This window comes from Desmodus rotundus, chromosome 6 (genome assembly GCF_022682495.2).
Source record: "Desmodus rotundus isolate HL8 chromosome 6, HLdesRot8A.1, whole genome shotgun sequence".
NCBI classification, from domain to species: Eukaryota; Metazoa; Chordata; class Mammalia; order Chiroptera; family Phyllostomidae; genus Desmodus; species Desmodus rotundus.
Window position 1 is genome coordinate 9,859,956 of NC_071392.1, and position 61,886 is coordinate 9,921,841.

General features: G+C 56.0%; 1 protein-coding gene across 9 annotated transcripts; it reads left to right on the forward strand.

The window, feature by feature from the left end:
* Nucleotides 1-14,453: 14,453 nt before the first annotated feature.
* Nucleotides 14,454-49,253, forward strand: CRHR2 (corticotropin releasing hormone receptor 2). Of its 9 annotated transcripts, none has more exons than XM_045197456.2 (14): nucleotides 14,454-14,631; nucleotides 19,047-19,140; nucleotides 25,651-25,776; nucleotides 37,062-37,147; nucleotides 38,508-38,617; nucleotides 38,933-39,050; nucleotides 40,442-40,595; nucleotides 41,074-41,134; nucleotides 42,574-42,646; nucleotides 44,324-44,408; nucleotides 46,899-46,984; nucleotides 47,107-47,242; nucleotides 47,529-47,570; nucleotides 48,783-49,253. In XM_045197456.2, the coding sequence occupies exons 1-14, from the start codon at nucleotides 14,545-14,547 to the stop codon at nucleotides 49,187-49,189; spliced, it is 1,665 nt and encodes a 554-aa protein (XP_045053391.2). In that variant the 5' UTR covers nucleotides 14,454-14,544; the 3' UTR covers nucleotides 49,190-49,253. The 9 variants fall into 9 exon arrangements, with proteins under 9 accessions (XP_045053391.2, XP_045053392.2, XP_045053394.2 ...); XM_045197457.2 differs by having other exon boundaries at nucleotides 38,511-38,617; XM_045197459.2 differs by having other exon boundaries at nucleotides 47,111-47,242; nucleotides 48,783-49,045.
* Nucleotides 49,254-61,886: the final 12,633 nt, after the last annotated feature.

A 61,886-nucleotide genomic window follows, 5' to 3' on the forward strand; every position in this document is an offset into this window, starting at 1 on the left:
GAGACCAAGAGAGTCAGCAAGGGCTCCTGCAACGGCAGGCGTGGGCTCAGAGGGGTTTCTGCAGGCAGAGGCGCCCAGCGAGGGGTGACGGGCTGGGGGCAGGGCAATGGGGACTGGGCTGCTAGCCCTGGCAGAGGGACTCGTGTGATCAAAGGTAGTGGGAACAGGGGCAGGAGGGATGTGCCCAGATCAGGAAGGCTGGGCAGCTGGTAGGTGCAGGCTCCACGGACAAGAGGCTGGAGAAGCAGGATGGGTTCCAAAACAAGGTGTCACACACTAGGTCCCCACGCCTCCTCTTTGGGAAGGGGAGGGCCAGGAGCGACAGAGGCAGGGCTGCTTCTCTGTGCAGGAGGGAGGGGCAGGTTCCAAACGTGGCCTGGGACATTCACGCAGCCAAGACCCACCAGGCCGTGCAGCTGCAGACAGAGCAGGCACACCTGTGTAATTCTGTGAGAAGTCCACTTCCTGCCATTGTTAGACCATTCGATCTGCTGAAAAGAGAGCAATGTGTCTTTCTCTGTCCTGAGAAAGATGTTGGCTATCGATTGCGCTGGACAGCAAAATTCCTTCTCCGCCTCTCCCCTGGGGTTATAGTGCTCATTTTGGACCTCAAAAGGTATATCTGCTTGTTTGTCCTTCAGCACCACAGAGGAGCAAAGTCTTTCCTACAGCGACAGCAAAAGCAGAAAGCTTCTGGAAATCCATTAAGAGAGCCCAGCATTTGGCTTTCAGCCAGCCAAATAGCATACACTCCATCCACGGACGCAAGACTGTCTCTCTCCCCAGTGCCTAGCACAGTGCCTGGCACATTCTAGGTGCTCAATATATACCTTTGCTGAGGGAGTCAAAGTATCCCCATTTTACAGATGTGGGAGCCAAGGCTCAGAGAGGCTAAGGAACCTGCCTAAGGACACACAGTAAGTAAATGACAGCCTGGGACTCCATCCTAGCTGTGCCATCACACCTACAAAGCAGACAGAGTGGTGGTGAGTGCAGGTGACTCACGTGCTTGTGCCCAGGTGATGCTCTGCACGCCTGGGGGAGGGGGCAGAAAGGTGGCCTATGGAATCTGCGTAACTCCATAGACAGACCTGGGTTTGAATCCTCTCTCTGCCGTGCAAGCATTGTGACTGAGCTTTTAGATTCTGGTCTATAAAATGTGGGTGATGACAAGATGGCTGTTTACTGAGCACCTGCTGTGTGTAGGCGGTAAACCAAATGAAACAGATAAAATTCTGCCTCTAAGTAGGACTTTGCCTTCGAAATTGGGAGGGAAAAAACAGAAAACAAGAGAAATAAGAAAATCCGATATTATAAGATAAGTGGGGAACAATAAAGCAAGGAGTCCAGCAGACAGTGGAGGGGACGGAGGTAAACATGGGGTCCACAGGTCCAAAGAGTGTGAGCTTCCACCCCGGTGGGGAGCCTGGCTGGGGGAGGGATGGTGCATGCAGTGAATTGAAGGGAGGCAGGCAGCACAGGTGGAGTGGATGCGGTGTCAGTGGGGTCCTGGCTTCAGGTCAGTCCCCAGGGAGCTCTGCGGCGGTGTGCACTGCACACTGCTGGCCCCATTGACGCTTTTGCCCCCCCACCCCCGCTCTCGCCCCCGCCTATCAGCGGGTGGCTGCCAGCTGCCCAGCAGTGCAAAGCGAGAGGCAGAGGAATGCTCGAAGCCAGGCGGCTCTACTTCCCCAAAGACAATGTGTGCAGGAGGGGGCGGCTGGAGCCTGGTCTGGGCACACCGGAGTCCACTGCAGTGTGGCTAGGGAGGGCCTCTAGGGGGCGACATTTGAGGCAAGAGTTAAGAGAGTGAGCCAAGTAGAAGCCTGGGCAGAGAGAACAGCTGGAATAAAGGCCCTGAGATGGAGAGTGCCTGGCGAGTTCCAGGGACTTGGTGTGCGTGTGTGCGTGTTGTGCATGCAGCATCCGTGTGTGCATGCGGGCATTTGCACGCATCTGTGGGTCTGCATTGTTCATGCAAGGGTCTGTGTGTGTGCGCACAGAGGACATGTGTGCCTACAGGTGTGTGAGTGAGTGACATGTGTGTTGTTCGTGTGGGCCTGTGTGTGCACATGGGCACATGTGTGCATGGAGAGCCTTGTGTGCTGCAGCTCTTCCTGAGTGAGGTGGGAGTCATTGGGGCCACTAGAGAGGATGAGTGACACCACCAGACTTGCCTTCAAGGCCAAGTGACAGGGCTGAGTGTGGAAGCTTCTGGGGGACCTCAGACCTCTGCTGGGGCCCGTGGCTGCCACCCTGGTGCCACCCCCAGCTGGGCTCAGTGGTGCTTACCAGAGCTCTGCTCACAAGGCAGAGAGATGCGAAGACAGGGGGAGGGGTGTGCAGCAGAGGGTGGGGGAGGCAGGTGGGCTCAGCCTGGGCCCCGGGCCACCCCTTGTGTGTGTGACTGCCGAAGGGCAGTGGAGAAGGAGCAGGGACTTGCTGGAGATCAGAACGCCCCTCAGGCCTGGGCACTGGCTCAGAGGGCTCTATAAATCACGCCCCAAATAATTAAAAAGAGATTGTGTGCACCCTTCCTTCTGCCTCTGAGGAGGGATATTCCTCTGCAAATAAATTAAAACCAAACCCGGCAACAGGCTCGACTCCAGAGAGGCTGGTGGAAGCTGCCCTCCCTTCGAGATGCCTGCAGCCCCCAGTGGTCAAGCTGATAAGCCGCTCCCCTTGCTGGGGCGTCTCCTCTCTGCACTGTCCATACAGCGGAGGTGACTCAGGGGGCTGTGGGGGTTAAGAGGCCCCCATTCATCTCAGAGTCACATTTGTGTTGGGGGAGGGGGCTGTCTATGTGGACTGCTCACTGGTGGGCCTTGGAGTGGCCTGGGGAAGCCCCCATTTACATTTGGGGAATGAGAAGAAGGTGTTGTCTGGTCCCCAACTAGAAGGGAAGAGGTGCTGACGTGGAATGGGTTGATGATGGGACAGGACTTCAAAAAGAGAAAAAAAAAAGCTATGCAAATTCAGGGTGGAATTTCTTTATTCAACCTAAAAATACCAACAGATACCAGCCTGAGCCCTGCTTCTGCAGAGCTGAGACACCCTCTGAAGTCCCAAGTGTACGGCCCCTTGGCCGCCATGTCTCTCCAGGAGAAGGGGCCGCCCTGGCAAGTACTAACAGGGGTCATGGCCCCAGGAGAGCCTGGGAGCAGCCGTGGGGTTCAGGCCCCCATTGCTGTGGGTTGACATCAGCCAAGGCCCTGCAGCGAAGAGGAAGGTGCTGGGGACTGGAAACACCAAGGTTCCCTGACACAGGCCAGCCCTGGGCAGGGCCAGGAGAGTGCTGCAGGTGGCTGTGGGCCCCAAGCCAGATTTATGCATAGAGTGTAGGGGAAGGTGGGAGGTCAGAGACAGCCCTGGGGTGTCCTGTCCCAGCTGCCCAGCTCCAGGGAGTCATAACGAGCTGTCTCATCAGAGCTGCTGGAGACTTGGATGGCCTCCTCTGGGCAGGCTCAGGAGCTCTGCAGCAGGTGTGGGAAGGCAAAAAGCCTGCTGGGGTGGCTGAAGCCCTTCACTCTAGATGAATTGCGCCACTAAGCTGCTCCCCCCCTGAGCAGGGACCACAGGAGGCTGCTGATTGAGAGAGTCCCTGGCTGTGAGGCCAGCCCCACTCAACTCCCACAGGTCTGACCTTGACAGGAGCTTGGGGGTGGGGCACTTCGGGGAAGCCTGGAGTAAGCCTTGACTTGGAGTCAGGGAGGTGCCAGGACTGGAAACCTGGCCTGCCACGTGCCGGCACGGGGCAACACCTTGCCAGGCTCTGAGCCTCATTTTCCACATTTGGGAGGAAACCTGCCCCAGCCTGGGCCAGTCAGACTCTCTGGGTTTAGAACTAGGGTTCACAAAAACTCAGGGAAGTCAAGGATGCAGGGGCTGAGGGCGCGCTCCTGGGCTGGGGATTGGGCAGCACATAAAGCACATGAGCAGGGAGAGGCCGAGACAGTGTGTGTGCAGGGGAGGCCATGGTACCCCCAGCGAGGCCAGGGAGATGCAGCCTGAATCACTGATCAGTTTTCCAGTCCACACGTTTCCACCCCTGCATTTCCTGGCCTGGCTTCTCTGAGGTACCCCGTGTCCATAGAATAAATCCTCCTCTTTATTTTCAGTCTGTTTTGAGAGGATTTCAATTGTGTGGTAGACTGTCTCCCAGCCCACATGCTCTCTTGCAATGGCTCTTGCCACTCCCTTACCAAGAAGTAAAGTCCACTTCGCCTCCCCTGGCCCTGTGACTAACCAGTGACTGACTAAGCAGTGGAATGAGGCATCGGTGATATTCTGAGGCTTCCAAGTATAAGCATTAAGAAGACCTGGCAGCTTCCACTTTTGCATTCAGGGGGCAACCAGTTGCCATGTAAAAAAAAAAAAAAAAAGTGTCACTTTCCTGAACCTGCCATGCTGTTTGGAAGCCTGAACTAAGCCGCTTGGAAGGGCCCTAGAGAGATGCCCCCCCCACCCGGGGCCCAGCTGGTTCAGCCATCCCAGCCCAGACTGCAGGCATGTGAATGAAGGAGCCTTCTTGAATGTTCCAGCCCCAGTAGACAACTCCTAGATCTGGGCATTGAGATGTCCCAAATCACAGACACATGAGCAAATAAATTATTGTTGTTGCCTTAATCATCACACTTGGGGTGGTGTGCCATGCAACAAGAGAGAACTAAAATGCAAGTTCCTGTGTTCAGATAGTGACAGTTCCGATGGCAAGGGACACGCAGTTAGGGTGAGACCCCACCCTAGGTGGCCTTGAGTCCAGGTCCCAGCCTTGTCGCTGGTTGGCTGTGTGACTCGATCGTTCTCAGTGTCAGAGGTGTCTTCCCCAGCCTGCACCCCAGCCAGGTCCCAGTCCCCTGAGCATCTCTCCTGGACCAGCTCAGAAGCCATCTTCCCTGAGCCACGTGACTCTCCTCCTTCATTAGTGTCTTTACTAAGCGCTCAATCATTTCATGAGCTTTTCCTCTGCAAATGGCCAATCACCATGCAGAAATACGGTTGGCCTTGTGAGTCATCAGGGAAATGCAAATGAAAGCCGGGGTGCGCTTCCCCTTCAGACTGGCAAAATGAAGACTGACGGTAACTGCTGCAGGCGGAGGAAAGACTTATGGGGAGGTGCAGGTGCCCGGCAGTAAGAACCTGGAGAGCCTTGTAGCAGCATCTATTAAAATACAAAATGTCTTTCCTCCCAGCCAGTGACCCCACGTTTGTGTGTGTCCCCGGGGAAACACGTGTGCATGGTGCACAAAGAGGCACCATCAGTGACCATGAACTCGGGGAATGCACCACATCTCCTTCACCACGAGCAGAGGATCCTGGGCAGCTGTCACCGTGCGGGGTATTTTATGTCACATTTATGCCACAGCACAGATGACACCCACAGGTGGCACACATACATGGCACCCCGCACAAAAATCACAGAAATGCTGGCACTGAAGCCTCTCTAAGAGATAGTTAAGTGAAACAGCATCTGTTTCATATGTGTGTAAACAACCTCACAAAAACCCCCAGAAATACCAAAATTTGATGAAATGCAAAAGTTGAAGTGTGGGAAGAATCTCAAAAAACTTAAAAGTGCCCTCAGGGAGGCTGATGACATTGGGAGGACCAAAGGGGATGGCTGTCTCTCTTATTTGTATTTGTAAATACTGAGGATGTATTTGTGCATTTCTTGTTACTGAAAATAAATTTTAAAAGTATTTGTAAGTGCCCATGGTGCTCATGAGTTGTGGGGGGCAGCGGAGAAGAGTTCAGTCTGGGAAGAGAGGAGGGGCTGGAGTAGGAGGCTCTGATGAGGGGGACTGTGGGAACACAGGAGTGGGGAGATTGGTGGTGTCTGGAATGGTCAAGGCAGGCAGCCTCAAGTCCCAGGCCAGTGAGAAAAGGAGGAACTGTCCAAGCAGAAGGTGGGTGCTCGGCTGGTGGGGGGCTGCCGAGGGCATTTCAGGCCCAGACAGGGAGTGGGACGGTGTGGCTCGGAGATGTGTTCCTGCCCAGAGCTCTCCTGGGCGCTGATTTCTTGGGCTGCCACAAAGTACTGGTTGCTCTGCCTGTGAGTTTAGGGGACTAAGGCAAAGACAGCAGAGATGTGGGACTTGATATGTCCCCGCTGCTCAAGCCTCAGGACTACACACACCCACCCTCTCCTGTCCCTCAGGACAACTTCACATTCATCCTCACACCCCTTCATGGGTTCATCTGTTCATTTGCATATTATTTATCAGATCATCCATCCATTCCCCCTTCATCTAACGATGATTAGGAGCTCACTAACTCACCGTGTGCCTATGTGTGCCTATGGCCCCCACACTCTGCCTCCGTCACCTGCCCTCCTTCAGGAGCCAAAATCTCTAGAACTGGAAGAGGCTTCAGAGTTCATCTAGTCCAGACTTCACCCGTTTTAGGGATGAGAGCAGGAGTGTGACTGGCCCAGGGTCACACAGAGAGGCAGGATGAAGAAAGTGCCATATCCCACCCACCCAAGCCCATTGCCTGTCCACCTGCCCCTTCCCTTCAACCCTGTATCCCAGGATCCACACTGCATCTACCCACAGAGAGAGATCAAAATGTGTTGGTTCAACAGATGATGGAATAAATGAATAAATAAGTGACAACAGTCAAAAATAAATGGTGTTGGATTTCTCAGAGAGAATGAAGAGGAAGGCCATCTTCCGTACAAGAGTAAAGAAGAGAGCCCTGGCTGGTGTGGCTCAGTGGATTGAGTGCTGGCCTGTGAACCAAAAGGTCACCGGTTTGATTCCCAGTCAGGGCACATGCCTGGGTTGTGGGCTGAGTCCCCCATTGGGGGTGTTCGAGAGGCAACGGATATCTCATGCACATAGATGTTTCTCTCCCTGTCTTTCTCCCTTCCTTCCCCTCTCTCTAAACATAAATAAAATCTTTTTTTAAAGAAAAGAATAAAGAGGAGATTTCTGCCCTCCACTTGAGCCTGCGGCCTGGGCGATATGCCTCTATGGGCAGGGCTGCCAGTCAGTATGTCCACCAGCTCAGTATGCACACATCTGGGCCTATCCAGCCAAGCCCTGAGCATGCTGGGAGGTGAACAGACCCCGACCCTAAGGAATGTAGTCGAAGGTGACAGTTCCCAAACTTGAACGTGCATCAGAATAATCTTTTAACAACATAGATTGCTATGCCCAACCCCCCGACTTTCTGATTTCGTGGGTCTGGGAAGTCACCAATTCAGGGCTCTGGTTTTAAATCTATCACCAACTAGCTAAGTGGCAAATAACATTTTTTTGAGGGTCCCTTTCCCTCCCTCCCTCTGACCAGGGCAGAAAGGCATCTCCGGACCCTGCAGTGTCATCATCCCTGTGGGTCCAGGGAGCTGGAACACGCGTATTGCCCACCACCTCAGCCGTCCGTGGCCGGGACAGAAAGGAAGGTGAGATGCTCCCCGGGACAATCCCCAGGCAGGCTGGTCACACAGCTAAGAGGTCTGATCTTTAAACTGCTGGCTGCCGTGGCTGCCCTGGCGAATCCTGGCACCCCTCAGTGCCACAGTTGCCAGCTTGAGTGGTGTTGGCCTTTTGCCAAAGGTGATCTGCCGGTTCTTCAACATTCAAGTCTATGATCAGGTCACAGTCCCGGGTAGAGAAACGAATCTGGAGAAGCAAGGCAGCCTCCAGTCTAGGACTTATGTCCCAATTCTGGCAGGCCTCACCTGGGGGTCTGGGCAAACCTTCCTCTTCGGGCCTCAGTTTCCACATCTACAAAGAGGGACATTACACTAGATGACCTCTAAGGTCACTTGCAAAGCTCTATTTTGTGTATTAACTTGCCAGTTCCTGCTAGGCTTTCATCACGATGCAAACATCTGTAAAAGATCAAGGTCACTCCAGACCATCGGGAGCAGGGGGGCTGGGGCGATCTCCTCCATCCTGGCCGCATTTTCCGCTCACATTCCCACGTGAGCCTGGCCCAGCAGCCGGAGGGTTTCAGAGTACATGATGGGCCAGGCCCTGGACTGTCCACTCTGCTTGGATTGAGCCATGTCACCCCCAGAGCAAGGCAAGGAGGGCGAGGCGACAACAGGTGCTGTTCTGAGTTCCACTCTCCAAAGTGAGTTGGGAGCCGGGGAGCTGAAGTCACTCACCCAGGCTCGCGCAGCTAGACTGCGGGGGACGCAAGTCTAACCCAGCAGGCCAGCTTCAGTCAAGTTCAACTGTGCCCCTACTCTGTGCCTATGGTATAGGACCCTGCACAGAATCAATATTTGAGGACGCCTGTGATGGTATTTATGCTCCATGCAAAAACCAATTTCTCCTTTTCCCAAGCAGCCAGGGGAAATAAATGCAGGACCATGTGAATCTCCTTTGTCAATGTTCTATCCACCTGCCAAAGAGAGCATTAGCCGATTGTGCAAAGCGATGCATTTCTCCTCACAAATGCCTCCTATTATCAGTGAATGAATGGCTCCAGGGCTCAGTTTGAGAGCACTATCTTCCTTAAGGAAAGAAAAAGCTTTTGAGTGAAATTTCAATTCTCCCTTCACAAACAGCCTCCCGGTAAGAGCAGCCACAGGGGTGGATGGCAAACCCCGGAGCAGAGGTGGAGGCCCAGGTGCACCTACCACTGGACCTGACCTTGCCTGGCAAAGGGCTGAATCAGGCCCTGCCAACCTCATAGACCACTTGCCCTTCACAGTGTCAATATGTGTGTCTCAGGCTTCTGTCACCTAGAAGCCCCACAAGTCACCTCACAGCACTGGCAGCCTGGTCTGGAAGAGGAGGAAGGGACAGATACCCTGGGCTCCTTCCACTCGGCAGGCAGAGTGGGGAAGGGAACAGGCTGGCCAGCACCAAGGCATGGCCCTCCTGCACTTGAACCAGGCCTTCCTGGGCCTTGATTTCTTAACTGTGAAGTAGGAATCTGAATTGAGTGACTATTAAGGTCCCTTCCAGCTCTGATGTCCGCTGGGGAGCAGCATGAGGACCAGAACTCAGGCCGTGACCGCTGTTTATTGGCAGAGTCTCCTGATTGGTCTCCTGCCTCTGGGTAAGTCCCAGCCATGCCATTCTCCACCCTGCTCTTTCTACATGGCCAAAGTGGCCTGTCATTCCCATCGCTAGCTCCTCCCAAGGCTGCCTTACCCAGGCCACATGCCTCCTGGCTGGGGCTCATCCAAGATCAACCTCACCCTCACAAGCCCCCTGCAGGTCCCCAAGCCTGTCTCATTCTCTCTCACCCCTCAGAGGCCCTCCCTCCACACCTTCAACTTCACCTAGCCAAGCCCTGTTCACCCTCCCCACCCCCGCCGGGAGGTGGCCTGGGTGGCCTCATACTCGCTGTCCCTCGTAGCCTTGCCTGATCCCTACTGTCTCCCCCACCACTCAGGGACAGCCACTGTGTCTTCTCTCCCTGCACCCTGCACTTAGTTGGTGCTCAATCAATGCATGTTTAATTCATGCTAAGGACTGTTTTCCCCCTTCCAGCTTGGTGCCCTTGTAGGAGTTCGAGAGCGGCAGATGTGGGTGGAGGCATCTAGACCCTGCCCTGTATTCCAGGGGCTTCTCAAATCCCTCCGTCCCTCACTACACCAACCCTCTTGCCCCGAGACTCCTAAAGTCATCCCCGTTCACTCAGTCACTCCACAGACTTTTCTTAAGAACCTAATCCGTTCCAGGCACCCATGGTCATGCCTTGCATGGGGTCTAGCACCTGGCGGGTCCTCAGTGTTTGTTGACTTTGAACTACAAGAAACAAAACAACCTTTCTGGGAAGTGGCTGTCCACACCTGTTCTTCCTTGATCCTCACCACGGCCTCCACGGGAGGGGTTTTGATTCCATTTTACAGTTAAGTGAATTGGGGGAAAGGTGAAGGGAGATAGGCATCCAGGGGCCCTGGCGAACACCGGAGCAGAAGTGGAGGCCCAGGGGCACTTGCCCAGGGGAGGAGCAGAGGCCTGATTTCTGCCAGCCTAACCCCCGGTGGCTGCACAGGGACAGGGGACTGCTGTGAAACCACAGACAGGACAACCTGGAGCCAGGGCTAAGGGCCACTGAGCCTTGGAGCCTGAACCATTCCAGAAAATACAGGCCCCACAGCTGTTCTCCAGACACAAGGTTTGTGAGCGGGTAAAACCTTGGCCAGAGCTGACTCAAATCCCTGTTAATCAAACAGAATGACTTGGTTTTCTTTACAGTCGAGTGACAACAGATGATCATAACTCATACTTAGACCTGGCCTCCCTGAACAGGGATTTGGGAGGGGAGAAAGACAGAAAGAGATATCAGAGTAACATCCCACAGAACCCACAGGAAGAATAAAGATAAACAATGAGCAAAACCAATGGCTGTTCTTCCACTGATGCTACAAAATTGTGTCCTGAAGTGGCATCACAAAAGCTTACTCTGTCATCTGAGACTAAATTGGTGTGACCACAGCCAAAATCAGGAGAGAGCCTTATACATCTGGGGGACGAGGTGTCACCTGGCCATAAGCTTGGGGTGGGGGTGAGGAGTGGGGGAGGGAACCCCAGGCAGCCGCATCCGCTACAGGGCCTGGTACCAGCAGAGTCAGCCCCGGTGAGAGGGGAGCTTAGGGTGGTGGCCCTGCAAGGCAGACCCGACCCCACCCTGGACCCAGGCACCATCTAATCCCTCACATGGGCCACACTGCACTGGCCTACTCTGCTTTTTCCTTAACTCCAGAGTCGCACCTACAAACCAAGACCACCCTGCTGCTCGATCAAGCCTTCTAGAACAAAAAACTAGCCCTGTCTCACACGCAACCCAAATGTCCCAAAGAACCCCAGTCCCCCAAAGTCACCCTTCCCTTTTATAGCTACTTACAATGGCCTGTCTGTCCCAGCCCATTAGATGGACAGGAAGTCTGAGCTCTCTTCAACAGCTCTGGTTCCCAGACACGGGGATGGGTGTCTTCCATGTCCCTGGTCACTTTTTACTCTGAACTCTACTCCTCTTCAGTCCCTGACCCCTTCTAAGTTGGTCAGAATTCCTAGGGTAGCGAGTAACAGAAGCGCCCTGAACACTAGCTCGAAGATCAGGGAAGATTTATTGGAGAACTCCCTTCCAGGGGGCCAGGGCACAGTGGGTTTCACTGGAGCCTGGAAGACCCCCAGGGCTTTCTCTCTGCCCCGCTTCCTGTCCCCTCTGGAGTGTGGCAGCTCTGCCCCTCAGCTCCGCTTTCTCAACAGCCAGGCAGCTGCTACACGGGCTGCCTCTCAGTTCCTCCGATGGAGGAATGGCCACTCTAGAGGATGCAGACTTTGTAAATCCCAGGGAAGGATTCGAACTGAGTCCGCCCAGACCAGCTGACGGTTTCTGTATCATCCAGCTATGGTCCCGCTCATTCACCTAGCCTGGCCGCTTGCATCGGTCAAGTGCACAGTGGCTCGCTGCCCATCAGGTCACATGCTGGGAGGAGAGCATGTTCTCTCTCAAGGGGGCAAAAAGTGGGGAGCAGAGCAGTCTTGGATGATACCATGCTCTGTGGTTCTCTGAAGAACCACAGAACACGGACAGACGACATATCTGTGGTGTTACAGTTTCATGAGGGGGGACAATCAGGGAAAAAATCTAGAAAGACTCCTTGGGGCGGGAGGAAGGGGTGATGGAAAAATTGTCGGGAAACTGAAAGAGAGGATGGAGCATTTTTTAGAAGGACAGGGCCATTCTGGATAAAACCAAGAAATGTCCCGTACCTGCTCCCACCTCCAGCAGCTTCCGCCCTCCCCCTTCCCTCCCCACCCAGCACCTCCTCACTCCTGGGCGCCAGGACACCGCTGCTATGCATAGGGGACTTTTTCTGAAGATGGGGACCACCCAGCAAGGCCTGGGCGGCCCTTAGGAACAGAAAGCTTCTAAATGACAATCAGTATTTCAGTTAGCCTGCCGGTCACAGTTGTGGGTGGGGGTTTCTCCTAGCACCCACAGCCCTCCAAAGAACCCCCCCACCAGGCAAGGGTTTTGTCTGACTTCATTGCTGTTGTTTGTTTTTAACCTGTTACATGTAGCAGGTTCAAGTCCAGATTTCCCTGACCTTCTAGGCTGCCTTCCTGTCAGACTCCCCAGGGCTGAGATGAGCAGTCCCCTGCTGTGATTTGTAAAAGTCTTCCCAGGGGAAACTGGTAGGAGAGGGGACAAAGCAGGATAGAGGAGAAAAAGAAGTCCCAGCATGCAGGCGAGCCCCAGCCTCCTGGACCCCACAGGGCCCCCCGGGCATTCACTGCCATAGCTGGAGTTCTTCACTTCTGGTCAGGGGTGAAGCATGACTTTGGGAATTGGGGTTCAGGTAGCAGGACCCCCATCTCTGAGCAGACTGAGGGTCTAGCTGCCCAAGGACAGTCCTCCTAAGAGAGATACCGGTTGGGGGAGCAAGGGGACTGATTTGGAAGCACAAGGGAAGCCCTGCCAGGGAGGAACAGGGCTGACCACCTCTGTTACTGCTTCCTAGACCCTTCTAGAAGTGGGGCTTCCCCCAGCCTGTCTTCCACTCCCTGGCTTTGCACTGGCATCACCCCAGCCGGGACCCCAGTTGAGCCGGCCTGCAGTTGCCCACTCCTGCTTCTGTCCACCCTGACTCTCCACGGGAAGTAAAGCTCTCCCTTCTCCCTGTTTAAACCCATCAAGGTGCTCCTATAGCACACCCCTCCCTCCCCGCCCTGAGCTTCCCCAGCCCCTTGTGCGCTCTCTCACCTCCCACTGTGTCCACTTAGGCCCATGGCTGGCACACTCCCCATAAGCTGAGGCTGGCCCTAAGGTCAGAGCCTCTGCTCTCTGCCTCATATCACGGCTGGCCATGGACAGGCTCCAGGGACACGTGGGGAAGACAACGGGGAGCCTCCTGCTGACCATCAACTCTTTCTGAATCCACCCACCCGTCACCTCCTGCCAGGAGCCCTCTCTGCCCAAGTCCACCTGATTGGGGCCAGTAAAGCCGTATCCTGTCCCAGCACTTGGGAAGAGGTGTCACCCCATCACCTTCACGTGAATGGAGAGATCTGGTCAGCTAACTTTCTTAGCTTTCCCCATAAAGACTCCCCTGCACCCTTGGGACTAGGCTCCCTGAAACAGCCAAGGGCCAGGGGAGAGGTAAAAAGAGGAGGGGAGACGCAGGCTCTGCCCAAGCTGATTGGAGACCATCCCCCTGTAAAAGGCAGCTAGAGACTAGTCCACACCAGGGAAAAGCCAGGGGCTCAGACTGAGGCCTGTGAGATTTCAGGGGAGGGTGATGTGGGGGCAATCAGGAAAGGCCGCCTGAAGGAAGGGGTGGGGAGGAGGAGGACTTGAGTGAACACAGTATCTCAGTTTCTTGAACTCGGTTGGAGTTCTCCAGGGCCTGTGCCCATCCGTGTGCGCCCTCCAGGAAGAGCTCAGTGCCCCACTAATCACATTCCTCAGATGCTTTCCGCTCAGATCCTATGGACTGCTGCTTAAGCTTATAAGCTCCCACACCAGGCCCACCTGCTGGAACAGGTCCAGACGCTGCTGTGCTGCACAGGCTCCAAGAACAGGCCCCAGGTTGGCCTGGTCCTCACTGAAGCCCCACACTGCTCGGCTCTGCCTGCCATTAGGCTCCCTGGGCCACCTCCTGAAACACGCCTGGGCCTGGGCCTGGGCCTGGGCCGGCCCCGCCTGGGGCACCAGGCTCTCCAGGTGCATCCTGGCATCACTGCATTTGCTGTCTTTGTTGTTTAGGAGTTCTAAACTTTCTTAGCATTTTATTTCAAATTTACAGGGAAGTTGGAAGAATGATTTCAAAGTACACTCATATACTCGTTGCTAAGATTTACCCATGATTAGCATGTTAACCCATCTGCTTTATTGTTCTCTCTCTCTCTGTGTATGTCTGCATTTCTGAGCCATGTAAAAATAAGTCAGAAGTGTGGTGACCCTAAATACACATTTAGCCCTGAGAGTGTACTTCCTAAGAACATTCTCTACCTACCCACAGTGCGGATGTCCAAATCTGGTATTTGGACATTGATACATTACTACTGTTTAACCTACATGCACAGTCAACTTCCAACTGCCCCATCAGGCACTGGCGCTCAGACACAGCTTTCCGGACAATTGGAATATGCCCTGGCCAGAGTGAGACCCCCACCTCCTCCCCTCCACCACAGCCCACCCTGCGCTCAGGCCACGAACACAGCCTGGACCCTTCGCCCCTTTCTCAATTCCTCTCTCGAAGAGGAGGGTGGCTACAGCCCAGGCAAAGGCTGTGGCAGCGGTGGAGAAAAGGCATTATTAACCCCTTCTCTGCAGGCTCCAGGCAGAGTTCGGTCCCTGGCTGCCCGGCAAGAAACGGCTGCCCGGCACCCGCTATAAATAACCTGGAGAGGGCCGGCTGTGGGGCGGTGTCACCTCCGCTCTGGGCTGGCGGTGGGGGTGGGGGTGGCAGCACGTGGAGGAGGAGGATACCCCGAGCCCAGGGCTTCACCTTGGCCACCTCACTGGGTGGGGAAGGCGGTCCGAGTCGTTCTGGCCCAGGGGAGGGGCAGGCGGGGCGGGACCTCCACACTGGGAGGTGCGCTCCGGTCCCCAGCTACAGTGGGCATGGGGTGTCCCACAGCACCCTTGCGCCTCCTCCACGTCCCACAACCCCTCCTCTGCCTGCTCTGCCTCCTCCCGCCGCTGCTCAGAGTAAGTGTGGGGAGCATGGGTCGCGTCTCTGGGTGGGGGCACCGGGAGCTGGGGGGTGGGCGGATGTCTCAGTGCCCAGTTCCTGGGCCAGGTGAAGGAGGCGCTGGGCTTGGTGGCTGGGTCCGGGTTGGGGATCCCTGTGTCCGATGATGGGATGCCGATCTGCCTGGAGGAGGGGTAGGTGGAGACTCGGATAGGACAGGGAGGCCTTGGGGGTGGTGGGGTGCACTGGCTGACCTAGCACAGGCCCCTCCTCAGGGCCAGAAATTCCTTATTCCCTGTCCATCCTTTCACTTCCGCTATGGATCCCCCTCCAGGAGCCTGGACCCTCCCTACCTCCGCAGTCCTCTCCAAGGCCAAGGCCCAGGCCAGCGCTGTGCACACACCCTCCCAGGGTCTTCAGGCAGGGCCCCAAGGGCCAGTGGCCAAAGCCAATTCACCTAATGATTTCCCCCAAATTTAACTACTTTCTGAGTGTTTTCTAACCTGACCAGCTCATTTTTCCTACTTTTTTTTTTTTTTTTTTTTTTGCTGTTCTGTTGATGTGGAAGTATTTTTTAGAAGTGCTATCTGAAGGCGTGGCTTACTTAATTTTGTTTTCCTAGTAAAGCTCGAATCCTGCATCCTCTTAGCTGTCATTTTCTGCTTGATCTAACTTTAACCAGGCTTAGGAATCCTCTGCCAGCTTGTCGAAAGTCACTGTATTCAAAACTCGCATTTTTTTAGATGTCGTTTTGAATCCACCAGAGAGAAGGATCAATCACTCAATAAGCTCATTTCATTCATTCTATTTAGCAGCTACACAGGACTTACCCTGTGCTCAGCGTAGTTACCAGCACTGACATACGTCATCTGTTTTAAACTAGACAACAACCCCCAGGAGATACGGCCTTCGTCATCCCCATTTTACAGATGAGGAAGCCGAGGCCAAGTCATGTGCCCCAGGTCACTGGGCTGGGGAGTGGCAGGGCCAGGATGCAGCCCCACTCCGAGTTCCCTTCACGTAATGAAAATTTCATTTTAATGTGATTTGATATTAATAATGTGAAGTTACTTTTAGGACACTCAGATGCCAAAACATTTCAGAGATGGGTGACTCTGGCAAATGACATTAGATGAGTTGATAATTGAGGAGATGGTTTTAGGCCTGCTGTCCTGTTATAGGGCCCTTTGCTGGCTCCCTCTCCCTTTTGGGGGACTAGGTATTTCCTCCCTCCCTCCCTCCCGTCCTTCCCCCCCCACCCCAGACACCTGTGTGAGGGACACAGGGCTTGACACAGGTGAGGGGAGATGGACCCAAGAAAGAGAGGGAGCCCCAGATTCCAGAGACAACAGAACACACAATGAGGTGAGGCCTGGAAATTTCTCAGGGCGAGTAGGAGGCTGAATCAGGACTGGAAAGGAGAGTGGGGCATCTTGAGAAAAGGGAGCTTCAGGAATAGACTCAGGCATGGGAGAGTCCGCTGGAAGCCGCTGCACAGCTCTTGGGGTCCTCATTTGAGGTCTAGCACCTGATAAATGAGAACTGAGTAAGTTCTCCCCTTCCAGGAAGCTGGCCCAGTGGCTCAAGAAATAATGACCTGCTTCCTTCCTGTGACATCCCCTCCCCCTCCCGCTCTGTCTCAGGCAAACTTGGCTCCTGTTCTGCATATTGTCTGCTCTGGGCCCAGACTGCCTCTTCCTTGCCACTGCCTCTCCTTTGCTCCCCCTTCCCCTGCCCTCCTGCCCTCTTCCCCATCTTTCCCTCTCCACCTCACCCTCTCCTCCTGCCCTCCTCCTCCTTGGAGAGGGGCGCAGAGCCTGAGTTTCTCCCACCCGGATCTCGGCTCTCTCGCCTGGGCTCAGCGAAACCAGTGAATGGAAGGGAAGGTGGGGAGGAATGCTCTTGCTCCCAGAACAGTCCGCTCTGACCTTGGACTGAGAAGGGGGAGGTAGGCCACGGCTCACCCCCTTCCCCTCTGGTTACTGTCAGGCTGGCTGCAGGACCTGTGGTCCCGTAAATCTCCCCGGCTTAGACCAGGGACTAAATTTAGATGAAGCTTTGTCTCTAAGCCAGGAAGGAGCATTAGGCTCGGCTAGACCCCCTGGCTCCGGGGAGGTGGCACCTTTGAGGCCCGCCTGGCCCCTGGGGCACAGGTTCTGCCTGGACAGGGCCCAAGGTGGAGGAAGAGCAGCTGGTGTCTTGGCTCTGACTCTCTGTTCCCTCCCCCTGCCAGGGCCTCTCCTCCACCCTACTCTAAGGTGAGGGCTCGCATGTCCAGGCACAGAGTGAAAGTGAAAATTCAGAGAGGGGGACATCTGCTGAGCAGGAAAAGCCCAGCACCTGAGCTCCCAGAACTGGGGCTAGGATGCAGCTCTCCCTGCCTGAGAGAGCCATCCATCCAGCCGTCCAGAAGACATGTACTGAGACCCACCCTATGCCAGGCTCAGCACTAGGAATGGGGTGAGGGGTGGGACCCTGCCCCGGGACAGCCAAGAGCTAATCAGTACAGAAGCCCTAGATGTCCCCCACCAAAGGGACAATAATAGGTCTACAGGGGACTTGGGATTATAGCTTCCTGTCTCCCTTGCACAGTGCGCTGCTGGGTTGGCTGGGTCTACCTCCACTCCCCGCTGTGACCCAGCTCTCCCTCCCCACCCGGCCCGGCCCTACACCATGGGTGAGAGCAGCTTCCTACTCCAGTTTCCTCCTGAGCCCCACCCCTCGCCACCCCATCTGGGGCTCAGGTTCTTTCAGCATCCATGGACCACAGGCTTTCACCTCCTCCCCCAGGGCTGGCCCTCCTGGGTATATCTGGCCAAGCCCCAACCTGCCAGGCCGTCCCATCCTGCATCTGCCCCTGACCTGCTGTGTGGCCAGGCAGGGGCTGGGGGGGGACTTCGTTTCTCTGAGACTCAGTGGTCACGTCTGTAAAATGGGTGATTTGCAGCTGTCTCAGAGGCTGTTGAGAGAATTAAACAAGCTGCTTAGTGTTGTCTCTTGTACACAGTAAGTGCCGACGTCACGCCAAACAAGCCCGTCCTTCCCACCTGTGCTGGGCGCGTTCAGGGGACTACACAAACCCCTTGGTCTGCCCCGTGGAGGGAATGTGATGTATGAGGGCTGCTGGATCCTGCCCTGGGGACGCCCTGGGACACACACTAACCCAGCTCTCAGGAAGGAAACATCTGACAGGCAGGGGGAGGGGGAAGGGCTACCCACTAGTGGGGCAGTGGCTTCTGGAATCCTAGACTTGGGGATGTCAAGGCCATCCTGTGTACACACACACACGTGTACACACGACTCATGCACATGCACTGACCCCAGAGTAGGAGAAGTGGTGGCCTTGGGAGGAACAAGGGGCAAGGTCAGTATCCGAGAGTGTGTCACTCTCGGTCAGTCCCACACCATGAATTTTCCAGCCTCTTAGCCTTTGCACATGCTCTGCCATCTACCCAGGAAGCTCTTCCTGGCCCTGCCTTTATCAGCTGGGTAAACTACTCAACCTTCAAAGCCCACATCAGCATGACCACCTCCATGACCAACCCCATTCCTCCTTAGCAACTTGTAGATGCTGTGACAAGTTGGCCACCCACCTGTCCTTCCCACCAGAAGATGGACCCCTGAAGCACAGAGATAGCCACACCTACTTTATCCCACGCGCAGCACCCACTCTCATGATTTTCTCAGGAGATGGGGTCCTGGGTGGTTTTTATCTTTTGGATGAGGTGGCCATTGTTGCAACAACCATGTCAGTTCTCTGTGATGCTCACACTGGCACAGCGGGCCTTCCTTTTCCCTACTTACCCTCTGGTTGTCCCCAAAGGGCCACCTCTTCCTTCCAGGAAGCCTCCCTTGTCTTCCCATGTCCAGGCTAGGCGTCTCTCCCATGTGTTGACCCAACACCTTTTGCACGGCCTGCTTGCCTGGGGGATGGTGTGCAATCACCCACCCTCCCTGCTCCCTTCTGCACCTTCTAAGTCTAGGGGACCCCTATGTTGTCTGAGGCTGCCCAGGTGCACTTACTGGGTCCCCCAGCCAGGGCCTGACACAGAGTAGGCGCCCAGCACATACTTACTGGGTGAATGAGCTGCTGGGGGCCTCCTCCCAGCTTGCTGACAGAAGGGCACAGGCCCCCCACAGGGGTTCACCCCATCCTGGGGGTGAGAACTTTGGGGGCTGAAGGACAGATGGAGGAGGTTCCTATTTCAGAGGTCAAGCCGCACCGGACCACTTCTGAAGGCAGGGTTCCAGATCTGGCCAGGCCGTTGCTCCACTGTTTGGCCTTGAGCCTCTTCTGCCTCAGTTTCCCCCCTCTGTACAACAGAGGTAAGAGAAGTAAGGGGTGAATGACAGAACAGGGTAGGGGACAGATGTGTGCTGTCAATGGCCGGCCAGGGCCGGACCTCTGACCCTCGTCCCTCCCATTTCCTAGGCAGCTGGGCCACGCCAGGCGCCCAGAGACCAGCGCCCGTGGGCACCGCTGGAGCAGCACTGCCTCACCGCCACCGCCCTCGCCAACCTCTCAGGTATGCTCGCCCCTGCCAGCACCCTGGGCAGCCCCCAGAGACGAGGGTGGGTCCCCTGGGCCTGCAGGAGGAAGAGGCTCTCCCGGGCCAACCCAGGCTGCGTGGGGTGGTGAACAGTGATGGGCTTCCGGCTTCCAACTTGGCTCTTGTCTCTGCCCTTGGGCAGGCCCTTCCGCATGAGGGGCTCAGGCTCTTCCCTGACGAGGAAGGGCTTGGCTGGTGTTCATCCTCCAGCTCCCAGCTCCCTGAGTCTGCACCCAAAGGAAGTTACAGGAGCTGCATACAGGAGCCTGAGGAGGGACTGCCCCCTGTGCTATTAAACTTGGGCAAGACCAGCAGAAGGTATAAAATGCATTTTCTGGTTGTCATGACTACAAGCATCACCTCCTCATAAGGACCCACGAAGCAGCAACCGGGCCTTTGGGGTCTGGGCCCTCGGAGATTTCCAGCTGCTGGTTCAGAGTCAGGGTCAGCCACTACAGAAGCCAGGGCAGCCCTGGGCTCCCGTGGGTCCCACCAGTGTCCTGGCCTTCTCAGGTCAGCATGCACAGAGGCAGCTGGGAACGGGGAGGGCTGGGAGTGCCTCTGGAACCCGGAGACAAGGGTGCCAGTCCACACTGAGACCCAGCACCAAATGCAGCCTAAGTTGGGCAGGGAAGGGGACAGCCTTGTCCCCTCCTTATGGCCTGCCCTCCTTACCATGTAGGGGTCAAGAGCTCGGGTATTGGGGTTAGACAGACCCGAGTCTGGCGCCCAGCCTCTCCACCAGCAGCTGTGTGACTCTGGGCCAGTTCCCTAACCCACTGTGTCATTAGCTAGGACTGCAGCAACATGCCGAGGGTGGAGGGGCTTAAAGAACATTTATTTTCTCACAATTCTGGAGGCCAGAAGTCCAAGATCAAATGCCAGCAGTTAGTTCCGTCAGAGGCCTCTCTCCTTGGCCTGAGATGGCCGTCCTCCCCCTGCCTCTTGATTTCCCCTCTGTGTGTCTGTGTCCCAACCTCCTCTTCGTGAAAGGACAGCTGTCATTTGGGATCAGGGCCCACCCTAGTGACTTAATTACCTATCTCCAAATAAGGTCACATTCTGAGGTACTAGGGGTTAGGACTTCAGTACACAGATTTTCAGGGACACGATTCAACCCGTAATACCTCCTGAGCCTCTGTTTCCTCCTCTGTGATAAACGGGCCAAAATGAGCTTCTGGGCTTATGGAGCAGACTGAGTGAGAGACCCGGACAGGCACGGCATGGCCAAGTCAGGGGTCCCACCTGCCCCCTTTGGCACTCCCTGCTGTCGGAGGCAGTGCTGTCCTCTCCGCAGGCCCATGGCCTTTGCTCTGCCCTTCCCTCCAGCACAAGGCACAGACCCTCGCCTTCCTCATGAGCCCTGAAAACTGGCTCTCCGTCCTCCCCCTCCTGGGGAGGAGGCTCCCAACTTTTCCAAACACAAGGTGTCCCCTGCGTAATTTGTAATCCCGTACATCTGTTTTTAAACAGGATCCGTGTTACACCCACACCGCCCCCCACCCCCACCCCCACCCATACAGTTGGGGAAAAAATTTAAATCAATGAGGAAGACCATAAGTGCCCCTTATCCCACAACCCACGGGTCTTTATAATATTTGTATGCCTCAGGAGTTTATCCATCCATACAGCCTCATGTTTTCTCATTTTTGTTTTATTTTTACGTAAAGCTGGGACAACTTGCGTCCAGTTTTGTAACCTGCTGTTTCCTCTCATAACTCAGAGTGAACATTTCCCTGTGCCATTAAATATTCATCCCGCACGTGGTGCTGCCTAGCAGCCGCTGTGGGGACACATCATCCCTCACTAGCCATGTCCCTGCGTGGGGCGTGTAGGCGGCTAGATGCCCTCGGACTTGCTCAGGTCCCTACGTGGTCGTGATGTCCTTTTCGGTGCCCACTGAGAAAATGCATAACGACTAACATAAAGTCCAAAAGCAAGTAAAACCAAACAATGTATTGTTCGGACAAACGCGCATTGTGGCAGGACTGAGAAAGCTACGTGCCGGGAAAGGATAAACACAGCGTTGGAGAGAACGCTCCTCTGGGGAAGGAGTGTGTGGGTAACTAAGGAAGTGATTGGTAATGATCCCAGTTCAGATTGTGTGTAGGAGTAAAAATGATTCTCTTACCCAAACTTCCATGAAAAGAAAAGACAAAAATAAAGTAAATTTAGGCCAGGCATGGGCTCAGGGTGATAAGGGGCCATGGATCAATGACTCTGATCAGTCAAACTGTGTGCCCTTGACTGAGGTCCCAACAGAGGAAACACACACACACACACACACACACACCATCACAGGAGACTTCAGGCAGGCTTTACACGAATTGTTTTATTAGTCACAGAGGTATATATTGGAAGGCATATTATGTATTTGGTCCATAAGCAATATAAGGCCCAATGGATTCAGGGTCAGGGATCCCTTAAAATCACCCCTCAATCCAACACAAGCACACACAGGCACGCACACCGGGCTGGTCAGATGGGAGGGGAGCCTTGGCCCCAGAGACCAGGCTGCCACCAAGGCATTTGTTCCCTCAGCGGTGACTCTCTGAGCGCAGTCTGACGCGTGCTGGGCCTGGGTAGCGAACATAGCCCTGTCCTTGGGAAGTCCCAGGCTGGTGGAGGAAACAGTAGAAAAACCAATAACCCTGGTGTGACGTAGATCAGCTTCTAGCAGATGGAGGCACCAAGGACGGCCACCCAACCCAGACAAGACAAAGGAGGCGAGAGCGAAGCTGAAGGTGGGAAGGACGAGTGGGCATCAGCTGGGAGGCGGGAGGGAGGGGAGGCCAGGGCACTGCCGGCAGAGGGAACAGCTCGAGCCCAGGTGCGGAGGTATGGAGCGGCTCCAGGGAGTGAGTGACAAGCTGTCCCAAAGAGCATCTCCAGTGAGTGGGAGGGAGAAGACGGGACATAAAGGACTATGAGGAACATCCTTTGCGGTGCTAGAAATCTGGGCTCCCTCTTGAGGGCCATCGAGAGCCACTCCTGTGAGGAGTGACATGATCCCCCGCCCAGTAGCCCAGCCCGGCTTCTGCAGAGAGGACGATGGCCTGGGAGGGGGGGTCAGAGGAGTCATTCTTTCCCTCCTTTGGCTTCCCTTTGCCCACCTGTATGGGAGAATGTGGGACCTGAATGTTGCTGAGGGCCCTGCCAGGCCCTTCACATCCTGGTCCCATAGTTCAACATACCATCTCCCATGTGCCCAGGGGGGCTGGGGTGGGCCAGTGAGGAGAATGTGCCTGGCCTGGGGACACTTTTCCTGGTGTCACAGCACCAAGAGTGGGCGGCCTTCTGGCCTCTCCCGAGCCTCCGTGCCCTCAGCAGCAACCCCACTGTGACTCCCAGTAAACCCTGCACCTGTGTCCCAGCTCTGCATGCCCGCCTCTTCAGTTGGGCTACACGCAGCCCCTGGGAGAAGCCAATACAGACTCTGTCCCCTTACATCCTGCTTCTAGCTGACACCTGATGGGCAGTGGCATGAATGGGAGAGTGTGACACTGTGAGGACATGTGATGCCATGTGTGTTCCCTCGTGCTCCACGTGCCAGTTTGATGCCAGGCTGCAGGCTGTGCTGGACAGCCGGATGGGTGCCTGAGCTGGCCTGGACTGTGGCACCTCCACTGCCGCTGACATCAGGAGGGAACCAGAGACTCCTGCCTCACCCCCTGCTACTCCTAACACAGGTGTCCTCCCCCAGCACCTGTCTCACTTCCCTGAACTTATCTGCAACCTGTCCCACCAGCCTGGGGGCACACACTGTCTCAAATCCTGGCCTCCATCCCAGGGGCCTCCCATCCACCTCTGCTTCCTTAGTCAGCAAAGAGGCCTGAACTTACTTATCTGTAGTTGGATTTAACCTAATTGAGGGCTGTCGTAGCTCTTGACAGCTTTTTCCTCATTTTCCTCACTGTTTGCAAATGCTAAAGTGAGCAGTAAAGTCAGTTTGCTCCAAAGCTGCTATCTTCTTAATTTCCTCTGTCGCACCTAGAATAACAGACGACTGTGCCTACAATATGGACAATAAGACACGTGAAGAAACGGCCCTGCCTCCCAGGAACCAGGGTGCCTTGGGTCTGCGGGTCTGTGCTCAGCCCCAGCTGGCCCATCAAGGTGCAGAATGGCCTTTGGCTCTGCCACCGAAGTGCTCATTTCCCAGGGGAACCTTTATCACATGTGATATTAAGAGCAGCCAGGCCACCCAGGCCAACCTTCCAGTCTGCACAGAGTTGTATGTGAGACTCTGGTCACTGGGCACTTGCAACCCCCTGTCCTAGCTGCTTCCCCTGCGTGGTGGCCCTGGTGCCAAGCCAGTTACTAACTTAGCTCCACTTGCCCCTGTTCCCAGTTCTGTGAGCGGTGTGTGGAGGGCCCTCCTTCGGACATGAAGGAAACTGTCTCTCAGCAAAGATGGGGGCTGGCCCTGCCCACCACACTCCAGCCTGTGTGGCGTCCCCGTGAGGCAGGGTTCAGTCTGGGGCGGGGGACAGGACTCTGCCTAGGACTGGGGTTGGGACTCAACTTCTCCCCCGCCCCCCTGCTCCAGGCACTGGTATGGACACCAAGGAACCTTTGTCTCTGTGGCTGCCCAGAACTGAGCCAAGGGCCCTAATTGTCCATTCAGGAGGCAGAGGATGGACCTGGCCAGCTGGCCTGCTCCTTGTACCTGCCAGTCATCAGCCCGGAGAGATTCCCGTGCTGAGCCCTGGTCTCGGGGCTCTGCTCTCTGCCTCTGCCCGGGCAGGGACAGCAGCATGACCCTGGAGGCTAGTGAGACTGGGCACACCAAGTCAGCCCAGCTGCCTCCTCCCCGTTCCCTGCTCAGGGCATAGTGCTGGCTCAGGGTGGGCTCAGCCTTCCCTGGCAGCTTTGCTCCCAGTGGAGGCTGGCAAGGGAGGCAGGATTGGGCCCCAGCTCTCCCTGCCATCTAAAGATAGAAACACACAATACACACACACACACACACACACACACACACCTTCCTCATTCTTTGCATCTCAAAACACAGAACCAGAGACTCTCAGGGCTGGGAGGGACCTCGGAGAACATTTCACTGATGCAAAAACAGCCCCAGAAGAGAGGATAAAAACTGAGGTAACACGCAGGAGGAGTAGAGACAAGCAGCACCAGACCCCTGCCTGAGTTGGGATGTCCCGTGCCCCAGCCCCTGTCTCCTGAACCCAGGTCTCCCCACTCAGCAGTCATGAGCAGAGGGAGCTCACCCTGGGCACTCAGAATGGAGCTGCAACAAATTACAGAGCAGGTAGCCCTGGGGGTGGGAGGGGCTGAGCAAATTCCACAGAAGGGTTTTAGCTCCTCTACTCTTGCTGTGGGGCATGATCTGCGCGCGCGCCTCCCCCCCCCCCCCCCCCCCCGCGCGCACACACACACACACACACACACACAGAGAGAGAAACCACTCCCAGGTGGCCAGGCCCAAGCCAGGAGGAAGAGAGACTGAATTCTCTCAGGGCCCACAGTAGTCAGACCCTTGTGTCTGACGTCCTCCAGATAATTACAGACAATGTCTCCCTGAACTGCACCACCGAATCCTGTCTCCAGTCCCTTCCCACCAGGGCTGGTTCCCTTCGGAAATCCCTCTCTCCATCCTGGCACCCCCTCCCCCAAGCTTGGCCCGGGTCTTCACCCTAGACTTTTCAGTGGTCTCCCCGTTTCTCTCGAAGCCCCTCCGATCCACTTCCTTCCCAGAGGCCACAAGGAGCTTTACTGGGGGGCAGGTCTGCACGTGGACTCTCGCCCCCGCTCCCTGCTACCCCGGTCCAGTGTCCTGGTTTAGGGAGAAGAAAGACAGCGAGCCACCCAGTTCTGGTTGTCAGTGAGGCAGACTGCAGTGGGTTCCTCGGGCGGGTTAGCGGGCATGCTTTGCTGCCCCAGCAGCTGCGATCCTCGGCTGGGACATTCCGCCACCCCAGGTCCCTGCTCTGCATCCCCGCCTTCCCTCTCTGGACCACTGCGGGGCTTAAGAAGTCAGTCTCCTTGCGGGACTGCGGGCGGGGGTCTGGAGTAATGGCCCGGCCCCGCCCCCTAACGCGGCCATTGGCCGCGACCAAAAGGGTGGGCCCACAGCTCGGTGTGCTCCGCACCTACTCTCCCTTAAGGTCCGGACTTGGGGTCCCCTGGCATCCCGCACAGCACCCCGTCCCTCGCAGCCGCGCCGAGCGCGCACTCACCTTCCTCTGGGCGCGCGGCTGCGGGGCGCGATGGAAGTGGCGCTGCTGCACAGCCTGCTGGAAGCCAACTGCAGCATGGCGCTGGCCGAAGAGCTATTCTCGGACGGCTGGGCGCAGCCTCTGGACCCCGAGGGTAGGCGGGAGGCAAGCGAACCCCGGGCAGCGCGGGCTCCTTCCATGGCCTGTTAGGTGCCTCCAGGGCCCGGCCCTCCAAGTGCTCTGTCCTGCATCTCGCGGCGCCCCACGATCCCGGCCACTCCTCTGAGCCCCACTCTGTTCTCTCTGTCGCCAGGTCCCTACTCCTACTGCAACACGACCTTAGACCAGATCGGAACATGCTGGCCCCGGAGCGCTGCAGGAGCCCTGGTGGAGAGGCAGTGCCCCGAGTACTTCAACGGCGTCAAGTACAACACCACGCGTGAGTGTCCCAGACCCTCGGTCGCGGACTCTGCGCCCACCTTCCAGTAGGGCTGTTTAGGGAGTGGAGAGGACTCCCGACCCAGTGTCGGAGATGTGCTGAGGGCCGCGCAGCGCCATCAGACCGCTGGCCTTAAGGACCCCTTATCAGGGGTTGTTGGGGGCGCTCCTTCTGTTCCTACCCCACTGTAGGATAGCGGTAGTGACTTGCCCACGACTCCCATACTCTGTGCGGTGAGAACCCAGAAAGGGGAGAAGGAAATACTTCCTCTGTTGAGGGAAAATCTCTCTTCCCCATTATATACATGGGTGCCTAAAGTCCCCCATTAGGGCTTCTTCTTGTTAAGCCGATGCTCTCCAGGGGGCAGGGGCGGGGAATGCTAAGTTCCCAACCCCCGGGGTGAGTGCAGTGATCACTCTTTGCTACCAGAGAGGAGGAGGAGAAGGCGGAGGAAGGCAGGAGGAAGGAAAACTGGGGTGAGCCTTGTGTTGGGGAAGCATGCAGCATGTAGAAGCTTCTTGGCCAGTGTGGGGTGTTGCCTCTTCCTACCCAGATGGGCTTTGAGTCAGGGGCCGTGGGCTGCATTACTCCAGTGCCCCAGGTAATCAAGACCACCCCTCACCTCCCAGGGAGAACAGCCTGAGCCCACCGTCCTCCTGGCTTGACACTCGGAGAAGGCTGCCACGGAGGCTGCTGGGGTCACCCCGCATCCAGGTGGGGTTACTCAGCACCTGCGCTGAGTCTGTGACCTGAAGAAGGTCTGGCCGGGAGCCAGGCGGAATGTCCTGTGAGGCCGCGGAGCCGCAATCTCCGGCCCACCCTGAAGGCCTCTCTCATCTCCAGACCCACCCCACCAGCAGAGGGCCTCCTGAGAGGGAGAACGAGAGGGGTATCTGCAGCCCCTGTCCTGAAAACACCTTAGCAACCTCTCTCTGAACGTCTGTGTCTGAACAGGGCCCAGGGCGCCTAGCCCCTTGCGTGCGCAGTGCACACACACATGCCTGTCCCAGCTCTGAGAGCCTGAGGCCCTCACCGAGAGAGGTGGTTAGAGGGCAAGACAGCCTGCATCGGATGCTGAGCTTCCCTCCCCTGTCTGTGCCAGCGGCGGCTCTGGTGGCCCAGGGAGCAGCTGTGCTTCGTCCCTGGTGTCCCACAGCAGAGGTGTTCCTGATCGAAGGGGATGGGAGACATAGGGAGGCTGCTCAGGAAGATTTATGCGTCATCTGAGAACATGCTTTCTCTCCATGATTGAAACAGACCTCCCTGCTGGGAAGTGAGGTCCCCGACCTGGGAGGTGTGCAAGCAGAAGGAACAACTTCCGTGTTCCTTCCCAGTCCTGAGATTATGAAACTGTACGTTGAGGATCCTGGGAGATGTGTGGGGTGTGGCAGTGGAGCTCAGGGTCCCCGATTCAGCCTGGGCCCCAAGACTAAGGGCTCGGTGAGGAGGGAGGGGCGGCCTGCTCTGGTTCCTACCCAGCCTGGGCTGTCTCCTGTTCTCACCAACCAGTCTGGAGCTCCCTGAGGGCAGGGCCTGGGTCTCTTCTTCATGGCAGAGCTAAGTACAGTGTTCATTTGATTAAATGCCCCTGCGTGCCAGCCACTGCGCTGGCACTGAGGGCTGCGCTCACCACTGTAACAGACAGAAGGAAATCAGAGGGACAAACACCTTCACGGGGGAGAGCAAGGGGCTCGGAAGGCTTCCCAAAGAAGGGGCCCAGCACACAGCAGACCCCTCTCCTCATATCAAACGGGAAGCTACGAGGCAGTCAGGGCACCACCGAGCTAGTTCCAATTAGCCCCTGCTATCTGATGAACGGTTGGCTTCCTTTGGACCAAAATGCTGCCTGCAGTGCAACTGCTGGGGACCAGGATGAGAGTGGGGGGCAGAGAGCATCGCCATTAACCAGTGCAGCCAGCCAATGGCAATGGAAACACCGTGAGTCAGTTCCCTCCTGGCCACTGCCTCCTCCTTCTGTTTGCCCTTCCAGTGGGGTCCTTCTTTAGAAAGAAGGGCACAGACAGGGAAACAGCTCATAGGAGAAGCCTGGGGGAACAGAAAGGAGGGTCCTGGCCCCTCTTTCTGCCCATTTTGTGGTGCTACAGCCAATGCCCCTTGAAGCATCGTTCTTTGAAGGGCTGGAATTGCCCTGGTGGGATAGCAGCTTAGTCCCCGCAAACTCATCCACTCAGCTGAGCACAGAGCTACCCAGTGTGGGTCATTTTCCAGGCGCCACTACCTCTGAGAGAGGCCTGCATGCACAACATCCCTCATCACCACCCCAGTCTCCGTCCGCAGGGGAAGGGAGGTGCGTGAGCCCTGAAGTGGTTTGGCCAGAGGGGGCACTGTATTCCACTCTCCTCCCACCTCCCCTCCATCCTACTCTGACTCCTTGGCGCCCACCTCTGTGTGTTTGTGTGTGTCTTTGGGTCTCCCCACCTTTGTCTCTGTTCATTCTACGTGTGGTTCCGTCTCTGTCTCCAGGTGGATTTTCCCTGTTTCTATAGATACCTCTTCCTCAGTTTCTTCTTCTGTCCACACTGCTCTCCCCCTCCCCTCTCCCTCCTTTCCTCCCTCCATCCGTCTTCCCTCTCCAGCTCTCTTCCTCCCTCTCTGTCTCCCCAGTTCCCCTCTCCAGTCCCCTCCTTCCCAAACCCTCTGTGTCTCCCTCCTCCCGCCCCTCCTCCATCTGCCCTGCTCGGGCACCTCCTCTTGCCTGTCCCCTGTGGTCCTGCAAAGGGGAGGCTGCTTCCCTCCTGCCCAATTGCTGAGCCCAACCCGGCTCAGCCTCAGCCTCCTGGATCTCCGGCCTGTAGCGAAGGGCTGGTCCCATCTGCCCTGAGACATCTTCCAGGACAGGGGATAAAGGGACACTCCACCTAACCCAACCCCAAGGAAAGGACAGGGTCCCCACTTTCCAGAACCCCATTCTAGACACATGTGCAGTGTTCACATGGAAACATTAGCTGAGTGGTCTCCAGCCAGAGGGGTCTTGCCATTGGGTCTGCCTGCTTGTGCAGAATCTCCTCTCCAGCCCTGGCCAGGTAGCTCAGTTGCTCAGAGCATCGTCCCATAGGCTGCGGTTGTGGGTTCCATCCCCTGTGGGCACATACAAGAATCAACTAATGAGTGCATAAATAACTGGAATAAAATCAATGTTCCTCTCTCTAAAAAAAAGAAAAAAGAAAGAAAAAGGAACCTCCTCTGCAGCCCTGGGGGACAGAGGTGATAGGAAAGGCCGATCCCTGCCCTCAGGAAGCCCCAGGCTGTGTAAAGACCAGACTCACACAAATCAACAGTCAGAGATTAGAAAGAGGGGCTTGGTGAGCACAGGAACATTCCTGGAAGGCTTCTTGGAGAGGGTGGGAGTGGGCCTTGACACAGTAGGATGTCACAATTCTCCAGGACAGGCCTGGTGCAGGGGTGGAGCCTCAAGGAGGGGCCCAGGCAGGCCCTTGGCCCTGGGTTGAGGGAGTAGAAGCTGCAAGTCCAGAAACCCAGGTCTGTGTTCTGGCCCCAGTGTGACCTGAGCCCTGGACCCCAGGCTAGAAGCTGCCCTGGGCCCCAGGCTAGAAGCTACCCTGGGGATCCGGGTCTCTGCTGGGACAGAGGGAAAGTGGCAGTGCTGGGCTAAGAGAAGGTGGAAGGAAGAGAGCGCATACAAAAACAGATGCCTCAGGGGCCTCCAGACACCCAGGGTCCCAGCTGCAGGGCCTCCGTGCTGAGGCCAGCCGGCTCCTCCGCTGCTACTTAAGGGTGGGAAATGCTGGGAGAGGGGAAGACACTTGCCCAGCCCCCAAGGGCCTCTGCTGACTCTGGGAGCTCTTGGCCTGTGATCTGCAGGCCAAGGTGATAGGTGTTTCCTATCTCTGCAGGCGCAGGCTACAGGCTACGCTAGAAGCAAGGAAGTCTCAGCTATTTGTGTGCAACACCTCCCTGCTCTCTTCCCTTCCTCCCTCCTTCCCAGGAGCCCTCCAGACCCTTGGCAGCCCTTTTCCTGCCCACCTCTTCTTGGGTCGTGGGTGTGTTGTCCCCTCCCCCTTGAAACAAGCTCTTCAAAGATGCAGAAAACTCCTGCCTCAAAGGGGATCCCGAGAAAAGGAAAGGGAAAGGGAGAGGGAGAGGGAGAGGGAGAGGGAGAGAGGCACTCTTAAAGAGAACTTCTTGATATTTGCTCCTAAATGAAACAATACATACAGCCCAGGCTGGAGGGCACGTGGAAGAGGTTGATTTTCAAAGGAGGGGGGAGCAAGTTATAGAGACTTCATGGAGGAAGAAGTGTTAAATAGAGCCTTGAAAAGTGGGTCCGGTGATGTGGAAGGGGGAGTGGGGACAGAGGTGGGGGAGAGGTCAAGAGAACAGGGGCCAAACCGTGGAGGCCTCGAGGGTCAGACTGGGTCATCAGCCTCAATTCCACTCACTTTAGAGCCCCTGCTGCCTGCCCACAGCCTCGAGGTGCAAGCCTGGAATATTCTGGAGGGACACTGCTTGATTTTCAGGATATACATGAAGAAGGTCTGGTCTGGTCCCCAAAGGCCTCTGGAGAGGGGCAACCTCTGGGTGAGCGTGAGGACGCAGGATTCTGCCAGCCAGCAGTGTGGCTTTACCCCACATTACTCCACAGAAACTGGTTGAGAGCCAGTTCTCGTGCTGGCCAGGCCACTGACTGCTTGCCACACCTCTGGCAGGGTTTTCTTTTCTTTGGGACTGTTTCTCTGTACTAGGTGGGGGGTGAGCTTGATGAGTTCTGGTAGCCCCCTTCCCCTGACTTTCCTCCATTCCCCAGCAGCTTCTGCCTCAGGGGTCCCTGTTTTCCTCTTCCTCCCCTCCTCCCTCCATGGCTGGCGTCATGGCGACGAGCCCACGGAGCGTTGCTATGGATGATTGCAAGGAAGGAGCCCTGTGCAATGGAGGCTGGAGCAGAGAGCATGGAGCAGGAGCCTCCTCCTACCTGCACCCCTCCTGGGGAGGGCAGGACCCCACACCCCTTCCCTGTGCATAGGCCCTGTGTGGTCTCCGTTAACCTGCCCAGGGCCTCTCTAGTTCAGCATCCTCACGGTCTGCTGTAAATAGGGACCTTTATGCCTGCCGTGCCTACTCAAGGATGGAAAGGCATCAGGAGTGAAAAGTTTTTAGAAATGGGGTACTGGGGGGTTGGAGACATCCAGAATGGACAGCTGGGGCCCTGAGAGCAGTGTCCACAGAACACTAAAGAATGGAACCCAAGTTTCCTGTCCCTCAGCCCAGATGGCCCTGGGGAGGCTCTTCCCCACCTGATGACTAGGGTGGTGAGGGCAGATCCCCATTCCCTCAGCCCAGCACTCCTTCTAGGTTGGGTCTGAACCTGGGTGAGCATCTGTAGCTGCACCTACCTTGCCCCCACCCACACACTGTGATCAGATCAAGACAGGAAATGTTCCAGCCAGGTCCCAGAGCAGGCTGGTGCTTGTTAGCTGCAGCAGTATTTAAACATTCACAGTAGTGTGAGCCGGGGAGACACGCATTGGTTGTTGGGGAAGCTTCGAGGAACTATGCTGTTGGCACCGTGACTGAGCTTCCCCAAAAGGCCTCTTGACTGGAGGGGAAAAGCCATCAGTCATGCCCCACAGCATCCTTACCCAGTCCTGCCAGGGGAGATCTCCCAAAAAGCTAAGAACAGTGACCCAAGGGGAAGGTTAAAAATTTCCCAGCAAGGCCCCATGCCAGACAGAAAGCAGATGGCAAGGCCTGGAGCAGTCCAGCTCCAAGGAGAGGCACTAAGGGGACTCGTGGTAGGCATCTGGCCCCTTGGGCGTGGGGCACTCTGAGCATCTGGACACCGAGGGGCGGAGGCATGGCAGAGGGCACAGCCGTTGCATCTTCTGGAACAACGTGGCGCAGGGAGGGCCTCTTCCTTCCGGGAACCCTGGCTCCAGGGTCTCCCACGAGAAAGCGTGTCCCAGGGGAGGGAGGTCTCATTCTGCCTGTTCATTACTGGTGACCCCAGACATGTCACTCTCCCTCTTCGGGCTCCTTCAGACCAAATGAGGGAAAAGTTGGCCCCCCCTTACATTCCCAAGGAGATGCCTGATGACTCAGTTTCCAGTGTGCTTTTCTGGGGATGGCCAAGGATTTCTTGACAAGAATCTGGAGGAGACTGACCTCAGGGCTGCTGTTTTAGAGTGACACCCCCACCCCAGGTGGGGGTGGACTTGCAGGGCCAGCAGTTCTGGAAGCAGGGCTCGACCTGCCTGTGGCATGTGCGTGGTAGCCTAGCTGCCTCATGCATGTGTGGCCCTTTCGCATTTGCCATACAGCTCGCCGGGGCCTGGGCATCCAGGTGGCCGACTGTCCTCTCGGCCCACCCCAAGCCTCTCGTCCTCATCCAGTGTTACCTAGTCAGCTAGGCAATAGCATCACCTCCGTCCATCTTAAGCCCCTGTATATTCAGCTCTGAGTAGCCCTTCAGAAAGGACCAGAGGAGAGGGCCACCTAGACCTTGCTCCCTTAGGCTAACTGGGAAATCCCAACCCAGCATGAACTAGAAAAGGTGGGTAGATGAACCCCTAGGGGGCTGGAGCACTCATGGAAGCATCTAGAGCATCTAGGGCTGATGCTTGAAGAGAGACATGAATTAGTGTAACCTTGGGGTGGGCCCAGGGCCATGAGCTGAATGCAGGATGAGAGGGCTGGGTCGTAGGAGCTCTCCAAGGTAGGGGACCTACAGAAATGGTGGGGAATTGGGTCTGTTTTGCTGTCCGTGGTGCTGAAAGTTTCTGTCCTGCCCAGCTACCGCATTCCTTCAATGAATACTGCTTCTGGCCCTTCCCAACTTCCTGCCAGCATCTTCCCATACCTTCCCCCTTATCATTTTTCCTATGTGTCCCATGACCACGTCACTGCCCCTCCACCACTGTCCCACTCACAGGGCACCCAGCCTGTCCCTTGCACTCTATCCCCCCTAACTACCACCAAAATTGGTCTGTTCTTCCTGGTCCCTGTCTCCCATGCCTTGCCAGTTAGGATATCAGAGATAGCAGTGCCAACATCATGGACACTTGGCAGTATGTAGGGATGTTTAGTGTTGTTAAATGCCTCATGGTTAACACTGGCACTTAGAGTAGAAGGCCCACCTGCGATGCCAGTACCATCACTGAGAACCAATTTACATTGTTTTCTGAGGGGAAACTGAGGCCAAGAGGGAAGGGGCTTAGGCAAGGTTACTGCCAGCCAGAGCCAAAGCTCCCACTAGAATATAGGTCTCCATCTTTCCCCAGCCAGGCTTCCGGGGCACTCAGGGGACTGCCAGAACCAGGAACTCTTATCAAAGTATCAGCACCTGAAAGTAGGAGAGTCCATTGTAATGGGGGCTTTCTTCAGCCAACTCTCCTTGGGGGCAGAGCCCCAGCACACTTCTGGGGAAGGGTCCAGGCTGCCCAGGCCGCAGGCCCTGGTGGAGGAGACCCTGCCTGCACCACCCAGACCCTAAGGCCCCCCCGGCAGGCCGCACTGCACACCATCCGCATTGATCTCAGGCAGGGGCACCTGTGTCACTGTGGTAGCAGACACCCACCTCCCTGCACCCATCCCCGTGATCTGGCCTGGCCACCTGCCCGCACACTTTCCCTGCCCGACTCTCCTGTCTTACTCTCTCCTGTGCTGGGCTGTGCCTGAGGGCTTGCCATCCTCATTAGCCAGCTCCCCTGAAGAGCTGGGAACATCTGTCTTCCAGTCCCCTGGAACCCCGTGTCTGCAGCGAGAACCTCCTTCCCAGGCATGGCTGAGCCCACTGAGGGAAGCCCCCCTCTCGCTCCCACATCCCTCATCCCAGACTCTGCTGCCCAAGATTTTGGCAGACCTGAGCCAATTTGGCACCGCCCACAACTCACTCAATGGCCCCCTCCTGAGGGGAGTCCGATGTCTTCAGTAGTTTCTGCCTGCTTGTCTGCCTGTCCCCAGGGAAGTCAACTTCAGTAGCAAAGAATGGGGTCAAGCCCGGTGAGATGACGTCCACAGTGAATGATGGCAAATGCTCTAAAAGGGATTTTTGTTTGTCACTCTGCAGATTGTGGCACAGTAGTGCCTTGTGATGTCCATTTAGTGGGGTCACGAGTAGCGTTTGTACATAAAGTAAATAGAATTCACCCAAATGGAATATAGAGAAAAACATAACTGTGGTAAAGGTAAGTGTCGCTTTGTGACGCTGAATTCAGTCACACGTGTGTGTGTGCATGTGTGTGCACGCACACTGGATTGTGATATGAAGTGGGTGCATTGCTGTAGTTCAAGGGCAATGGAGTGTGAAGGCCGATGTTTCAATGCTGGGAAGACGTAGAGGAGGTGTTCAGAAAAAGAAGATTATACTTAATAACTTGGGTATGGAGGAAGCCTCCAGAAGGAGATGGCATTGGATCCAGGGTTGAAAAGTTAAATAATGAGTTTGCTGGTGAGCCATGGGTGAGAGTGAGGAGGGTGTTCCCTGGGGGGGGCTCAGCAGAGAGTTGGGTATGCGCCCCGCCTGCCTGTGCAAATGCTAATGGCCCCACAGACTGCTGGAGCTGGGTCAGCAAAGTCAGGCTGGGGCCTGAGTGTCCAGGGCCTTGAGTATCACACCAAGAAAGCTGAACTCATTCACAAGAGCAATAAAAAGCAGCTTAATGCTCTTAGGCATAAATCGACATGATCACTCTGACAGCTGAGGTAAAGGATAGAGAGGGGTGAGGGCAAGAACATAAGGAGGATAGGGGACTGCTGTGCCAGTCCAGGCAACATGGCCAGAGAGTGGGTGGAGGGATAGGTGGGGAGGGGGTGAGGGACTCCAGAAAAAAAGAGGAGATGAACTCACAGAACTTGCTATCCCAGCAGCATGCATGAAAGGGGCCAGAGAGGTTTCAGATTTGCAGCATCTCCATCCTGACCCTTTCCCATCCACAAGCCCCCACCCTTCCATCAGCACCCCCATGAGATACCATACTTGGGGAACAAGCCCCCTGAGGCCCCATCCTCAGGGAGTCCCACACGGATCAGAGAAACCAGCCTCACGCACCTGAACAACTTGTGCCAGGTCATGAGCAAGGGCTGCAAGTGTGAGGCTCGGACTGTGAGAACTGGTGGTGGGGAGTCTCAAGATAGAGAGATCTGTGAGGTGTGAGCAATCAAGGATGCCTTTCTGGAGGAAGGGGCTTAGCACTAAACTTCAAGAAATCTGGGTAACATCTATGAACACATTCCAGAACATAAATTTTTCTCTTGGAACCACAGCTAGAATCAGGGTGTCTCACCTCAGCCAGGCCTCTGTTGAGAGAGACCCTAAACCCCCATCAGGAAGGACTGTTCATTTTACAAAAGGACTCGCCCTCCTAAGAGACCTTGACATGGGTTCCTTTGGCTTCACGCCCCACTCTGTCCTTCAGTTCAGCAATGTCACTGACCCGACGCATCAGATTCTCTGAACACACCACCTTCCTGCAGCGAAACAACCCCCAGAGGGAGAAAGCCTCGGCAGGGAATTGGGAGCCACAGTCAGGGCTGAGGCACTGTGTCCTCATGTCCAGGCTGGAGTCAGTGTCCCCAGTGTTGGCCCCGTCCATTCACGCAGGGACCACAGTCCCACCAGAGGCGGCCTCATGCTGGCAGGCACCAGAGGCCAGAAATGGCCAGGAACAACCCTGAAGGTGAAAATCTGTGCCTTTGGATCACCAATTTAAAAAACAATTACGCTAATAGAACTCCCCCCGGAAACAATTTCCACTCTTCAGCAAGTGCTCCTTAATAATTCTATGGCTTTTTACTCACTGTCAGCTCAACAGAAGTGGGTTTTATTTAACTTCAGAACTCACTGCTTCCAAAAACAATCTAAGGTTCCCCCTGGCTCTGTGACTCTGCTCTGTGTGCAGTTGATTTTAATTAGCTGTATATTGTATCTCTAACATAAGCCAAAAGACAAATCTGCCAACAACCGTCCATTAGCCAGAGAGCAGAGCCCTGGTACGAATCACCCCCAAACAATGGATCACTTAGAACTTCTAACTCCGTGGGGGAGGTAAAATTCATACTAATTGTGAAATGCAGAGCAGAGGCCAGAAAAGGGCTTTGGGAGTTCTCAGGTGGGTGGTGCTTCTCCTGTTTGGAGGTTGAGGGTGGGCTACCTGGAGGAGGTGTCTTAGGAGGGAGACATTGGCAGTCAAGCTAGAATTTAAAGCAAGGTAAACGTGAGCATTCTCTGACCTTCGTGCATTGCCCTTGGGTAAAACCTGCACTTTTGTGCATCAGACACTGAGGTTAGCACATTCCAACCTTATTACCCAGGCCGGTTCTCACACAGTGAGAGAATCACGTGGTAGTCACCCAGGCAGCTGAGGCTCAAGGTCAGCAGGACAGTCCTGTTTTCCCAAATGTTCCTCATTCCTATGTGCTCATTAGCCTAGAGCAGCAGTCCCCACCATTTTTGGCATCAGGGACCAGTTTCGTGGAAGACAATTTTTCCAGGGCTTGCGGGGAAGAATAGGGAGGGAGAGGGCCAGTTAGGGTTAGTGGAACTCAGGTGGGCCACGCTTTGCTTGCTTGCCAGCTGCTCACCCCCTCCTGTGCACCTGGTTCCTAACCAGGTGGTCCGGTACTGCACCAGGGACGAGTACCATCCACAGTCTGGAGGTTGGGAGCCCCTGGCCTAGAGGTTAAGAACGTAAAGCCTGAAGCCAGACCTTTGGGTCTGAACCCTCTTGTCATCCTCGTACAGTACCTTGGGCAAGCAGCCTAATCTCTTTGTGTCTCAGTTTTCCCTGTGAAATGGGTTAAGGTCGGCACCGCTCCCCTGGGGTTGCTGTGGAGACGGATTGGACAGCGCAGGCAAAGCAGGAGAGAGTCGGGCACGTGGTAGACACCTGCTACATCCCAGGCAGCAATGATTAAAATGAAAGGGCTGTGTTGGTAGGAAAGCAGGGACCCGTTAAGTGTGACATCACTGAGATCAGGACGGAAATGACGTGGCTGAAAGCAGTGAACCTTCACCCACAACCCGGGGCTCACAGTTGGGTTCGGTTCCAAACAGAAGGAGAGGGAGTGCTTGAACTAGCCAAAGATTGCACCCACGGTGGGTTTACCCGTGCCTGCTCGCTGCTGTGTGCGTGCGGTCTTTGGTGCTGTTTGCACGCACGTGAGTTCCGGGTGAACTTTTAGATACACGCTGTGTTTCCCGGCCCAGGGAAGCTGAAAAGTATGGGCCTCATCTTGGGGGAACTAGGGAGCCAGGGAGTGTTCTTGAGGAGGGGAGTGACCTGCCTCTTGGTGGTTGGCACCTTTTGCAGGAAATGCCTACCGGGAGTGCTTGGAGAATGGGACCTGGGCCTCACGGATCAACTACTCGCAATGTGTGCCCATCTTGGATGACACAGTGAGTGGCCCCACCTGCCCTGACCCTGCTTGACTCAGGCTGAGCACAGGGGCAGAACCAGTCCTGCCTCCCAACCACTCCATTTTGGGCCCCTTGCCCCTGCCCCCATGCCCCACCCTGTGTTCAGTGACACTGCAGTGAGGTAGGGGAGGGGACACAGAGCCCCGCCTTCGGGAGAGGTCCAGCAGGCGCAAGACACAGTCAGGGTGGCACGGGACACAGGAATGACTGGGAAACCGGTGCTCCAACATCTCACAGGCTGTGTGACTTCCTTCTTCCTCTGGGCCTCAGTTTCCCCATCTGGCATTTTGACTCTGACTCCACGTGGAAATCAGTGCAGCCCCCCAGGGGCAGTCCCCGCAGGAAGTTGGGTCCTGCTCAGACCTCACCGGCCCCTCTTGCTCTGAAATGGGATTCCTCTGCCCGTGGGCCAGCCACCTCCCACTTGAAGCTGGCCTCAGCTCTGACCCAAAATGAAACGTCCCACCTTCAGACTCTCCTCATTTGCCCAGCACAGTCCTCAGGGGGGCTGGTGGAGGGCCACTGGTCTCCCCTGAGAGAGCGGTTCTTCAGAAGTCAAGCCAAAGGGGCACTGAGTGAGGGCCACGGGATCAGCAGGGGGACGAACAGGTCATGAAGGAGAAAGAGGTGTTCAGTGGTGCCCTGTTCTGCCCTCCCCACCTCACGGCCTCCCAGTGGTGGCCAACCAAGGTGGGGGTGGGGGTGAGAGTGGGGAAGATAGTGCCTGGGGCCAGAAGGAGGGCTGTATCCCTGCCTCTGTTTAGATTGCCAGCCAGGGTGGTAATAAAAAGCAGACTGGCTTTTACTTGCTTTTGATATTGTTCTTAAGGACTCTGCATCCAATGCACACCCCCCACCCCATTGCCACGCCCAGAGCAGATGGGGCCCCAGGCGGCCCTCAGACTTCCCATCAGTCACTGCTTCTGCGGCCGGAGGGCAGGTTGGGCCCACTGTACAGGTGTCAAAACTGAGGCCCAGAGATTCAAATCAACTTGCCACCCTCAGTGGCTCAGCCAGCTGGGGTCTGAGCCGAGACTAAACACAGGCGTGGCAACTCCCAGGCCTGAATTAAAAAGAAAATAAAAATCTATCTGCACCTCTGGCGTATCCCAGAAGACACTATGTACAAATCCGCACCAACACTGCCCGTGGGAGGCCTGCCCGCGGCCACCCCGGGCCAGGAGGAGGGAGCTGTGTGAGAGCCAGGCGCGGTGAGGACACCTGGAGCCACTTCCGCCCTCCAGGTCAGGACCCACAGGGCGGTCATCGCTAAAGGCCCAGCCCTGCCCTCCCTGTGCCCCATGCCCCTGTCTCCCAGTGTGTCTGTCTGTCTGTCCAGCAGAGGAAGTACAGCCTGCACTACCACATCGCCCTCGTGGTCAACTACCTGGGCCACTGCGTTTCTGTGGCAGCCCTCACGGCGGCTTTCCTGCTTTTCCTGGCCCTGCGGTGAGCCACGCTTCCCCTGCCTTCTCACTGCCCCTCCTCCCACAGCAACCCCTTCGCCTGTCCCAGACCTTCTCGCCTCCGCTCCAGGGGCCCTGCAGCCAACAGGCAAAGGGGGCATGGGGGAGGCCCACTGGCAGGCATGCAGGATGCCACAGGGGGGCTGGCAGTGAGAGCTCCAACCGTGCCATGAGGGTGGGAGTTTGGCTCCTGCTGCACCCGTACCCTCATGCTGGGCTGAGCCTCTGCCTGGCTTCCAGGGGCTTAGTCCTAGCTGAACCCTGACCCTGTCCAACCTCCAACCTGGGCCTTTCACAGGAGCATTCGCTGTCTTCGGAATGTGATTCACTGGAACCTCATCACCACTTTCATCCTGCGAAACGTCACGTGGTTCCTGCTGCAGCTCATCGACCACGAAGTGCATGAAAGCAATGAGGTCCCTGGGCAGAGGCGTGGGGCTGGGCCCAGGTCACCCACCTCTGTGCTCCAGTCACTGTCCCTCCAGAGCTGGGGGAGTGGGGAGCTACTAGGCTGGGGTCTTGGGAGCAGCACAAACTTGACAGCAGATTTTGATGTACCCTGTCCTGCTTGCCACCTTATGGGTGTGGACCTTTCAAAGACGCTGAGAGAAGAGGAGGCTGGAGCAAACCTCTGTTGAGCTCTGTCTCACTCACCCCCAGTAAGGGCCTGTAGGGATTGTAATGTACAGGCCTAGAAGCAGGCTCGGAGGGGCCAGGTGGCACTGTAGTGATGCCTGTCCATCTGGGCCAGCACGTGTTAGCTACCTACCCCAGATCAGTGGCCACTGCTACGTACTGTGTCCCAGCCACTTAAAAACCAGAGGCAAGTGGGCCACACGCAGAGTGCTTTGGCACGCCATTAGAGACTTCTTAAGACTTGTGTTTGTGTGGCTGACCCTGAGCACACCCAGCCTGGTTTGATCCTCAACTTGGCCCCACACAGAGCACCCTGCTTCAGCACCAGCCAAGGTCAATCCAATATTGGGGTGTCCCGTAGCCCAGTATTGGCTTGTACCAATAAGATGTCACGTAACTTGGAGACAGAGCAGGGTTGGGAGGAGAGGATCTTTAGCTTCCCACTTAAGTAGGGCTTTCTCAGAACAGAGGAGACACACAGCCACACGGGGCCCAAGGTCAAGGCTGGGGTCATGGGGGAAGCCAAGGAAGCCGCGACCAGCTCAGTGCAGGAGGCTTATATCTGGCAGCCCTGCTCAGAGGGACGGGGACAGATTCCCCTCTACTGGGGAGGCAAACAGCAGCCTTCATTCTCCCAAACACGGGGACACTCACCTCCATGGCCACCACCTGCCTGCAGAGAGACCCTGCACTGTTATTTATATAATGGTGTGCTTTTAATTGAATCACTGTATAAGAAACCACTCTCCTCCATGAAATTCACGTTCCACCCTGAAACGGGAGCCAGTGTGACTTATGCATAAAAGGTGACCCTCCAAAGCATATGACCGTGAAGACACAGCAGTGTTACCCATTCTAGCCTCTGCCTGCAGGAAGCTTGGGTCAAGACCCCCCTCTTTCTTGACGAAAAGGGGAAATTAGAAAGCACTGGAGCAAAGTCACAGACGCACCAGCATCCATGGAGACTGGTGCTTTAACTCAGACCAAAGCAGTGAGAAACTCAGACCAGCAGTGAGAGGAATGACAAAGGATCGGCCATCCAGCATGCGATTGGAGGGGGTTTAGTGCCATGTCCCTGAACCTCAGAAATGGCTGGCCCTGTGTTGGTGCCCAGGCCACACACTTGGGCCCCAGCCCTGGGCAGCCCCTGACTGCCACCTGCCCCATGCAGGTCTGGTGCCGGTGCATCACCGTCGTCTTCAACTACTTCGTGGTGACAAACTTCTTCTGGATGTTCGTAGAGGGCTGCTACCTGCACACAGCCATCGTCATGGCCTACTCCACTGAGCGCCTACGGAAGTGGCTCTTCCTTTTCATTGGATGGTGTGAGGGTCCCCGGGAGGGTGGTGGGGCCAAGCGGGGGGTGGGGTGGGGTACTGCCGAAAAGGTCACCTCTCTTCATCTTGGGTCCAAGGACAGAACCACAGCCCCACACATGATCCCCAGGACAGCCCGCAGTGCAGCCAGTCCCCTGCATGCTGGCCAGGAAGAAGCAAATAGTCCCCCAAAGAGGGCCTCTCCCAGATGGCCCTCATCTCCCCGCCGGGAATGGCAGGTGCAAAGACCTTTGTGTCTGGCTCTGGCAGAGAAGCCGCCAGCTCCACTACTCAATCAGAAAAATCTCAGAAAATGCCAGTCCCCAGACCTGCTCGGAGGGGATGGCTGAGAGTGGGGGAGGGGTGGGGGCTGGGACAGGGCAGGCCCCTGGGGTCATGGATGGTCTGCAGTGGATTGGAAACGTGCTCTACAAGAGGGTCCCCTGTCCACCTGTCTGTCCACTGCAACCCATGTCTCATTTTTCAGGCATCCCCTTCCCCATCACCCTCGCCTGGGCCCTTGGCAAGCTCTACTATGAGAATGAGCAGTAAGTAGGACAGGCCAGCCATGGGAGCCCCGGGGCCAGGGGGTGTTGGGACAGGGCAGCCAGGGGCTCCTGCCAAGCCGTGGGGCAGGAAAGGCAGCCGTCCAGGCAGGTCAGCTTTTCATCACCCTTCAATTGTAAAAATCCATCCCTGGCTCCCAGAGGTACTCGTGGTAGGTGTCAAGTCAGCTTTGTTGAACCGAATTAGGATTTCTGGTTCCTTTAAGCACCCAAATGCAAGACCCCTTGGCATCTGGGAAGGCCTCCTTCTCAGAATTGGAGAACTTGGAGGGAGCCAGAGATTCCTGGCCTTCAGCCCAGACCTCATCCAAGGCTGGGACGATGAGCCTTTCACAGGCCCCTGGGCCAGGATCCTGTCCGGGGACCTCACCTGCGTCTGAACCTTTGCTATACACTAAGCCACAGCCCAGGTGCCAGCCACCTGGTCAGGGGTCAGCCAGGGAGCAGCTGGGAAGTTGGGTGCCACCAGCTAAGAGAAGAGGGGACAGGGGAACATAATTCCCTGTATAAAAATCTCCAAGGGGTCTCTGAGGCTGGAGAGAGCAGATGAGATTTGAGGGTGCGGGCAGGCACTCAACATTAGGAAGTGCTCATAACGACAAAAGCTGCCCAAGACTAAGAGGAGCACCTTTATCACTATGCAGAATGATAGCGATCTTCCTGTCAAAGGGGGTTTTCACACAGAGACCAGAACCCCCCGGGACTGGGCGGCAGCTGGGGAGATTCCTATTCAAGGCAGTATTCACTGGGTGACCCCTGAGGTGGTAGGGGGACACAGTCCCGGGCCTTCCCACTGCAGTCCAGGAAGAGTTGCTGGCAGAGCCGGATGGGGTCCTGGGAGCCCTTCCCCTGGACCCAGACCCTGAAGCTTCACCCACCGTTGTCCCTGGGGAACAGCCAGGCCTCTGGTGGCTCCAGCCCCCACCCCCCTCCCCAGGTGAATGAAGCTCAGCCAGGAGGAAGGCTGGGCTGGGGCAAGAGAAGGCGCCTGCCCCCACACGTGCTGCTTTGTGCAGCTGCATGCCTGGCACATGGAGCAGCGGGTTCCAAGCATCGCATGAACAGGAGACACGGGGCAGCTGGGCCCGGAACCAGTGGGGACAGCCCGGCTGTCCGTCATGTGCCCAGGGCCCAGCAGTCTAGAATGGGTGAGGGAGTGCGGAGCGAGGGAGACCCAGGCTGCCCTCAGGCTGGCTGGAGAGACCAGATCCTCCGTGCTGGACAAAAGGCAGCTGGGACAGCAGCGGGTGGGGGACAGGGTGGTCAAGGAGGCTGGGACCATGCACCCAGGCTTCTGGGGAAGGTGCAGGCCTAGAGATTGGGTCTCAGGACGGGTCAAGGCAAAGAACCCCTGGGCCCAAGTCTCCAGGGGTCCCCGAGTCACGGTTCAGCAGGTCACTGACAGCCGCCCACCTTTGCAGGTGCTGGTTTGGGAAGGAGCCCGGTGACATTGTGGACTACATCTACCAGGGCCCCATCATCCTCGTGCTCCTGGTAGGTGGACACTGGGGTGGGACTGGGGACTGGGGACTGGGGACTTGGCACCAGGGAGCAGCTGAGGACCCACCCAGCAGAGAGGCTGAGGAGGGAGCCATGTGGCCTGGAGAGCCCCACTTCCTGCACACGCTCTGTCCACACCACCCTGCTTCCTTGACACCTCCCTTCCAAACTCGCTCTCCCCATGCTCCCTGCCCATGCAGCCCCTCCCCTCTCTGGCTCTGGGTTAGTCCTCTGGGTAGAGAACGGGTCCACTGGCCAATTTCTACTGCCTTCCCACATCTGACATCCCCTTGCCAGGTCCAGTGCAGAGACAGCCAGGTGAGGGGCAGCTGGTGGCAAGAGAAGGGTGTGCAGGCTTCTGTTCAGCCCAGACCTGCATCCCCCCTCCTCCCTCAGCAACCCCCTCTGGGGCCCAGCCCACCACCCCCAGCCCAGAGCCCTGGTACCAGAATGAAGTGTAATGAGCAATTGTTTGTAGTTCAGCTTCCCGCCCTTTTCCAAATGTCTTTGAATCTAAGGTATAATTGCTGCCCATTTTTAATCCCCAATGAGCTTTCATCAAGATAGAGTTTAAGTAGGGGCTGCACTCTGCAAAAACAAACCCATTATATGTCATACGTAAAAAGAGAGACATACTAAAAGGCCCCATAAGAAATTAGCATTTACGTAAGACATTTCAGGCCCAGTAATTTCAGGCTCCTGTAGGTACCAGCTTCCTTAAAGGGCCACATGCTCCTGGGGCCGAGAGAGCAGCCTCCACCTCTTGCACACAGCAGGTGCCTAGTGAAGGCCTCTTTGGTCTGCCTTGGAGGCGATTACTGTTTATCTCTTATTTCCTTACTCTCATTTTTTGTGACTTTTTCTGGGATCCATCTGCCCCCATCTCTGAGTGTCCTTGATATATCTGAGCCAGAGATGACTAAGAAGGCTTTTTACCCACTGACTGAAAATGTACCATTTCAGAGGCAAAAGCCTGTCCCTGTCAGCGGTCAGTGTGGGGAAGAGTGTCCTTGGAGTCCCAGCTGCAATGAGTCACTCACCCCCCAGTGTGAGCAGAAACTCCAGGAGACCCCCCTCCCAGCCAGCCCATCCTGGAGGGCAGGGCTTCTGAGGAGCCTGGGACCTGACCAAGGAAGGCTGGCCTGGAGGGGACCCAACGACAATGGGGAGCCAGCCCCTGTTACACAGGGCAGTGATGAGGAGTGAATGGAGCCAGGGAGACAAGGGTAGAGGGCTCCGTGTTCAGACCCACCTCCTGGCTTCCTCTCCATGTCCCCTTCCACCGTCACTTCCAGGGCACTTTGCTTGTCATTCCCTTTGGGCCCAGCCTGCGCCCTGCTCTTTGCACCGATAGGGTTCCCAGGTTCCAAGGTTAGCCCTTCCAGAAGCTCTGTCTTCATTACGTCCAGTTCTCACGTTCCCCAGTGTCTAGAAGGAGGAGGGAATGTGCTTCGCATTTCAGAGATGAAACGACCTGCCCCAGGTCACCCCCAGTTGCTCAGCTGAGACTCAGGTGCAGGTCTCCCACCGCCTGTCTGCCATCTTCTCTGTTGGGTACCTGCTCGGTGCCCCTGCCCCACCCCACCCCCGCCCCCAGCTGTCCACAGCTGCATTTCTGCAGGTGAGAGACTGCTGGGTTCTGGACAGTGAGTCAGCTGGTTGTGTTTGCAGGAGGCTGTCATGGGAAAGGCATGTGGCACTAAGTGGGCCCCCCTCTGGGCCAGCCGGGGAGCTCTGTGCTTGTCTCCATGGACAGGTGAGGAAGCAGGAGCTCAGGGAAGCTAATTAAGCCACTTGCCCAAGGCCACACAAACGCCAACTGGAACAACCTGAATCAGAGCCACGTAACCAGGACTCGGGGCCAGGTGTTCATTTGGGAGGAGGTCCCTGGAAGCACAGTGGGGGGTGGGAGAAGACCAGGAAGGGAGGAAACCAACAAAGGTCCCCCTCCACCCCTGGGGGGAAAGCTGGGTTTCTTACCCACACACTCCATGCCTGTCAGTGGAGGCTGCTCCAAGGACATTAAATGTCCACATTTCCAGCCCCCTTCCCCTGTTTCCAGGCTGAGCTAGCGCCCCTGGCTCAGAGAAAGCCCAGGCTGGGAACTGTCCCCCTACAGCTGCAGGTGACACGGGGGCTGGGGACCCAGACCGGGCGCCTGCAGTGTGTGGCACATCAGGTCTCTCTAGCTGAAGCCTTGGCTCTTCCTTGCACAGAGGGTGTCTCCTTGCTCAGTGCTCCTGCCAGCAATATCCCAGCTGCCCCGTTCCGAATGCCGATCCTGGGGCCCCCACCTGCCACTGCATTTGGTGCCTTTGAAGGGCACACTCTAGTTGGAGAGCCACAGTGTGCTGGGGCCCTGCCAGGCAGGGACGTGCTACCCAGACTTTCCCTGTGGCCCGGCCAGGGCCCTGCACAAACCAGGGTTCGAGATTTGGGCCATTGAGACTTCACCTGCCTAGAAAGTGCCAACAAGAGGGGAAAACTGAGGCATCCAGTGAGGACCAGTACCTAGGACAGGGCCCTGTAGCCAGGGGATGCTCAGCCACTGCTTACTGACTGGATGACTGGGTGGGTGGGGTGGGCATATGCCTGTCACCCATTAAATAGGTGGGTGAATGCACAGGTAAATTGATGAATGCTTGTTGAGTAGATATTTGGATGGATTTGTGGGTGGGTGGGTGGGTGGGTAGGTGAGTGGATGGATAAGAGTGGGTGGATAATTGAATGAATTGGTTAGTGGGTTGATGGATGATGGGTAAATAAGATTTCATGCAGGGAAATGTGGCAGAAATGAGAATCTATCTTGATTCCAACAGCCTCCTCTCTAAGAGAAGTCAGAATCAAAAAGTCAAAGTTTGTCTCACTTGTATTAGAAAGTTAGAATCGACCTGGGTTGAAGTGACCTCATAATCACAGGGAATGGACCAGACACCTGGGAGCTATAACTAGACGAGCTGGAGAGAAACCAGCACCCAGCAGGCCCCGGGCAGCCCTGGCGGAAGGCTTCCCAGTGCACCCTTGGTCCTGCGTTCGCCAGGCTGTCCCACTGCGGGCAGCTGGCCGTGGCTAAGGAGTCTGAACCCCGGGGTCCCCAGAGCATCCTCAGACTTAAGGGCCACCCAGAGACCACAGGAATATCTGTCCCATGTTGTCTGCCTGTGTCCCCCTCTCCCAGCTGTGATCTGAACTTAGGTGGTTTTAAGGAGGATGGATTCTTAGGACCGAGACTCAGGAAGGGGGTATGTGCACGCGCATGCATGTGTATCTTGGGAGGGATTCCTAGTGTGTCAGGCCTACATACACTCACTTTGCCATCTGCTTACCCTTGGAGACACACGAAGAGAAACAGCAGCTGTGCCGGCCCCCAGACACGTGCTCACATGTGAACACACTGGCACAAGGCGAACACAAGGCAAACTCATGCGGCACAGAGAACAGCCCCACAGACTCACCAGGAGCGTGTGGAGGGCAGCACGGATGCACAGACAGCGGGCAGGTGTAGCACAACACCTACAGCCCACAGAGACCCCAGGCGCCCAGGCAGGCCGGGCCGGGGAGGGGCAGGGGGCCGTGGCTCTGAGGCCGAGGCAGGCTCACAATGAAGATAAACGAGGCCCTTCCAGAAGCCTCCGAATCAGCCCAGCAGCTCGTTTGTCTTCATTGCTTCAGAGTGTCTGGGAAGGTTCTGGAGTTTTACTGGCACAGAGGACGGTGGCAAGAGATTAATAACCTGGTTTCCGAACCCACCAAAGCAGGGCTGTCCTCAGCAAAAAGTGCCTCGGGGAGACCCTTGAGTACAAGGTGGGGACCCTGCAGCCGGGACGGCAAGGGGCTCAGGCAGGGTCCTGAGCCCAGTGCCTGCCATGTCCTGAGCAAGGCGGGGCTCAGGACCCTCCGAGGGGTCGTGCCTCAGGAGGAGTGGCCTCTGTGTCCTCATCTACTGCCACTGCGGCCACTCTTCCTCCCTCGGGTCTGGGGTGAAGAAGCAGGCCCTGGAGCCCTCAGATGACAGGCAGCTGAGCAAATGGCCGGGGGCTGGGGGAGGGGAGGGATGGGCTGCCCGTCCTGATGAGAGAGGAGCAGAGGCCTTGGGACCCCAGGCAGGTGCTGGGGTGATAAGTGTGATGCGTGTGCGCGTGTGATGTGCGCGCACACGGGACGTGGGCTTTCGGTGGGCTACAGGGGAGGTGGCTGCCTCTGAGCTCCTGCTGCCTCATGGCGCTCCTTCATCCCCTCCCTCCAGATGAACTTCGTGTTTCTGTTCAATATCGTCAGGATCCTAATGACAAAATTACGAGCATCCACCACGTCAGAGGCGATCCAGTACAGGTGAGCGAGGGGCAGGGGCGATGGGGGCCACTCCCTGCCTCCAGGTGGGGCCTCTGTGTCCTCCCCTGGGCGCCCTCATCCTCGAGTGAGGCCCTGCCCGCAGCGTCGCCCTCTCCCCCCAGGAAGGCGGTGAAGGCCACCCTGGTCCTCCTGCCCCTGCTGGGCATCACCTACATGCTGTTCCTCGTCAACCCCGGGGAGGACGACCTGTCGCAGATCGTGTTCATCTATTTCAACTCCTTCCTGCAGTCCTTCCAGGTGGGCCACTGACCCGGCGGGGCTGCGGGGGGCTTTCCCAACCTGAGACACTCAGCCGCCTTCGTAAGACAGTCACGCGGAACTGATGCACACGTGGGTGCTGGTGCACACACTGAACCTGGCCCGGCCCCTGTCACCCCCACCCAGGGCCCAGGCAGGCCCGCCCTGCCTGGGTCTGGGGCACCCGGCTGGCACCACACCTGCTCTGAGCTGCTTCTGTTCCGCTCTGCCCCTCCAGACGAGGGGTTCCCACACAGGCCCCTGACCACCCCCCCTTCTTTCACAGGGCTTCTTTGTGTCTGTCTTCTACTGCTTCTTAAATGGAGAGGTATGTGCCAGGCCCTGGGGGGCCTGGGCTTGGGGTCCTCACACCCACTCCAGGGCAGCTCCAGCGGGGCCACCTAGGGTTTCAGGACTGTTGGGGTCCCTGGCTCTGCTCAGCTCTGGAGATGAGGAAGGAGGGCCAAGGAAACCACCCAGCCTGGGGGCACAGGAAGGCTGCCTGAGGGACCCCTGCCAGTGTAACAAAGTTCAGTGTGCAGCCCGGGAACCATAGGCCAGCACCCCACCAATGCCCTGGGAGAGCCGGGTGAGCTGGGGGGCCCAGGTTGCAGGGTCTCACAGGAGAGAGGAGCCAGAATAGGGGCATGACAGGAGAAGCTTCCAGGAGCACATCAGGTGCGAGCCGTGCGTCCAGGCCTTCCTGGACCCGCAGAGCAGAGAAGATGCCAGCACACTCCCACCCACCTTGAGGTGGGCCGGGAGTCAGGCACTGGTGGAAGCCTGGTTGACTCACCAGTGCCTGGGAAGGCCCAGCATCCCAGCAGCAGACTCGGTCAGGGCCATGGTGGGTGAGCGCCCAGGGCAAAGAGGGACACAGTGCCCAGGGCCCAAGAGCTTCCAAACACTCACAGGAATGCAGTGCACCCTGAGGCCTCTTCACTGGCCCATGCGTATAGGGGCGTCTGTCACTGCAAGCAGCAGCCCCCAGGTGGGAAAGTCCAACGGTGGAGACCAGGACGGCCAGAGGGTAGGGAGAGAAGGAGCAAAGAAGGAATGCTGGCGGAGCACGTATTCCGTTCCACCGTGTGCGGGATGCGATCGTTTTGCAGAAAAATTCCTCAGGTGCAATACAGATGAGAATAAGAGGGCACCAGTGAGGACCAGACTGTGATGGGAATGGAACTGTTAGTCTTCTACCTCCGTCCTCTGGCCCCGCCGTAGACATGAGGTCCAGAATGACTCAGGCCAGGGAGGCAGTGTGTCCGAAGGCAGGGTGAGACGAGTGTCTTCAGGAACGGGCTAGGGAACAAGGGCCCCTGAGAGGGCCATAGCTGGGAGGCACGAGCTCTGAGGGCCAGCAGCATCTGGGGAAGGACCCCACTTTGGGAACCAGCCAGGCTCTGAGCGGGAGGTGGCAGTCAAGGGGGTCACCCTGGCCTCCTTCATGGCCCTGAAAGGGACAGGGAGCAGGGGAGAGGACTGTTCTGGACCTCACGATCGCCCCGAGGGCTCAGCCAAGTCTGTGCCTCCCCTGCAGGTACGCTCAGCCGTGAAGAAGAGGTGGCACCGGTGGCGGGACCATCACTCCCTCCGTGTCCCCAGGGCCCGGGCCATGTCCATCCCCACCTCACCCACGAGGATCAGCTTCCCCAGCATCAAGCAGACCGCCACCGTGTGACCCGAGTGTCACCACCTCGCCCGCCACTCTGTGGTCGGGACAGCTTCCCCGTCCTCCTCCGCCGCCCGCTCTGGGCTCTCCTTGCCAGGCAGCCCTGGTGCGGACAGAAGGGAGGGGAGAGCCCAGCTCTCCAGCCTGTGCGGCAGGTCAGGGGGCTCCCAGGGACCAGGACCTGCGGAGCCCAACCACAGCGGAAAAGTCACAGGAAGCCCGGAGAAGATGTCTTCAGGCAGTTGTGCACACCAGCCTCTCATGCTACACCCTGATGGTCGCCCCACTCGCAGAGGAGGAAACTGAGGCCCAGAGCCAGGAAAAGCCTGCTCAAGTCCAACATCTAGTTCATGGCGGACCTAGGCTCTCTGCCCCACTCATGGGGTGGGCCTTGCTGTCAGCAGCAGGGATGGCTGTGCTCCCTGCCTGCAGCCTCTGTGCTCAGTGGCACCCTCTGCAGCCAGGGGGAAAGCACAGCAGCTGGAGTAAAGGGTCATTTGGAAGGTTTCATCCCAGGGCATCACCCCTAAAGAAACCCGTGACCTGGCCACCCACTTGCCCCTGGGGCTTCCTGAAGAATATTTACTTCTCTCTGGGAGACCTCCCAGCCTAGCCCACAGATTGGAGGCCTTACCAGGGCCAGGTGGGGAGGACAGCCACACCTAGGCCAATCAGATACACAGTGGCGAAGCACAGTGGACAGGCCAGGAAGGAGTGGGTAGAAACCGGCAGAAACAAAATGGGTCTTTAGCTATCGGAGCTACTTCCCCAGCCCCCACCTGAGACAACCTTAGCCTCCCCTTCAGAAACAATGTTTCTACTCTCTGCAATTCGAACCATGCCTCTGTGGACATAGCCTCCCCCAAAGGGGAGCAAACCAGACACCAAGTCTGGAGGACTAGGTCCATCCCTGTTTGCAAATCTGACCCTGGCCTGGGGCCCGTTCTTTCTCTGACCTGCACACTGGGCAGGTCTGACCCTTATCATTCCCCCATGATGGTATCTCTCCCTCTGCCCCAACCAAGGGCAGCTGAATTCAGCACAGAGGCAGCACGTCAAGGCCTGTCCCAGGGGCCCAGGTTCTGGAATCTGGAGGGACAGGTGGACAAGGCCCATGGTCTCCATAAGCATCAACTACGGGGCCTCCAGGCTCCACCCCTGTCCTGCAGGGGAGGCTGGGAGCACCAGGCAGGAGGCACCAAGGCCAGGGTTCAAAAGGGCTTTTGCTCTTGGTACACCTCCCCAACCCCCAATTTTTAAAATTAGCTATCTTGTCTTGCACACTTTTAACTTGACATTTAATTTTTTTTTACCCAGCTTTTAAAACTTGCAAGATGTGATTTCGGGCATTTGGTAAATATTGATGTATTAAAATAAAACTGCCACAACACTTTAAAACCCCATACGGACCCCAAACGGCAGTGAACGAACACCTACACTCATCTATTAAAAAAAAATAGAACTGGCTATTTAACGGTGGAAAATTTCACATGGTTTCTTTCTCTTTGAACTTATATCTCTATTCCGTTTCCCCTATAGAATTTTATATGAATGCAGTATTTTTATCATGGAAAGTCTTTCATTGGTCACTTTACCATATTCATCTGCCACAAAATATATTTAGAAATTGAAATATAAAAGTTCCTGTGACTGAAGATTCTAAGGGTTTTTTTTTTAAGTCTTCTAAATGGAGTTATTACAACTATTTTTTGATATGAAATATAAGTATAGGATTGAGGAAAACACCATAGTTGCTACAAGTTTTTCTAAGTAATTGTTACACCTAAAAGGGAAAGTGTACTGAAAATACATTGTAATGAAATGGACAGGAACTAACTGTTCATGAACCTGTGGACGAGCATTTATTGCAAGAATGAGACAGGACTCAGCATCATCTGCCTTTTTCCACTCCGTGCGGACGGCTGCACCTGCTGAGAAGCCTTTGCTCAGAAATAAGATGTCACTTGATTCTCTGAACCCCTGAGATGTGTGCCAAAAACTGCGCAGACCCACTGTCACAAATGATCTGTCAGGTGGCCACTTGAGTGCTTTTTAAACTCGGTTAAAAACATGAATCAAGCATTAGCAGACTTGCCCAGGGCCTTGCTGCCCTGGCAGGTGCTGGTCCAGTTTCTCACCATGGACACCTCGGTGCCAGCAGGTGCCTGGTCCAGGCCTGAGAGGCAGTAAGTGCAGGGGAGGTGGTGGGATGCCCCGACTTTATTCCTTCCTGAGAGGCAGAATCCAGGTGGGTCTTGGAAGGCCTTCCTGTGCACAAGAAGCCGCCTGACAGCCGCCTTCTACAGTATCATAGGGCTCTTCTAAGAGCAAGAAGCCATCAGTGGACGGGCTGCTGAGGCCGCCTGGAGAGCCCTGCTGGCCAGGGGCTAAGGCTCATTAGAGTGGCCACCGCAGAACCCAGGCCCCCACAGAGCCTCAGTGCCAAGGCCCAGATACTTGTCACCGCTCGTCAGGTGCGCGCCCACTCACCGCCTGCTCCCTCTGGATGGTGCCCTGCTCCCTCTCCAGCATGGAGAAGGCCCCTCCTGGGTCCCATGCTGCCCCTGCATCTGCTCATTGTGGGAGCCCCTGATCATGGCCACCACTGAGCTCTGGCCTTGAAATGCCACCAGAGCCATTAGGCCCTCACCTCGGTCCCCCACTTCTCGGCACCACCGGTTCTTGCTGCCCGCTCTCCTTAGCATCTCTGCCTCCGTGTGGACAGCCCCTTGCTGAGCTGGCCTTCCTAGGAAGTGTCCTCACTGGCAGGCTCCCTTCTGTAGCTGGTAGGTTCCACACTGAGACCCTTCCCTTCCAGCCTTTAGGGTCTCCTGTTTAACCCTTTCCCCCCCTCAGCCCCATTACCAGAGAGGAGACCTGGCCCTTGGCAAGTCTGCCTAGGGCTGGCCTGCAGTATGTGGGTTCCTGATTTAGTGCAGAAACGACTTCACAGCACAAGTCCGGTGGTTCTGAGGGTATACTTGGTAAAGTTGGGACAGCGAAACCAGGAAGCGCTGGGGATCAGAGAAGCACAGGAGAGCCCAGGCGAGGCTGCTTTGGCTCCCTGGAAAGTCAGAGACAAGGGGCCTTGGAGACAGTTTCAGGGGGTTACTTTCCCGGTTGCAGGTCCTGTGGGCCCCTTAGGGCTTAGGAGTTGCGTGCCTGAGAGGGAAGAGGGGGAGGGGAAGGCTGGGGTGTGCTCCCGGGAGGGAGAGTGTACAGGCGCACGTGCACTTTGTTTGAGGGGTTTTAAAGGCTGGGAAATCAAGGGGTGATCTCAATAGAAAATCCATCAGTCCCCCAGGTGTGCCCTCTCAGGGTCATGGTCTCCACTGACTGGCCAGCACCAGGGCAGGGGGTCATTAGTCGCTGCAGGTGGGCCTGGCATCACCCACCTGGTTTTGCTGCTTTTCTGGGCCTGGAGCTGAAACACAACCGAGGCCTGGATGTTATCTGCAAGGAGGTGAACTTTTATATGTGGCTGTGAATTGCTCAGCTGTCTCATTTTCCCCATTCCACTTGCCAAGGAATTGTCCTAGCCACTTACTATCCTGCCTCACCCCCACCTCCACAATTAATAAAGGTGGGGAGGCGCACTCACAAGGGTGGTCCCTCACACTGGCCACCGGCCCCATGGCCACTGAGACCACAGACCAAGCCCTGACCCAGCCCGGCTCCAAGCCCAGGGGCCATCATCCAAGTGGGGCCAGGAAGTACCTGCTGGGGTAGGAGCCAGTAATGACAAACATGCCAGCAGGAGGGGCAGGAACGTCACTGAGGGCTGGCATCACAAGCCCCCTAGCCTCCTGTGGAGGAGACGAGCTGGCGGCAGAAAAGAAATGGACTTAGGGTGGATAACGATGCTGGCAGAAACTGACCTCCGACGTGGGGACTTGTGGGGAGATGCAGACACACACAGAGGCTCTCAGACACTCCCAGGACACAGAGGGACGCCTAGGGACACGCAGAGGTGGGCGCAGAGACCCGATGAATGGGCGTTCACCAAGTCATCTCTCTTGACTTGCTGAGCCCCACCGCATACCCATACAGAAATAACACCATACACATAAGACAAGGCTCCTGGTTCAAGAAATTCAGGATCTAGTTGAGAAGAAACAGCCCCCAGACAGTAGGAGGTGAAAGTAGGAAGAAGGGTTTGTGCTGTGTTTAACCTGGGTGGGTATCTCAGCATCTGTGTCTGTCCCGCGGGGAGAAGGGGGTCAGGCCTGAGGACTGAAATATAGATGAGCTTCTGCCATCTGCACCTGCTTGTTCCACATCTGAGCCATGCCCATAGCAGCCCCAAGCCAACAAGGTTATGGGACACAAGAACCTCAGCACCCCCACACCCCATTTCTTTCCAATTTCCCAACAACCTGGGCTGGGATGTCCCAGACTGCCGCAGAGACAGACAGGGAAGGGAGCCCAGGTCTGCTGCTCTGGCTTCCTGAGCACCCTGAAAGCCCCGAGGCAGGTGGGGCGCGTGTGCAGTGCGGCAGCTGGACGAGAAGGGGGCTGTCACAGGACAGACAGGTGAAGGGCGGACTCTGGGCAAGTTGTCCCTTCCCATGTCTGCGACCCTTACAGAGCAAGTCTGGGGACTGTGAGGTCCAAGGGGAGTCCTTTCCTAGAGGGACACTTCAGCCAGGCTCAGGGCGTGTTTTGTGGGAAAGTCAGGGAGCCCACTCACTGCTCGGGGCCTGGTGTCTCATCACAACCGACGGGGTTGCTCATTGAAAGCAGACTTTGGGAACCTCTGTTTCCAGACAGCGCGGGACCTAGGAGTCTGCACCTTTAACAAGCCCCCAGGTGATGCAGCACCCCTCTTCCCACAGCCCCACCCCCACACAGGTACTGTAGAGGGCTAAAGTGAGGGGCCTGCCTTTCTGGAAACCTCTAAGGGAAGGCAGCTGTAACAGGAGCAAAAGGGGCAGATTTAAAACATGTGAATTTATTCATCAGTACGGTCAGTATGGTTTCCAGGCTCCGCCCCTAAGGTGCCAGTAAGTCTCCCTCCTCCCCGGGAGCCCCGCTTGGGGGAGTTAATTAGGCAGGAGGAATGGGGCGGTGGGCTCAGGTCTCTGCCGGTGTGGACTGCGTTTCCTCCCGCTCTTTTCACTATAAAGCCCTCCCACCTCAGAGCATCACAGTGGCACCCCCCCCCCCAGAAAAGGTGTGAACTTGCACTTCTACTTGTAACAGGCTCCAGGAATGGACCTCGCACAGGAGGGCCTGGGAGCCGTGGGCACACAAGGCTTTTCACCTGGTGCTGGCCTGTCTCCTACGTTCCCACAAAGTTCCTCTGCTTTATGGCTACTCGCCTGGATATACCCTACTGGATATAAGGCTGGGACAGTGAATGGCTGGAAGGCTCGCTATTGAAGCCTTTTTTTCCCCTCTAAAGGTTTTATCTTTAGAGAGAGGGGAAGGGAGGAAGAGAGGGAGAGAAACATCAATTGTTTGCCTCCCATACACACCCCATCTGACAGGGAATTGAGCCAACAAACTTTTGGTTTGAGAGACAGCGCCCACCCAACTGAGCCACACTGTTCGGCGCTCACTGTTGAAGCTTAAAAGTGTGTTGGGACGGGCTCACAGAGGTGACTCCTGAATCAAGTCCCAAAGGAGGTGAGAGTAGCTAGCTAGCTGAGAGGGTAAGAGGAGGAAGCCCTGCAGACCTATGGAGGCACAAGTACCTGCCCAGGTGTGCTGGGCCAACAGGAAGAAAGCCCAGCGTGTGCAAGCGGTTGGCAGGGGAAAGGGTGGGGTGGGGTCACAGGTGTTCTTGGGTAAGAAGAAAAGCCACGGAGTTTTTAGGCTGAATGGGATCATCAGGTGCTGGGGTGAAGACAGACTGAAGAGGCGGGCGTACCAGCAAGGAACTGAGATTAAGAGTGTTTTGCAGTAAACTAGGTCGGGAGGATGATGGCGGCTTGGACCAGGGCAGGTAGCCCGGCTCTGAGCCCGGAGGGAAGACGCACCGATGGCTGCATGCGGCACGCAGAGCAGAGAAGACGGGCGCTGAGGAGTCGTCAACCGAGAGGACAGCTTAGCGGAGTGTACCAGCTTGCACACTTCCTCAGAATTCTTTTCTGGGAAGTGGAAGGTCTGGTCTTGGTTTTAAAAAGAATGCTTATAAAGAATGTTTTAAGTTTGTCAATTCTTCCCCCACCCCCATGCCTTCCCACCACCTCACTTGGCTGATTCTCACTATGGATTAGCTCGTACACAGATGCAGAGCAGTGGGTTTTGATGAGCCAAAGACAGCTTTAATTAGAGTAAGTGGTTTTAGTTACTTAGCATAACGGCTATTGCACTAGCTGGTGATTGAATTTTGAGACCTAACAAAAGCAGACACGGGCTGGAAAAATTCTATGCGGGTCATGTCTGCACCAAGTCCTGGGCCTTACAAGAGGAAGGCAGGGAGCTTTGGGAGAGAGGCGGGCTCTCTTCCTAGCCTCAAGCTCGTGAAACTTCCATTAGGTTCAGACTCAGGCTGAGGCTTGGAACCAGGGCACGAGGGTTAGAGCAGAGCTATCACAGCTAGGTTCTGGAAGAATCAGGCCTTGAATCCACTTCATTTCCAGCACAGAGCTCATCGAACCCCTCCACTTTTCAGTGACCGGCACCCACCCCATCCAACAAGATCATGCTGGGTCAGATCGCCCCGGGAAACTAAAATCCCACTGCTCACCCCCAACCCTCACCTCTCATACTTGCTTGTCTAATTGTCTCACTAAATACAAGGTTGGTGTAAATTCTTATTCTCCAGAGTAACCCCTTTTGGGAGAGCAGTGGGTCCAGCATTGGCACGAGGAGAGGAAGTTCACAGAGGCACAATAACAGGGAAACACTAAAGGAAGGTACCCTCCTCTGCCAGCTCCCCTACAGCTCAGGTTAACTACATCGCCTCCTAGCCCCCAGCCCCTGGCCCCCCAGTGCAGAGTCAGCGCGGTGGGGTTGGGCCAGTCTTTGGTTGGGCAACCTCGGGACTTGAGTTCTGGCTAAGAAAGGATTCAGAGGCAAGACCTAAACTTTAAGTGAAAGTGTCTGCCGCCTTGGCAGAGGTAGAAGGCAAAGGCTCAGGAAATAAGTTACGGAGGCAAGAGAGGGCCCCTTGGAACTCAGGGAAGAGAAAGGTAAAGGTAGCTTCTGGGAGAGGAAGAGCAGGAGGAAGGAGACTGGGCGTGCTCCTGGGGAGGAGAGCCGCTGGGTTCTGGGAAGGGCTTTTAAGGATAGAGAGCTTAGGGGCAGTCCCAGGGGCTCTCAATAGAATATTCATCAGCTTTCCAGCTGTGTCCTCTCAGGCTCGTGGTCTCCACTGATTGGTCGGCACCAGGGCAGTCATTAGTCACTGCAGCTGGTCCCGCTGTCAACCAAGAGGTTGATCATTGGGTTCTGCTGCTTTTCTGGGCCTGGAGCTGAAACAGCTGAGGCCTAGCTATTATCCCCAGGGGAAATGCTTAAGGGCTTGTCTGGGGTTTGTGGGAGGCCATTCTCCCACCCCATGTTCCTCCTCTAAGGGGGTCTACCAGTGACTAGCGACATGCTAGGGGAGGAAAGGTCACCCTGGAGGAGAGGTCTTGGTTTTCTCAGTTTTGCCTGTTGCTAGGCGCCCAGGGGCTTTCTGCCTGGTGACCTCCTGTACCTGGCCCTCATCCTTGCTCCACTCCTAACTGCCGACCACAGAATCAGTCTCCCACAGAGTACACAGCCGGTGCACACTTGCAGATTCCAACAGACCCCTTTCTCTTTGAAATGGCACATGACCCACACTGATGCCTCTCCATCCTGCGTCCAGGGCTGTGGTTCTGCAAGGTCCTCTCTGGCCAACGTCAAGTGGCCTTGGATTTACACACACACACACACACACACATCAAGCCAGAAATGGCTCTCTAGGCAGCCTTGTTCACTTAACACAAGAGCCAGCCAGCCCACTGGGCCCAACACAGAAACTACACCTCAGATGGTGGAGGGCTTTTTTCTTTTTAAACGAAGATACAAACTTTCTTTAATGGTAAAGGCTGGCCTGCTTTAGGTTCTAGAACTTGCTCAAGGTAACGCCACCTATAGTGCCAGAGCCCGATTCACACGTGGACACGTCTGTCTCCACCATCTATCATTTAACTGTCTTGATACCTCACCAGCAGGAGGCGACGTTGAGCAGGAAAACCAAAATGGTGGCAGATTCTAAACCCAACTATTAACAAGTGCAGAGAAGTCAGTCCAAGGACAGGAGCCTCCCTCTCAACCAGCTCTGACAGTGACTCCAGGGAGCGAGGGTGGAAAAGACGTGTTACTCAGCTCTTTCATGGACAGATTACTAAACACTGCAATCATTCAACCAGCTTTCAGAAAAGGGAACAAACCCTCAAGTACACCAGCAAAGCCTCAAGGACTGAATGACTCCAGGGACAACTCAGCTGTCCCCTCTCCAAGCAGTGGCCCTCCCTCAGAGTTCCTTTTATCACAATAGTGCCACATAGGTTTCCGCCAACCGCAGGGACTGCTGACTCAGAGCCCCACACATGTGTAGCCCTGGCCAAAAGAATCTTAAATGGCTTCAGGAATGATGCGTAAGTGGTCTTTGCAAATCTGGGTGTCAAGGCCAACAGTGATGCTCTGGAAGGACCTCCTGATGCCAAGTAACACTGTGCTTTGGGGTAACTTCCCCCGATGGGCTCAGGTTGCCCAGGGGACAAGAGATGGAAGTAGGAAGGTGACCCATGGTTAGAGAGAGAGGGAGGAGAGGACAGAAACCAGGGTGTGGGGAAACAGAAAGCATCAGGCCTGACATCTAGCAGTGAGCCTGCGAACAGTCTTCCAGCCCCTTCTCTCATAGTCCTCTTCAGGGTTAGCATCACCCCCACGGAGACGTCCACAGACGCAGCTGCTCTTGAAGTAATATGGCATGGCTGATAAGACTAAGACCTCCCAGCCTGGCTGAGAATTTTCTTTTGCCAGCTCCAAAGTGCGGGACAAGAAGGAAAGGTCTGGAGTTGTAGGGCAAGCTTATACACAAGCAAGCATTTCCCAACAGCAAGACACTGTTTATGCTTTTCAAGGAGGGACTGAGTGTGGCGCAGGCGCAGTTAGGATGCTGACCAGGGCAGGAAGTGAGTGGTAGGCCCCCCCAGGAGCTCCATCTCACGTACTGCTAGGAGCCCGTCCAGCCAGCCACAAGGCCACTCCAAGACTCGAAGAGGGTGACTGAGCCGCCACTCGGCTCCAGGTCAGGCACATCAACTGCAAGAGCTCGAGCCTTCCTGCATTTGAGCAGTGAGGTATCGGCTGCTGTCAGGGAGCATGTGGCTTCCTTACTTACAGAGGCCGGCGTCCCAGAACACTTCTTTTTAAAGGAATGTGTTCTTAGACCCGTCAAAGCACTGTTTCTCAAGTCACCTTCATCACTCCCTAATCCTGTACTTTGAACTTGTTTCCAAACTGTTTCGGCCCCCTGCTAGTGAAGTCGACCTGAGAAGGCCCGGCTCCCTTTCCTTTTATGTAATTGGACAGTTACGGTACTTACAGTACGGTAAGGCTTCAAAGAGATGAACACCTAGGAACCCTCTCAGAACACCGCCCGGTACATGGTAGGCACCCAACCAATGAGCTGTTCTCCCTGGAAACACTGTGCTAGGGTCTCAGCAAAGTCCCCGAGGAAACAGCAGGCCCGGCTCACAGGGGCAAGGAGTGGTTCACCGCAGCACTCTGCAAGGGAAGCAGGACGTGGCTGTAGAGATGCTTGGGGCTTGTGAGGGCACATTTACGGTCATCTCAGCAGAGCGATCCAAAAACAATGCCCTCTGAACTCACCCTTTCTGGTTTGGTGTTGACAGCTTCACCCCTATAGTCAGACGACACCCCTCATTTAGCAGAGCTTCCCCCACTCTGGGGGTTTGGGCTCTTCATGGCTTGAGATGAGGCATCTGCTACAGCATGGTGCTTCCCAAGTAGTACTGATGCCCAGGCCCCACCCTGGAGAAACTCGTTCAATCGGTTGGAGCGGAGAACAGCCATGAGGGTTTTTTCAAGCTCTCCTGTGCGGCCAGGGTTGAGAACCACCTCCCTGACATCTTTTACCATGGCAACAGGTTTTAAAAGGTATGACCTTGGACGGGCAGGGAAGATATCCACCCAGTGAGAACAGCCTGTCCCCGGCAGGAGGGCAGAGCCTCCGGCAAATCCTGCTGAAGCCCCCGCATTACATCCCCATTTCCAGAAGAGACATGCATGCCGTCCACGTGGTCTTAACACAATTGTTGCTCAGAGGCGGCCCAATAGCCAACAATTATTGAAGAGGCAACCAAAGGTGAGTTTTGAGGTGCAGCAAAATTACTCATCTGTTCACTAACTGCATATTCAGCTAAGTCTTTGCGGCACTGCCCAATGGAAAAAGGAACCCCTGCCTTAAACGTGGTGTGACTGCCGGCAAGACGCCGGTGCAAGGCTCTGCAGTGGGAGCAAAGCCGTCCGTACTCTCGTCCTAGCCCCGCTCGAGAGATGCGGACAGTCTTCCCTGGCGATTTAAATGCAGCTCCACTGAGAGATGATTTGGATTTATTTCCAAAGCATCTGGTTCTCTCATGAATAGATCCCACTGGCTCAGACAGTCACTGCCATTCCCCCAAGTTCATGCTGGTTAAGGGAACAGTAGACGGAGGTCTGGATTCTCAGGTGTCCAACCCGGGGCCTGCAGGCCGCACGTGGCCCAGGATGGCTATGAATGTGGCCCAACACAACATCGTAAATTTACTTAAAACCTTTTTATTTTGCTCATAAATTTTCATTAGTGTGTGTGTGTATTTCATGTGAGGCCCAAGACAACTCTTCTTCCAGTGTGGCCCAGAGATGCCCAAAGCTTGGACGCCCCTGGCTCTAGAGAACGAACCTATTTCAAGTGATTTATTGAACAAAAAACAAGTTTTCCCAAACTGTCGTCACCGAGAACTTCAGACATCTGGTGTCTATGGTGCCATCTCATGCGAGGAGCCGGATCATTCCTACGCTCATGTGACTGGGTGTGCGTCCTGCTTCTGAGGCACCCCCTACACTCAGCGTCCACGGGCTGTTGGGCAACACTGAGGTCCTCGACATAACGCAGTGTCTGACTGAATGCCCTGAATCCCAACCCAAGATCAATTTGAAAGAAGCTCCTGTGTTCTTATCTACAGTCCATGGGAACCAGCTAGAGTCTGACCCTTCCCCACCACTATTTGCGGGGAGTGATTTCAGGAGTGATTTCTCTGAGACGGTGCTTTTCATCTGGCCCTCACTGAGCTAGCCCAGGCCGACACACCAAATTTGGAAATAAAAAAGGCCTCACGGAGCATCAAGCCATAAAGTCCTTGGCTTTTACTTAAATACACACTGGGCTTGAGTAACTGCAGAGCCTCTTACTTTAGAGAACAGCTTCGCCTGCTTGTGTTCCGGAGCGAGCATACAGGGCACACACCCAACCAGAGCCCTCCACTGCAGCCAGCCTCCCCGCTCAGGGACTGTCATTCACAGTCAGTGTGGCTCTGGGGAGAGACCGCGCACTGCACCTGGGGGAGGTGCAGAGAAAGGGAGGGCTTGCAGCTTTAATATCCAGCACCTAATTCATGGTGAATGCAGTTGCCAATAAAAAGTGAAGACAGCCTTTACTTTACTTTGTTTCCAGTCCCTTTATGATCCAAAGCAGGCAAATCCCACCGTGTATCGAACGTATTTTTCACTAGCGAGCTCCTAAGGATGTGTGAGGTGGTGGTGACTGACAAGGCAGGGGCTGTCTGTCGGAGGAAGTAAATGAATGGGAAGCGGGACAGACTTCTCCCACGGGAGAAAGCTGGGGTATATGTCAAGTTAACAGCTATAAAGAATTTGAGATCAAAGGAATTCCCTAGAAAATGAAAACTGAAGTGTATTTAAAATCCAGTTCCTTCTAACAATGAATGCTTTTAAAAAGCACCAGACAGAAAAGAAGTAAGTTTCAGTATAAGACTATCATCCTCAAGAGGTTTGTTCATAAATTCAAGGCTCCGCCAATCTGCACACTGAGGGCCTTGCTGTGCAGCGCTGCAGCGGGCACCACAGGACAGCAGATGCAAAGGAGAGCAGTCCCTGGGGTTCTCCGCGACCGCCGCTCTTGGTACCCTAGACAGAAGCGAACACTCCAGAGGTCGGAGGTCGTCCCTCTCCGCCCTTCCCGGTGCCAGGTGAGAGGAGGTGGGGACACTAGGCAAGGTCTTAACTCTGCAAATAAACAGTGGTGCAAACTCATGCAGCTTTGAATTCTTCCCAACATGTAAGCCTATGTGTTCTGAGGACTCCATACTAAAATATAAGTAAAGCCCCTCAAAACACTACTAGGCTGGAATGAAGACCCTCTGGCGGCTGAGAATCGCTAAGCCAGATCAGACAGACGGGCTCTGCTGCATCAGGAGTTCTGTGACTTCCGTGGTGACCTGGGGAGCCACGTGCAAGCGCAGCTCCTGCCCAGGCACTTCCTCCTGCAGATGTTATGGAACACAGCTCCTGCCCATGCACTGCCTGCTGCAGACACTAGGGAGCACAGCTCCTGCCCACGCCCAGCCTCCTGCAGACACTAGGGAGCACAGCTCCTGCCCACGCACTGCCTGCTGCAGACACTAGGGAGCACAGCTCCTGCCTGCACCCAGCCTCCTGCAGACACTAGGGAGCACAGCTCCTGCCCACGCACTGCCTGCTGCAAACACTAGGGAGCACAGCTCCTGCCTGCACCCAGCCTCCTGCAGATGTTAGGGAGCATAGCTCCTGCCCACACACTGCCTGCTGCAGATGTTATGGAGCACCCCACACCAGGGTGCCTCCTCCACCTCTCCCACCCCCTTGGCTTTCCCACCAGCGTGTCCACAACCATCCCCTTGGCACCATGCATCACTTTCTCCGAAGAAAAGAAAGAACAGAGAAGGCAATCCAGAGAGACAGAAAGTAGACCAGGGGATGCCTGGG

What these genes read in the sequence shown, in the direction of transcription:
- CRHR2 (XM_045197456.2), top strand. Translation starts at nt 14,545, where the DNA reads ATGGGGTGTCCCACAGCACCCTTGCGCCTCCTCCACGTCCCACAACCC. An exon ending in CTGCTTTTCCTGGCCCTGCG is followed by an intron (nt 38,618 to 38,932) that starts GTGAGCCACGCT and finishes GGCCTTTCACAG; the next exon opens with GAGCATTCGCTGTCTTCGGA. An exon ending in CTTCCTTTTCATTGGATGGT is followed by an intron (nt 40,596 to 41,073) that starts GTGAGGGTCCCC and finishes CTCATTTTTCAG; the next exon opens with GCATCCCCTTCCCCATCACC.